The 72,089-nt window shown below is 42.9% G+C and overlaps 1 pseudogene across 1 annotated transcript; it reads right to left on the bottom strand.

Annotated features, from left to right (window-relative positions):
* Positions 1–34,645: 34,645 nt before the first annotated feature.
* LOC311248702 (heat shock protein 30-like) lies at positions 34,646–37,541 on the bottom strand (annotated as a pseudogene). The gene is made up of 2 exons: positions 37,510–37,541; positions 34,646–35,230 (listed from the first exon to the last, which is right to left on the bottom strand). The product of its transcript is annotated as a heat shock protein 30-like (transcript).
* Positions 37,542–72,089: the final 34,548 nt, after the last annotated feature.

The raw sequence follows: 72,089 nt of genomic DNA, 5'->3' as shown, positions 1-72,089 counted from the left end.
CAAGGCTAAGTGACACGGTGCCAAAACGGCCGTTCACAGGAATGCAGGCTAACTAGCCACAAGCTAACTGAATGCTAACTGGATGGCTACCTAGCCCAAGGCTAAGTGACACGCTGCCAAAACGGCCGTTCACAGGAATGCAGGCTAACTAGCCACAAGCTAACTGAATGCTAACTGGATGGCTACCTAGCCCAAGGCTAAGTGACACGCTGCCAAAACGGCCGTTCACAGGAATGCAGGCTAACTAGCCACAAGCTAACTGAATGCTAACTGGATGGCTACCTAGCCCAAGGCTAAGTGACACGCTGCCAAAACGGCCGTTCACAGGAATGCAGGCTAACTAGCCACAAGCTAACTGAATGCTAACTGGATGGCTACCTAGCCCAAGGCTACGTGACACGCTGCCAAAACGGCCGTTCACAGGAATGCAGGCTAACTAGCCACAAGCTAACTGAATGCTAACTGGATGGCTACCTAGCCCAAGGCTAAGTGACACGCTGCCAAAACGGCCGTTCACAGGAATGCAAGCTAACTAGCTCACCATCGGCTAACGAGCCAGTGCTAACACCCATGAACTGGCCCTAGCCAGACCGAAGCTAACTAGCTCACCATCGGCTAACGAGCCAGTACTAACACCCATGAACTGGCCCTAGCCAGACGGAAGCTAACTAGCTCACCATCGGCTAACGAGCCAGTGCTAACACCCATGAACTGGCCCTAGCCAGACGGAAGCTAACTAGCTCACCATCGGCTAACGAGCCAGTGCTAACACCCATGAGCTGGCCCTAGCCAGACGGAAGCTAACTAGCTCACCATCGGCTAACGAGCCAGTAACAACACGATGTCTCACAATCATTCCCACATCATAGAGGAGGAATTACCCTCGGATGAGGGATTGGGAGTTTTTATACCCGACCTGGGTCTGGACTACCTAGGAGAACGGGAGGAACACCCAGAGTCCCCTGAAACGTTTGCGGGAAGTGAGGAATTCACAGAACCAAGCGAATCCCTATACCCAGAGCTGCCAGCTGTACAGCAGGCCGTAATTGGAACACGAACGGTCCCGACAGCTACGGCCCCTGCATACTGGCCCGAAGGCCTGGGACTTCAGGGACAGTGGAACCCCCTGCCCCAAATCCCTACACCAAACTCTACGCCAGAGGAGCAGACCATGCCCCCTGGCATGTCAAGGTTGAATGAAATCTCATGTACTATTAAACCCAGATCTCAACCAGGAAACCCTAAGCATATACAGCACCTATGGGTCTGCTCCATATGGTTACAAAACTTTGTACCAAAAGGAAACCACACATTTGTGGTTAACCCGGCCAACCGAGGCCTACGTAATGGAGGAGGAATGGCAAAAACCATACAAGACATGGCAGGACCCGGCTACGCCGACTGGTGTGCAAGAGAAGTGGCCAGACAACCTCATAACCTCCTTATGGATGGCACAGTGCTGGTAGGAGTCCCCTACCTACTTAAAAATAAGGGTTACGAGGGGATACTGACAATTGCCATGCAAGACGTACTGCCCGGAACAGACCTTGAAGGCCAAACCCGAGTACTCCTGGCATATTACAGGAGTATTTTCAGACAAGCCCAGAGAGTAGGCATAACAAGCCTAGTCATGACACTGTTTGGAACAGGGATTTGGCACTATGATGGCAACACGAGCATATGGTGCTTCTTGGAAGCCTACCAAGAAATACCAGCTGCATCAATGGCAGTGGTCTTGCTAGTCCCGGACAAATACCAAGCAAACACAGTGCGCAGAGCTCAAATGGAGGCATGGCCATCACATTACCGTAATGGCTGGGGAGATCTGTTCGAAGAAATTGAGCCCACTATGGTCGGAGACCTCACACAGGTCATGAACGAACTGGCATACAGAAACCAGACATGGTCTGGTCCTCAGGGAACACCGCGGGAAGCGAGTCACTCAGAACAGAGGGCCCAAATTACGTGGCCCCCGTCTGGACCCGGGAGGATGTATGAGGAAACACCAGACACTCGGCCTCCCAGCACGGAGAGAGAAGGCTCAGGGGGTTTCACTAACCCTGAAAGCCCTGAGCTCCAGTTTACCGGTGCGAGACACCCAGGAGGGGATGACACAGGAACGTAGTCAGGACTCAGGAGCAGACACAGACCGAGCACGGCCTGTTCCCCCTCACAAGTACATCGGCCAGAGGGAACCCCGCTCAATTAGTGACCCCTCTGGATGTGAAATGAGGGAATTTACTATCGGGGGACAACTAAAGACGCTGGGGGGATCAGCTACACCGATGGCTACATCAACCCCAGGGCGAGATTACTCCCTGCGGTGCTTAAGCCCAGGACCACGTGTTCACGAGGAAGTGAGACAAGCGAGAGCAACCTATACCTCTCGCTATGGTGAACACTCAGGGGCGAGAGGAACATCTACAAACTCTCACATAGAAACACCAGACATAACAGTCACTAACTACCCAGTCTGGACCGACAACTCTGACGCACCATGGTCAATTCTCACCTTCACTGGACCATCTTTGACGAGCTATGGTAGATGGGAAACAAGCATGGTAACGGCAGGAGGCGCTTATTACCGGAACCTGAGGAAACAGGTAATGGAAATAAGGACCAAAGAACCCCTGAAACCGGGCAAGGCAGTAATCACTGAGTGTGATTATAATGTGTTTCACGCAGAGAAAGTTGTCCATGTGACCCTAAGCCAAAACCGGTACAATAAAGTACAGTCCTCACAAAAGAACTGGGACAATCTGGTGTCCCGGATGAAGGATCTACTGCAAAAAAGAGAAATCTATGCTGGCCATGGTACCAAGGACATGCCCTACCGACTAGCCATAAACCTGATGTGGAGCAGGTCTCGAGGATATGGCCAAAGAGGCATATGGTTGGGGGAGGCAGTAGTCAGCGCAATCTCAACCATAAGAAGTGCAGAGCACACGGAAATCTGTCTCATGGTAGAACCCAAGGACCATGAGGGAATAACCCGGGCCTTGACTGAAGCAGGGGAAAGTGAGGAGGATGAGGACAGTGAGCCGGCATCGGTACCTCTCGATCCCCCTCCAAACCCTAAGGGGTCGGGAATTGTACCCAGGAAGGAAAAGTCCAATTCCCAGAACTCCTCCCGAACAACAGAGAGAGGGAGATCATCCACTCCCCGGAAACCGACAGTACAGTTCGAACCAGAAAGGGGCGGACCTGCCAGGTCCCAGGCCAGGAGTATTCTTAGACGACTAGGCTGTCCCCCGGAGTCAGGGGACGACCCAACAGATAGCGGACCGGAGTATACTGATCCGGATCAGGACTCAGAAATAGAGGAAGACCGGGATCGGTCAAGCTCCAGAGCCTCCTCAATGTCCTCATCTCGGTCAAGATCTAGGGAGAGAGTTCGGTACCTAAGGGGCGAACCTCCTAGGCCTCGGAACAAGAGAGCCAAACCGGTCAAACTGAGACCTATAGGCCCAGGGCCCCCCCTGAAGGGCACCGCCTTCCAGTCACCCTCAGGCTTGACCTGGAGCTCAGGATTGGAGAACAGGGCCGCTCCAAACATAGAAGAGATATCACCAAGCCTGGCGATTCAACCCAAGAAATCCGCCAAGGCTGTGGCAGTTAAATGGATACTAAGAGTGACTCTGGTAGCACTCGCCATCACACTAACCCTGGGATTTATAAGGGCAATTGATTACCCCAGGACTCGTACTGAATGGGAGTTTGAAGAACCAACGATTAAGGAACATAGAGGAATACCAGTGACCCACTATAGAATGGTCACTCGAGTCCCGTGTGAACCAAGAAACGCATCAGAGAGATGGGAGGCCTGGTCGGACTATATATTCACCTCTTTTAGTGACACGGGTCAGGCCAAGGAACAACTCCCTGACTGCTCACTGCCTGATTCGGAACCACAATGCTGGTTACTAAACCCAGAGGAGGGATGTAATCCATACATGACATGGAAAGACTTGGCCACTCAGAGGGACGAGATATGCCTCGGTGCGGCAGAAGCGGAGGTGACGGCAGTATACCCTTCTGACCCCAGAGGCGAAATCTCAACTAAAATGGAACTAGCCAAGGGAGAGGCAAGGATATACCCCTGCATCAGGGTCAGAGCACACTCCAGGTATCAGGGTGACCCGGAGTGGGGGCCTTGGGAGGAATTATCTAACTGTTCTACTACCAGACTGAATGGAACCCGAGCAGTAGAAGTGACCCTGGGCAGGAAACCAAGTGATGACACAGGAGAATCAACCTTGACCAAGGTGACCCTGTATACAAAATGGCCCCCGGCATGGGAACGAGAGGTTGAGGCCTTTTTTGGATTCTTGACCCCCAGACAGGACACTCAGACGGAGGCTCAGGTCCAGGAACGGCCTGAACAGGATATACCTCTCACAGCTACTGACCAAGCAGGAGGATGTCCTTTTCAGACTACCGCTACATGGTTCAAATGGACTGTGGCGGTAACAAACCCAGGACGGGTAAAAATCAAACCATACCCACCTACACTTCCATGGGTGCGTGGTCTCCCCCTGGCGGGGGGGAGGACCTTATGGTACACAGACGTCCCAACCTTGACCCCGAGCCAGGTGGAGAAACTCGAGGGAAAGTGGGGCACGCAAATACTAGACTCTCTCCTCGATTGCCTATCTGATAACCTAGCCACAACTGATGAGGTATGGAGGGGTCTTACCACCCTTGAAGTGGGAAAAAGAATGATGAGAGAAGCGGGTGAATTAGTCCCTATATGCCAAGAAGCACGGAATATGGGGGTCCCACGCCCATACTCGAATGGAACTCTGGGCCAGGAAGCCACCTGTCGTGTGAATTTCAGGAATTATTTGAGGAGGTATAGAGTATACCCAGAACCCACAAAATACGACAGATACCACAGCAGGTGGGCAACTCGGCCCCTCAATGAATGGAAGGCCTATGCAGGAATAGGCCTCACTGATGAGGAGGTCAACCTGGTGGCTGCATGCTGGCAGAAGGAACCAGAATCGGAAGAGACCAAGTTGACCCTGTTCATCCACCAACAGTTAGCTGCTCAGGTTTTGGGGTTCCAACTAAATGTGGGTAGGCATATAGACCTAAAATCCAGCAGCCCATACCCCGGAGCATTGGTAGTGGCAGTGGGGAGCAATAACAAAGATCCCCCAAAAGAAAGCAAACCTAATCCGAACCTCAATCCCGATGGATCAGAAAAAGAGGATATATTGGAGTGGGTACACGATTGGAAAGAAAAGGATCCACAGCTACCTTTCACTATGGTGAACATTAAAGAGAGACAATTAGGCGAAATCCTACTACCCCCACCTCTTATTCTCACTAGAAAGACCTCTAGTGGCTACATAATGAGGTGGGGTCTGGAACCAAGCTTCAGAGCGACGGGGGCCCAGCTCGGGGCCTACCCCAGAACTACTTATGGTAGATGGGGGAAACAGTATTGTACGCAGAATGATCAGAGTCTGTGTACAGTGAAGGATACTTATCCGGACCTACATGTGGAGGAGGCTACCTCAGCTATGGTAGACTTAGCTTCTACTCGGACCCTGACTAGGGGGAGATCCTGGAATGGGATTAACAGTACGTGGATCCATTGGGGCACTCTCCCTCTGGCAAAGGCTCAGGAGATAGGATGCGACCCTCGAAGAATGGTAGAAAGGTACTACATTGTGCGTAACCCTCCCCCGCAAGAACATGCGTGGAGTAATATGCATTGGTTCGACTCTCCAACCTCACGGGACACCAATGACCTAATGAGATGGAGGGCAGTTTCGGGGGGGGGGGTGGAACACTGTATTATGACCCAAAATTCCCCCGTTCTGTGGGCATCCCCTTGATAGTGGCTAACTGCTACCGCTCTTCTCCCACTGCACGCCTAGGAGCTAAACAGAATGAAGCCACATGGCAGGCAAAAACTTCAAAATGCGGACCCTTAGCAACGCTGTTTGAACACACCCTGGATAGAGGATTCCCTTACTATTGGCCACCGGAGGCATACCTGTTGAACCGATGGAATTTCATCAATACCCAGTACTGTAATAACCGACGGGGAAACAACCGACATCTGTTTAACACCTGTACGGGGTGTAGCAAGGCCCTGTTTGACTTTGTATCCCCATGGAAACCCATATCTGCTTATTTGGAAACAGGAGGAAAGCTGAATCCAGATTTTGGATGGACAGGAAGAGGATTCCACCTGGATGGTGTTTTTCCCCTTTCACATGCTAACAACATGACAAACGGGTCCTGTTCACAGGATCGAGCACCGCATGTGGACGAATGGAGCAAACGGAGGGACATAACTCAATTTGCGATAGTACTGGGTACCATTATCGGGCGTGCAGCTGAAGACATAGGGGGGGCAGTGAAGGACGGAGTGGGAGATGTTTGGAATTTTGCCGCCTCCATGATACAGACAGCCAGGGCGATCATTCTGGGGATTATGCGTTGGGCTCTCCCCTGCATTTTGATAATAGGGGTCATTATTACAATAAATCTACTACGTCATATGGGCCTCTTCCCCCGGTCGGGGAGGGCCGTAAATTATGTAAAAAAAAGACTGTGGCCTTCAACTATGACGGCGCCTCTTCTGAAATGATGATAAAAGGATCAGTGCTCTCTCTCTCGCACACTAGTCAGAGACACAGAGACACATAGACACAACAGCAACTAACGGAGGATGGCTGCTACGGAATATGTCATCTTACAAGACGAACTTATGCTACATGGGGATAGCGTGCTGGGTATTTTGGATCGTGACCCCCACGTTCCTAGGAGAGCGACCCTCGTGTCATCATCACCAAGCCTGGTTTCACCAATAATGCCTGACCAGGGCCCGCCAGCGACTACGATTACATCACCGGAGGATACACTGTCTCTGACCCTAGGAGCAACCTGGTTGAAGAGAATATCGCTCCAAAGAGGAAAATGGGACGGAATAGACGACAGCCAACGATCTCAGCTATATGCAGAAGACGGAAGAATGATGACGAATGAAGAGCTTAAGTTGACCGCCAGTTGGTCTGAGATAGTGGGCATAAAACCAGGGAGGAGACCTTACTCTGACCCCTTCACCAGGATTCCGTTCGAGGATTTCTTCCTCTTGAGCGGAGCGTCAGAATTGAGAGCCAGTAGGGCCCATGGTCTGGAAGGAGACAACTGGACCGGAATTCTCCCGGCCTGGGTGAAGATTTACACGGTTAACCGAGTGGGTGACCCACATGCCGGCAAGACATGGGCCACCGTGGAGACCTGGGGAAGGAGCTGTGAATATTTTAGGGTTGATTTGATTTTTTACCCTAAAATGAGCATGTCTCGCATCGAGGCTTGGTCTGGAATCCGTCAGGCGCGGAGGGATCCGAAGATTTATCCAGTCCAGCCCTCCACCGAGCACAGGAGTGTGGTCAGTCAAGAGGTCAGGGGAGGTGAAAAGGGTAACAGCCTGCAAGACCCAAGATCGATGACCTCTCGACCCGGGGGGTCACGACAAGAGGTCCCAAGTACTTCACCACCACCAACCATAGGCTGGGCGGAGTATGAGAGGCCAAAGAAAACTAGGAAGACAGCCAAGTATACAACCACACCTTATCAATAAAATAAATGTTGGTAAAAATATAATCAAAAAAAGCAAAGCCCTGTTCTCTAAAAAAGGACAGTGAAAATATAGGGGGGTGAACAGTGATTTCTGTTCTACCTTTTTTTTTGTTGTTTATGTAACAATATAGCCGTATAGACCTATTTTTCACATGTAATTATATGCTTCATTATTCAATTATATGCTTCTGCGTAGAGAAGAAGGAATTGACGATGGACAATGACCTACCAGGATGACAGAGAGGGTGTAAAGTGTCACAGCCAAACAATGACACTGGGTAAATGACATCCTGTTCTGTCTGTCAATTATGGGATGTAAAAGGTTAAACACGTGTTTATTATATAGGATTGGAGCGATATATATGACCTGTATAGGGGGATTACACTGTATATTCTTTATACACTTTAAAACTATCTAACCTCTTCAGCTTAAAGAATGAATCGCCTGTTCTGTTTATGCAGGGGAGAGCAGAAGGAGGGGGGGGGAGGCCTCTGCCTCTGAGAAGCAGGCCTGCTTTTTGCTGATAACATGGCAGGCGATGGGGCCCCAAGGGAGATAAAGGCTGAGGTTGTGAAGTTTTAGAGTAAAGGAAACACACGTCATGTATACAGAGTCTTGAAACGATAGAGAGAATCTTAAAACTATATAACAATTAAATGTTAAATGTTTACAGTAAAGTTTTCATAATGTCATGCTTAAAATTAACTGTCAGTAGAGAATAATACTATATGATGTGTAAACTGTTTTCTGGAGGAGGGCATCTCTGAAGATTCTCTGCTATAACCTCTAAGGAGTCTTGATAAGAAATCTCATGGATGGCCTCGCCCGGTACTGCCTGGTACCACATGGTTAACAGGCTAACCCTTTGTTTGTTCTGAAAAATGGAGGGACTTTCTCATACTTAAAACACTAGGTAACTAAAGGTAACGCGAGTGAAAGGAGGAGGAGAGTCCATCCTTACTACGTATTGTATTGTGGTTTGCTAGTAAAATGACATCCCTGTGACATCACTGTTTTTAGACCAATCGGAATATGATACAGGATCAATATAAAAATGACTGTTGCTCCTTCGAGAGGCAGACTTTTTTGAGAGATTTTGTGGAGATGACTGAATCCTGATATATTGTAAGCAGAAACCTGTGTACTTATAAAAATGAAACTGTGCCTTTAATGTAATCTTATACTGTTAAAAAATAAAACAATCTTCTTTTGGAACAACACCCTTTTGCTTCCATTCTTCCAAAACTGAAAGACGACTGGTAAGCATTGAGATGTTTTTTTGCATTATAACTTTACCCGTAATGTTCCTGATTTATGATGTAAAAAACTTTAGAAGTGTGGCTTTATCCAGACGGAGGCCTAAGGAGAAAAATGTATATGTATATGGACTAAAGGTGGGTTCTGTATAAATGTGATTATCAAGTAAAGCCATACAGTGATAATACGTGTAACCGAATAAGTGAAATGGACATCATATGAATAGGAAAAGTCCTTCTCAGTGCAAAATAAAATAAAAATACTCCGCAACTCCAATCAATCAACCGCTGACTGGAGGGGACGGAGTGGTGCGTGTGTGGGCTTAGGTCGGTCGGGTTTAACCCCTGCAGTTTGTGGACGCATTGAGTCCTGGACATCACAGACGTCGCAGGACGCTGCTTGATGTTGAGATGCGGACCAATGAGTTATTGGGTTATCAATCTGACCGAGGCCTGCGCGAGCACTTATCAAACACTGATCAAAATATATAATTTACTACTTTTTACAATGGGAGATAATGAATATTGAGCATAATTAAGTTCAAGTTATCATTGGTTCGGCCCTCCAACACAGTTCAGGTTTCTTATGTGGCCCCTTGTAAAAATGTATTGCCCACCCCTGCTTTAGACTCACGTAGAGGACATCTGTCAATGTTTCACAATATTGTCTTTGGTATCATTTTAAAGGGGACGGTCATCTTTCATTCAAGCTAATATGTGAATCTTTCTGACCAATATAGAGGTCACTGGAGCTCTTTGAACAGTCAACAACACATTTTTACATGATTTCCGCCTAAATTATATACTATATTTTAGCCTATTGTCATCTAGGAGCAACAGGGACACAGAATACAAAATCTACAACACCCTCAGGACCATAAGGATCCAGGAAATGCATAATATGCCTAGATACTATTTATTGTCAGGGGTGATTGTGAGCCTTAAATTAGAAGAGCAGTACTAGGCTCCTATTAAACTATACAGAACAGCCACTAGGATAATGTCACAGAGTGGTCTGTCTTTATCATACATATACAGGACACAAAGGACACCACAATGAGATAAGGAACCACTTAGTTTTATAAACAACCTATTAAACAGAACAGCATTATAAACTAAATTAACATTGAAAGTGAATTATACATTTAATCCCACAGTATACAGTATCGTTATTAATGGGAATAGGCCTATGTCAACATCTGATTATAGTCAGGCTATCATGGTCTGTGTGTACTAGGGCTGTCCCCGACTAAGGATTTGGATGGTCGACTAGGATTGGCCAAAATTTGCCGTTAGTCGACCATTGGTCGACTTTAAAAAAAATTAAAAAGTATAATATTTAAACTTTTTTTTTTTTTTTTTATCGTTCCATTTGGGCTGTGGGGGGTGCTTAATGTCTGAAGGAGTCGACTGAAGGCTTCTTGTCCTCTGCAAAAGCATGCAATTGGTCCACTGATGGATACATCTTGATAGTAGTATGTTCATTAGATGGGTGAAATCCTCTTTCAGTGCCTCTGTGCCTGTTTTCGTAGGCAGTTAGCCTCTGGTATGCATGCCATTAGCGTTAGCCACGCTTCTAGGCCTCTTTTCTTTTGGAAAAAATTATTAAAAAAATATATATAATTTCTTTTTTATATTCGACTAAGAGGTTGGCCAGTCGACTACGGCTCCTTTCGACCGATTAGTCGACTAATCGATTAATAGGGGTCAGCCCTACTTAAGATAGAGTTGAGATGGGTAAAAAAAGAAATCTTTTTAAAATTTATTTTGCATTAATTTTCATAACGCAATAATTAGCTGTGTAATTAATTAATCTAATTAACGCGATAAACTGACAGCCCTAAAAATAAGTGTCAATTTTGTTTGGTTTGGTAAATATTGCGCTATGAACAGTCTATCAGTGTACTGTATGTGTGTAGGGGCAGGTACAATAAGAGTTTTCTTCTTCCTGTTCCTTTTGGCCATGGAATTTAGTGGATGATATTAAGTAATATATTTTTTTAGAGAGTTGTTCATTTGCACACATTTTTGTGTACAGTCTTAGACCAGAGGAATAACATGTATGAATTCTGAAATTGGGAGTAGTTCCTTGTTTGTAACATATCTGTGTAATTTGGATTCATAAAATGGATAACTGAAGCCGTCCATAAAATAATTAAGTGACATTAATAGCTTATTCTACACAAAATATCACCACACATACCATGGTGAGAGAGCGGGGCAGCCAGGGTGCGGCTCTGAAGAGAGATAAGTACATTTGATTTAGCATATATACATTTAAAATGACAAAATGCACAACATATTTTAAATGAATTTAAACAGTTGATTTTATTTTATTTTATTGATGGATTAAAAACACACAACAAGGATCCAAAGGATAACATGAGAGTAAAACCCTTATTTCCGTCATGGTCCCAGGGCTGTTAGGCCACAACAAAAACACGACAATAAAACAAAACTCATACATTTAAAACATTATAAGACTAACCTATCGCTAAAATTGTATACCCCACAATAACTAAAAACTGACAATAACACAAAACTCATACATTTAAAACATTAAAAGACTAACCTATCGCTAAAATTGTAAACCCCACAATAACTAAAAACTGATTGGAAACCCATTCAAACTATAGGGGGCTATTCCTCTATTCTGTCCATGAGCCACTTCCTGACGCTTCTCTTGAAGCTGTGGAGGCTCAAGCTCTGTTTGATGGGGATAGGCAGCTTGTTCCAATCCTGGGCTCCTGAGAAAGTAAGGGAGCACTGGCCCAGTTTGGATCAGAAAGAAGCAGGCTTCAGGTTTGCTATGCTTGCTCTAGTTCTGTGGTTGTGGGATTCGTTGACCGGGGTGAAGTAGTTCTGGAGGTATCTAGGGGACCTTTGGTTTATGATATTGTGCACTATGTTCAGTCTGAGCTGGGTAACTCTGGCCTCCACAGGAAGCCAGTTTAGCTCCTGGAAGTGACTCCTCCCTATGTGGGTGCGAGGGCCAAGACCCATTACCACCCTTACCAGCTTATTTTGGGAAACCTGAAGCTTCTTTTTTATGTTCACTGTCAGGCCCTCGAACCACGACACGCTACCATAGTCTAAGTGGCAGAGTACTAGGCTATTTGCTAGTAGCCTGAGGCTATCTCTGCCAAGGAGGTTTTCCTAGCTAGGTACCTGGTGCAGGCGTTGACTTTGCCCAGTACTTGGGAGGCCATAGCCTCCCCATCTAGGCTCCCGTCTAGCCTAGATACTTCGCTTTTTTTTTTGCTGTTTTAGGGTTACAGCTCCTAGCTGGATGTTAAACTCCTGTGCTTTCCTGAGCTTGGGCTTGGAGCCTAATAGTACTGCCTCTGTCTTACCTAGGTGAAGAGAAAGCCTGTTGTCCAAAAGCCACCTGCTGACCCCTGCAAGTTCTTCACCTAGCATCTGTTCTAGTGTGTTCTGATCCTTGTGTGAGACTAGCAGGGCTGAGTCGTCTGCAAATAAAAACAAGTTACATGAGCATGCTGCTGACATGTCATTTATGTACAGTAAAAAAAGGAGAGGTCCTAGCACGCTTCCTTGTGGGACCCCACATATAATGGGCTTGGCCTCTGACATAGTGCCACTGACCTCAACCCGCTGCACCCTATCAGCAAGGTAGGAAGAGAACCATCTGACCACTGTCTCAGACAGTTACAGCATGTTTGAAAAGCGTACGGTGGGAGGGAGAGGGAGTTGGTTGGGACCCTAGGCAGCTGGACTGCGGTGGGACTGCAGGCTCTGAGAAATAGTTAAGAAAAGACGATTAAACAATAAAACATGATTATTTATTCATATGAAAATTAATACTCTTTTGCTAACTGAGAATGCTGTCTCCCAAATAACTGTTAAGCGAAAATAAATAAATAAATAGCATCCATTATGGCTGTTGAAGAGAAAGAGGTGGAGGGATGGTGGTCTTCCCCTCTCAAAGCAGGCAGGCGAGTGCTGGTGTGACTGGTGTGGAGGCTACAGGCGGGCAGCAGACTGGGAGGCAGAAGAGGGGGGCATGGAGGCTGAGGGACCGGCGATGGCAAGACCGGAGCTGGTGGTGGGAGCGGCCCCGGGGGACACTCCTCTTCTGCGGCTGAGGAGAGAGCCGCCACGCGGCGTACGGGAGGATGCTGTGGGAGTCCGTGATGTTTCAGCCCGCTGCCGCTGTCGGTCTGCCCTGGCCAGAGCTCCTGCCTCGGCGCGGGCGGGACGGTCCTCTGCCTCTTCGATGACATCCGTCATCTCCTGGGCGGTGAGCAGGCGGGCCTTGGTGGTGTTCCTCCTGACCTTTCCAGATCCTCCAGTGAACTCTATCTGGGCCAGGAGTTGTCTCAGGTCTGCTGTGATCCTCCCTGCTGTTACAAGGGGGTGGTTGAGGTAGGGGTTGGGGAGCACGGTATATATTATAGTGAGGAAGATGTAGATGTGGTGGCTATAGGGGGGGGGGGGGGGTGAGAGGGGGGGGGGGTGATGGTTCAGTGATGGCTCTCTGGAAGAAGCTGTTCTGCTGCCTGGGAAATGGTGTTTCTGTAGGCCTGTAATGGCATTACAACAGTTTGAATACATTTGACATTTTGTATTATTCTTATTTATTATTGTATATATATATATATACATCATATAACCTATATTATATGTATCTATTTATTTATTATTTATTTATTACACCAATCAACATTGTTCTTTAAACTTAACCATGTCATGAATGTCATGCATCAAAATGTTCAAACAATATATTCAAACTGTTGTAATGCCAGACATTACAGGCCTACAGAAACACCATTTCCCAGGGTGCACTGGGGCCGCATGTCAAACATTCATGTTGATCAGAGCTAACATGCTACAAACATAGCATGTTGAGCAGAGCTAACATGCTACAAACATTTCATGTTGAGCAGAGCTAACATGCTACAAACATATGATGCTGAGCAGGGCTAACATGCTACAAACATTTCATGCTGAGCAGAGCTAACATGCTACAAACATTTCATGCTGAGCAGAGCTAACATGCTACAAACATATCATGCTGAGCAGGGCTAACATGCTACAAACATTTCATGTTGAGCAGAGCTAACATGCTAGTTAACATGCTAGGGAGCTAACAGCTAACATAAGCAAAGCACATGAACAGAGCAAGCAGAGCACATAATCATAAAGCAAGCAGGGCACATGCACATTAAGCAAGCATGGAAGGTAAATGTAAACATACCATTGGGTCATCACGTTCCTGGTCTGATTGCAGCTAACTCACTGAGCACAATGAGCTGACTCCATGATTGACTGAATGAGCTGGGGTTTCAATGCAAGTCCTCTGGGCTGCCCCCATAGATGCCAGATGGTAAACCAGTCAAGCCCTCCCATGCTGCCCGCATAGATGCCTGATGTAAATTATTCTCTTTTTACCCCTAAAGTTAATTAAATTTCAATTTACTTTGAAAATAGTTGCAAGGAGTACATTTGATCATTTAGGGGACATTTAAATTGTACCATTTGTTTTGGATAAATAATATATGTAATTTTGATTCAATAAAATACATTTGGCTCTCTTCTCCTAAAGAGTTCGACACCTCCCACTTAAGTTCCTGATCGCCGGATCGAGTGTGTATAGACAAGCAAGCATAGTCCAAAGTTAGCTACGTCGCTTGGCAGGTGTGTGTGGTGCCAAGATCGATGTGGGAATGAGGTATGAATGCACTTAGTCTTCTTGTATGACGAGTGTGTGTAGACGAGCAAGCATAGTCCAAAGTCAGCTACGTCTCTTGGCAGTTGTGTGTGGTGCCAAGATCGATGTGGGAATGAGGTATGAATGCACTTATTATCCGCTCTGTCCGATGCCATTTGTTGCGGACAAACAGATTTGGGCCAGCTAGCTCACTCCATTTTCCCAGAATCTGTCCACCCCGATTTGAATCGCTCTCAGTCGGCGCCAGGGATGGGTGCACAGGTCGAGTCCACTTGTATCACCTACCACAGAGGCACGGCCCAGGATGAGGGAGTTAGGCGTTAAATACTCGACTACATCCTCTTGGCTTTGGGCTCTAGCATCAATAGGGCGCTGATTTGTCAGGTTGGCCGCCTGGTAGACCAGGGTTTGAAGTTCTACCCACGTGAGCGCCTCTGTTGCGTCTCTGAGGTTGGTGAGCGCTCTTTTCAAAAGCTTCACTGCAGCCTCCGCTGCCCCATTCCGATGGGGAGCATCTGCAGGGTGGAACTTCCACTCCCATTCGGTCCCATTCTTAGCCTTTTCTTCATGCGCTTCTCTGACCAGTAGGAAAGTGACAGTAGTGTCACGGAACTCAACACCGTCTTGGGCCACGAGAGCCAAATCCTGAAAAGCTGCTGCTCTTTCTTTTGCAGATTTGGCCTGCCTCCCACTTTGCTGTTCCGGGAGCCTGGCAGTTGCCACCCAGCCAGGTTTCCACTGCTCGTCTGGTCCAGGCGACAATTCCGCACAACTTTGCGTTGCTCTGGCCTGACAGCTGTTTGGACTGGTCTCTGGTGACCGCTGCAGAGAATGCTTTCCTCTGGAGTCCTTTGATTTGATTAGCAACAGAATCTCGCTGGCGGTCTTCATGGGCCAGTCTGATTCAGGTGAGGCAAGGCCGATGGGATCATAAAAACCAGCGATCTGGCTTAACAGCATGCGCCGGGTGAGAGGGTTGGGTGTGCTGCTCCTGATCTCCTCCTCCCGTAGATCCAGCCATGTTCTCATCTTCCTTCGCTTCTTTGAGAAGTTTATCAATGTCAGAACACGGAGCTTGTCTGTTTCGGGTTCGTATCCAACCCCCAGCGCCTTATTCTCCTCATCCTGCATCTGGTTGGGAAGAATCAGGGTTGTGGGCAAGGTTGAGCGGCTTCTATTGGGGTCAGTGGAGTCCTCATTCCTCCCACTTTGACCCGTCCAGACCCACGGTTTGAGGGAGAAGCCGCCAGCTCTCAGGATCTTTTCCACTCCTTTGGTCGTCTCAATCAGAGGAGTGTTGCTGTGTTTGTCTGCCAGCCCATAGGTGAGGCAGTCCTTTATTTTCTCGAGGTCCCTTTCTTCTCCAAGGGTCATCTCTTTGCCTCCTGGGGGACAATTGCTGCACTTACAGCTCCCGCACTTCGGATCACAAGCCGCTCCGATGCTGTCCCACTTGAACCACTCAAACAACTCCTTGTTGGTGGCAGTGGTGTTGCTGAGGACCACGTCCTTTCTTGCTAGGTCTTCAGTCAGGCCTCTTGAGTCCACAAGGACCTCCTTGTCCTTCCTTGAGGATGTTCTCATGGATCTTGCGAAGTGAGTGTCGGACTGGTGCATGGTTAGATCGACCATTTCAAAGAGGTCAGGGTGTGTTCCGCCGACAGTCTTCCCCAGTGGTCCATCCCACAGGACTAGATCTCCCTGCATTTTGACTGGCTGTGGGACCAATCGACCTTCCCTGTGGCTAATCAGGAGGTCAATACTTTCAGGACGGACCAGGTCTTCCGTGGCGACGTCAGGAAAGATTTTCTGCAGCTTTTGTGGAGTGACAGACTGGCTTATCTCTGCGATGCTCTCCAGGCCATAGCAGAGCAGTTTGTGTTCTGCCACGGTCCCCTTGGAGGTTTTCACCCTCAGCCGTAGGGTATACCGCTTGGTTGTCACTGTCTTTTCCATCCCTCCGATATCCGATGCGAGGTCGATGAGGGCACCGATCAACTGGCCAGAATTCGTTGTTACTTCCAGCAACATCATAACCACTGGTTATTCCTGTTCAATGCCAGTATTGGTGCACATTGTAGTTGAGGCTCTGTTAGAAAACGCCTTTCTGACCTCTGCCCTTATGTTTTCTGAGACTTTAGAAAGGGCCTCTTCTTGGATGCTGGTCAGGCCTTTCTTCTCCACCTTTGAGCCACCTTGCCCCTCACAGCCGCTCTCCTTCCTCTGAGTAGTGGGCCTTGGGCAGAGCAGGTGGTTGTGTGGTGGTTCTGCTTTCCTACAGCCTGATTTGCTGCAGAGGAACCCTTGGTTACAACGGCCATCTCTTGGGTGGATGCTCAAGCACAGATAGCAAGTGCCATGAGCCCTTAGATGAGCCTTTTTCTTTGCCAGGTCCAACTCTTTGAAGGTTCTGCATGCAAAGAGCTTGCCAGGATGCGCCTCATCGCCGTAGCAGGTGCAGGAGCTTAACTGCTGCTTTGTCTGAGGACCTCTTTGGCCTGAAGTGGCTCTGGAAAAGGATCTTCTCACTCCCTTATCTGGTTTGTCATCCAGGCTTTTCTCTGAGGAGTTCTTCTCTCCAGGACTTGCTTCTAGCTGGTCAAGCTCCTCCAGGATTGCCTCCTGCTTTTTTAGGAATTGAAGCAAGCACTCAAAGTGGTCCTGGGGAACAAACCCGTTGGCAGGCTCATTTTTGTGAGCAATCCATTCCTTCTTTAGGGAGCTAGGCAGTTTGCTTTCTAGGGACTGAGCGACCAGACGGTTCTTTATAACGTCCTCTTCTCCCAAAATCAGGAGATTATCTAGAGCCCTCTCCACTGCCTGGATCAGTTCAATAGCCTTCCTTGGGTTGTTTCCCTTCACGGGGGGTAGGCCCTGGACCTCACTTGCGATCAGCTGGACGATCCTAGCTTTATTCCCATACCTGTTGGCAAGGCGATTAAACATGTCCTCTGCAGACTTGCAGCTAGATAGGACTAGGTCCCTTCTCACCTTCTCACTCAGGCTTGCAAGAAGGTGGAACCTTGTCACTCCAAAAGTCCTCTGCGGGTTCCCAAGCAGCTCGAGCTCCTCCCACTCCGCCTTCCACCGGTAATAATCGACCATGTCCCCAGAGAATGTGGGGAGGCATGCTCTCTCGAGAGGAAACTGGACTCTGGGTTGCATATAAGGAAGGACGCCTTGTGGAGCATTTGGGTACCCTGGCGGTGTGCCTGCGACATTTGGTGCAGCGCTGGTCCCAGCCAGAGACTGGATACTGGCTCCAGAACTTCTTGGAAGTGGCCCAGACGGACCAAGCAGGTCTACATGACCTGCAGCGATTTCCTGCTTGACACCGGGAGGCTCACTGAGAGAGAGAGGTTGATCATCTTTACTGGATCCAAGCAGATATGCATTGGCTGGCACTTCAGCCTTTACCCTCTCCTCTTCCTCTTCCTCCTCCTCATTCTGGCTCCAAGCAAAGCCCTTTCGTGACTTCAGGTTCATCCGCCGCCATTTCCGCTCCCAGTCACTCTGTAAGTCTCTTAGCCCGTCTCCTTGCTTTTTAAGCTCCTTTGTCTTGGTGCTGGAGACAAGACCTTCCCAAGCAGCCATTTTCTGCCCGAACCTGTGGATCTTCTCGCCCAGGCTCTCCCTCTGCACATCAAAGTCCTCCGCTAGTAACTCCTTCAAATCCAGCGCTTCTAATTCAGCCCACTTCTTTTCCGCTTTCTCGGCATCCAATTTGATGTCATCTTCAGCGAATCTGGACCATAGTGCTTCTTTAGTGAGTGTAAGCACTTCTTCATATCGGGTTGAGCACTTTGTTGTTTTCGCTTTTATGCTCTCGACTTCTTCTTTCACCTGAGGATCGTCGTTTTCATCTGCCTTCATTTCCTTCATCTGCCTTCAACGTATTCAGCCCCTGTGTCGCTGACCCTACCAAAGTCCACAACAAGGCCATTTAACTCATCAATGAGATTCCTCTACTCGAGCAGGTGAATCGTAAGAGCCATCCTGTTGGTCCTCTTACTGAAGGCAGTCTGCGCGACCGAGCGCTTTCCCTTTAGGGATTCCAGCACAGCTGAATCCATCCTCCTTTCTTAGAGCTGTCCAAGGTTTTTCCGACACTGGCAGGGGGCCTGCTGGACCTTTCCCTCCCTCCGTGGCGCTCCTCTTCCGGGCAACAATCTTCGGGGCAGACTCAGCTGGACGCTTGGGCCCGTGGTTTATAACTGTCAAGTTTGTTCTTATTTTCCCCACTTGAAGGGCTCAGGCAACGTGATCAAGGATGGATATAACTCTGTGACTTCTTTGACCTTTGTTTGTCATTTAATTGGTTGACAAATGGTTGTCACAATAGCAGTCACAATAGCAGGTTATAAACCTGAAAGGGTATGAAAGGAAATGTTTCAACATCAACAGAAATACATAGGCTATAATAATACCATAAATTATAGTTAACATTAATACATTTAGCCTATATTATCAATTCATTCAAATAAACAATTACCAAATGCATTTTCATTAAGAACATTCATTCAGCATTTACCAATACATTTGACATTTTGTATTATTCTTATTTATTATTATATATATATATACACCATATAACCTATATTATATATATATGTATCTATTTATTTATTATTTATTTATTACGATAAGTCGAGATAGACTGCGCTCACAAAATATAACACTGGGTGCTGAAATCCCGTGGAGTATATTAGAAAAAGAAAGCAATACGCTTGGACCAGCACTCACAGATTTTGATTATTTAATGGCAGCCTGAAACAAACATGTTTCGGAACAATTTATGTTCCTTCCTCAGTGTTGATGGCTAGCCATCAACACTGAGGAAGGAACATAAATTGCTAGCCATCAACACTGAGGAAGGAACATAAATTGCTAGCCATCAACACTGAGGAAGGAACATAAATTGTTCCGAAACATGTTTGTTTCAGGCTGCCATTAAATAATCAAAATCTGTGAGTGCTGGTCCAAGTGTATTGCTTTCTTTTTCTTATTTATTTATTACACCAATCAACATTGTTCTTTAAACTTAACCATGTCATGAATGTCATGCATCAAAATGTTCAAATGTATTGGTAAATGCTGAATGAATGTTCTTAATGAAAATGCATTTGGTAATTGTTTATTTGAATGAATTGATAATATAGGCTAAATGTATTAATGTTAACTATAATTTATGGTATTATTATAGCCTATGTATTTATGTTGATGTTTAAACATTTCCTTTCATACCCTTTCAGGTTTATAACCTGCTATTGTGACTGCTATTGTGACAACCATTTGTCAACCAATTAAATGACAAACAAAGGTCAAAGAAGTCACAGAGTTATATCCATCCTTGATCACGTTGCCTGAGCCCTTCAAGTGGGGAAAATAAGAACAAACTTGACAATGACTTTCTGGAGGGATTTTCTTTCATGTTCTGTGCAGTTTGCGTACCATGCTGTGATGGAGTGTGTTAATGCTCTCAATAGAGCAGTGGTAGAAGGCCTGAAGCAGCTCAGCAGACAGGTTGATTTTTCTAAGTCTCCTTAAAAATTAAAGCCGCTGTTGGGCCTTTGTTACCAGTGCAGTGGAGTTGGTGGTCCATGTGAGGTCCTCAGTGATGTGGGTCCCTAGGAACTTAAAGCAGAGGACTCTCCACTTCCTCACCTGCGATGAGTGGCCGAATTTGGCTCTGGGCGTTCCCAGACAAAGAGAGAGACCGAGATTGGCTTATGTTCCTTTACTCAATAGGATCCCCATGTACTTATACTAAGCAGTATACTCAATAGGATCCCCATGTACTTATCCTAAGCAGTATACTCAATAGGATCCCCATGTACTTATCCAAAAAGTATCTGGAGATGATGTGGATTTGACACAGTGGATTCTTGAACACGAAAAAATGAAACTCAAAACATTTGAATACACTGAGCACAATATACAGGATATAGAAAATGATATTGACCCAGACAATAATCTATTCTTCAACATCAACGACAACTGCTGCTACGATACTGAAGATCAGTACAACCGGACAATTAAGACAGTTAACAAACTATCAATAATTCACTTCAATTCAAGAAGTCTGTACGCAAACTTTAACAGCATTAAGGAATATTTAAACCAGTTTACACAACCATTTAACATAATTGCCATTTCAGAAACTTGGATGAATGAGGAAAAGGGAATGGATTTTGAAATGGTCGGATATGAACTCAACTATATGAACAGAAAAAATAAGAGTGGAGGAGGAGTGGCTGTGTATGTGGATAATAACTTGAATTATAAGATTGTAGAAAAAATGACAAATGTGATTGATAATTTATTAGAATGTATAACAATAGAAATATGTGTAGAAAAAAAGAAAAATATAATTGTGAGCTGTATATATAGAGCACCAGGTTCAAATATTGAAGTTTTCAAGGACTGGATGGAAGAAATGTATATAAACAATAATCAAAAGGCTATTTTCATCTGTGGGGATTTTAACATTGATCTTTTAAATCCAAACAAACATAAAATGACTGAGGAATTCATCAACACATTGTATAGTTTGAGCCTTTATCCAAAAATCACAAGACCCAGCCGAATCACATCCCATTGTGCCACTCTGCTAGACAATATATTTACGAACATTATAGAAAACAATACAGTGAGTGGATTACTAATAAATGACATCAGCGACCATTTACCAGTTTTTACAGTTTATGACAACAACTACACAGAAAACAAGCAGGACAATAAACTACAATTTAAACGAGTAAGGACTGAAGAATCAATGAACGCTTTCAAAAATGATTTGCTACAACAAAATTGGGAGATAGTATATAAAGAGGAAGACACTGATAAAGCATATGAAACATTCTTATCTATATTTAACTTACTATATCACAAACATTGTCCAATAAAAGAATATAGCAGTAAACATAAACACTCAGACAGCCCATGGATCACAAGGGGATTACAGAATGCATGTAAAAAGAAAAATACACTATATAGAGAATTTATAAAACATAGAACTAAAGAGGCAGAAAATAAATATAAGAAATATAAAAATAAGTTGACTAATATTATGAGAAGATGTAAGAAGGATCATTATAGTCGAATATTAGATATAGTGGGGCGGCATAGCTAACCTATTGTTCAATTTGTGATAAAAGCACCAAATTTGGTACATATTTAGCTTAATATATTTAGAAAAGATATGGATATTGGGGCATTGCAGATTGGCATTTTGGTGACCATGGTAACCATTTCCAAAAATGGCTGCCAGAGATTACTGGCATAGAACACTTTGGCCACCAAAGCTATTGTTTTCCATGTTTTTAACACCAGAAATAGTATTTACATCCAACTTAAAGTGAAGAACATGTTTTATTAATATATTTATTTTATAATTGTTATATAAAAAAAATTTATTTAAAAAATCAACAAATATACAACAATTTACAAAACATAATTAAACATTTTCCTTTTTATCCCCCTCCCCCACACACAAAATGGTGATGGTGCTATTGCACGATTAAACTATCGAAGAATGGTTCAACAGGGTTCAATTGACACATTCTCCATCACAAAAGCAGAGGCCTGTGCACTGAAGTGCAGCCTTCTTGCACCTGCAGCACTCTTTGCAACCACTCTTGCAGCCACAAGAGATCAGCTTGTGGCAGGATTGTGATGCTTGTGGCATTGTCGTCCAGTGGGGCTCATACATTCCTTCTGTCTTCACCCACCCCCAGTCAATTGGTGATGGCAGCACAGGGTCTGGAAGCAGTGTCTTCCCCCAGATGTGACCACCCTGGTAGACTGCTCTCTTGACGTGCTCCACCAGAGCAGCTCGGGTAGGCAGAATTTTCTGTGCCAAGCTTTTACGTGGAAAGAGTTTCCTTCTTGCCTGGTTCACCTTGGTGCAGGTGCTGGTTCTGTCAAAAAGAAGTATGACAAACCTCTCAATAGTGTTCATTGCATCATCTGGGATCTCCTTTGGTCCATTTGCCAGCCAGAAACACTGCACAGCTGAGAATTGATATATGGGATGAAAACCTGCTGGGCATATTCATCAAATGTCTTGGCACCTGCTGGCTTCATCATCTGAATCATGGCAGCTCCATCAAGAACTACACAGGTAGCATCAGGGGCTTTAGTCTGAGCTGGAGACAGGTCCTCCAGGCATTTCAGAAGGTCACTCTTGGTCCCAAGTCGTAATCTACCTCCATCAGAGAGTGCTGGTGGCCATGCTTGGTTCTCATGCTGAAAGAAGTCTTCCAGGTTTCCATCTCTTGTTTGACAGCTAATGTAGAGTCATGAAAACAACTCAACATCACTTTTCATTGATGTCAGCTGCTGCTTCTCCTTACTTGCCGTCTTTGGCGTTGAGCCAACAGTTTCAACCGGTTGTGGTGGATTGTGTCATCAATGGGTTTTGTTCTCTCCACAAGACATTCCTTTGTGAATGCTTGACACTGTTGTTGGCCAATCTTCTGTGCGTTCTTAACAGTCCCCACTGCCGATGGATCTGCAATCTCTTTGCTGTAAAGGACAAGCAGGTATTCACTCTCCTCTTCGAATGGGTTGCCCAGTTCTTCCATTACATTGACGAGCGAGCAGACAATCTTTTCTGCACACTTGGTGTCTGATCATGGTGAAACACCCCATCTTGTCTTCCCATGAGCTGGTGAGCATCTTCAAAGTCCTCAATCAGCACTGCAACCTCAGGGCCAGCTACCATCCACCGTCTGAGGGCACTCGGGTTGTCTGGAAGACCTAACGCCCCTCCATCACTCTTGATGCAAGCATTATTTTGCTCATGTGCTTGATCAATGGGGATTGGAGAGAATACCTGATTGGTCATCTGAATGGTGAAATTGCCTACATTCAATTCTCTGGCAACATCTGGGTGTCTTGTTGGTAGTTCAGTCATGTCACGAAGATGAACGGATCCAGCGGGCATAGTTCATATGGTCCAGAGCAAAGAACCAGGGGACAAGTTCTGTCAGAGCATCAAGGTACATGCTGAAGGTGGACTGCCGCAGGGATCTCACATAGACCAGTAAACACAGCTCCAATGCCATGACTGTTGCCCAGTACTGGAATTGAGCGCAGCTCTCCTCCCTCCTTGAGCACCATTCATCAAACCCCAAAGGAGCATCTTCTGTATCAGTATCACGGTAAGCCCGATACTGCAGGACATATAGTGCAGCCACTGTGACTTGGTGGGCACGTCTGGTGCGAGCAACATGTGCTGCACGCAAGAAGGAGTCAGCAGTGCCTGCTGTTGTGATCTCTGCTTGTACCAGTGCTTCAACCCAGCCACTGCCTTTCAACCAATCACCCAAGGTCTTCAGAGCTGCCATCTCTATATGCAGGCCACCAAACATCACAACAAATCTGTCTTCCCCATACTGTACATCTCTGGCCACTTCCACTGGATCTGCTTGGCAATAGCATACAGGGGTTGATCAAATGTTACTACTGGTGTCTGCCCAGAATTCAGATGTTGAACTGCATTTCTGACTACATCCAGTAGTGGATGTAATGATCGTTTGATCATTGCCACTGTGTGGGCACTCTCGTGGAACAGGGGTAGTAGGGCACTTGGGCAGATTACTTTTCTTCCAGCAAGCTGTTGACTTGCATGGTATGCAGCCCAGGACATTTTGTCCACACTCTGATTCACAGAGTTATCTTCATTGCCAACGCCACCAGGTGGTAAAAAAATATATATAATAATAATAATATATAAAAAAAGAAATGTACATTTAAATTATTTTTTGCTTTTGCAATGTAAGCTTGGGGCCAGCTTATACCTCATACACTGTACTTAAAAAAATAACATTTGCACTTTAGTATGCTATAATATGGAAATTACGTCTTTAAGTTGCAGCCTGCTACGATAACTGTTTTACTGATTCACGCCACTATATATTAATATAATGAAATTACAAAAAAAATTGTAAATGTCCTTAGAATGGTGAGTGAGTATTTTATTTGGTTCTCAGGGTTAGTGGGATCTAGATTATACCCGTTATTGCATGCAAATCCAATGGGATAAGAAAGTTTGACCAAGCGCTGGTGGCCATTTTGAAAAATGCCTGCCACGGCCACCAGGGTGCTAGTTTGTAACGCCCCAATATCCTGTTTTGTTCCCAATATATCTATCAACACATCTGCCAAATTTGGTGCTTTTATCACAAAATGAACAATTGGTTTGATATGTTGAGCTATGCCGCCCCACTAATAACAACAAATATAATATTAAGGGTGTTTGGAAGATATTAAATGGTATTATCAGGAATGGATCAAGACAAATAAACTATCCTCAGTATTTTATGGAAAATGATCAAACTATTAGCAATATGGATGATGTGGTTAACAACTTTAATACATTTTTTGTAAATATTGGACCAGAATTAGCTGGAAAAATCCCAGATCCAGTGACTCCTGAAGACATAAAAGACAATTATATTGAAAGAAATCCTAGTTCAATGTTTCTGGAAGCGGTAGATGAAAATGAAATTATAGAAACTACTAATAAATGTAAAAACAAGACATCTACAGACAGTAATGAAATAGATATGAAAATAGTAAAAAAATTCATTAGTGGGATTTCAAAACCACTCACGCACATCTGCAATTTATCATTCAAAACTGGTCGATTTCCGAATAAAATTAAAATAGCAAAAGTCATACCTCTGTTCAAGACTGGAGATAAACACCACTTCACAAATTATAGGCCTGTTTCTCGACTTCCTCAGTTTTCAAAAATATTAGAAAAACTCTTCAACAACAGATTAGATAAATTCATTGATAAACATAATTTACTCACCGATAGCCAGTATGGATTCAGAACACACCGGTCAACATCACTAGCGTTAATAGAACTCATTGAAAAAATCACAAATTCCATAGATCAAAAAAAACATGTAGCTGGAGTATTCATTGACCTAAAAAAAGCATTTGATACTATTAATCATGATATATTAATCAGGAAATTGGAGATATATGGGATCAGGGGGGTAGTATTGGACTGGGTGAGAAGCTTTCTAAATAAAAGACAACAATTTGTGACAATGAGAAATTATAAATCTGAATGTTTGGACATTGCTTGTGGTGTCCCCCAGGGGTCAGTGTTGGGTCCAAAACTGTTCATCTTGTACATTAACGAGATATGTAAAGTATCCAATATATTTAAATGTATTTTATTTGCGGATGACACTAATCTTTTTTTTTCTGGTGAGAATGTCCAGCATCTTTTAGAGGTCATCACATCTGAAATGAAGAAATTGAAGGAATGGTTTGATAGAAACAAATTATCATTGAACTTGAGCAAAACTAAAATTATGTTGTTTGGAAACTGTAGATTGGATACTCAGGTACAAGTTAAAATAAATGATGTGATTATTGAAAGAGTTTATGAAAATAAATTCCTAGGTGTAATAATAGACCATAAAATCTGTTGGAAACCTCATAAAACATGTCCAATCTAAACTCTCACGAAGCATTTCAGTCATGAGTAAAGTAAAGCACATTCTGGATAGAAAATCACTCTACATTCTTTACTGTTCACTAGTTTTACCATATTTAAATTACTGTGCTGAAGTCTGGGGAAACAATTATAAGTCTACACTACAACCACTTTTTATACTCCAAAAAAGGGCCATAAGGATAGTTCACATTGCAGGTTATCATGATCACACTAACATATTGTTTTTGGAGTCAAAGACATTGAAGTTAAATGATCTTGTGGAATTTAAAACGGCACAATTAATGTATAAAGCAAAAAGTCATGCACTTCCAAGAAACATTCAAGAATTGTTCTTTGATAGGGAGGGGGGTTATAATCTGAGGGGAGAACACAATTTAAAAGTGCTAAACGTACGCACTACCATGAGAAGACACTGCATCTCAATATGTGGAGTGAAACTGTGGAACAGTCTAAATGTGGTGCTAAAGCAATGTCCAAACATGAGACAATTCAAACTGATGTATAAGGAAATTATGTTCACAAGGTACAGGGATGAGGAAGGGACTTGATATTCACGGGTGTTTACATTTTTATTTTGTTTTCTATTTTATTTATTTCATGTTTTACATATATAGTTTTTGTTTTTTGTTTTGCATATATATATATATATTTTTTTTTCTTTTCTTTTTTATGTTTTAAAATAGTACACTCATTTGAGTAGTGGAAAAGGGGTAGGATTAAATAAGTGTATACTTCTTCCTACTCCTTTTCGAACATGTAGATTGAGTTGTTTTGCTTTTGTTATTCTTTGTTTGTATTCATTGCATGTTCGAAATAAAGATTTCAAATCAAATCAAATCAAGTATACTCAATAGGATCCCCATGTACTTATCCTAAGCAGTATACTCAATAGGATCCCCATGTACTTATTCTAAGCAGTATACTCAATAGGATCCCCATGTACTTATCCTAAGCAGTATACTCAATAGGATCCCCATGTACTTATTCTAAGCAGTATACTCAATAGGATCCCCATGTACTTATACTAAGCAGTATACTCAATAGGATCCCCATGTACTTATCCTAAGCAGTATACTCAATAGGATCCCCATGTACTTATACTAAGCAATACTCAATAGGATCCCCATGTACTTATTCTAAGCAGTATACTCAATAGGATCCCCATGTACTTATCCTAAGCAATACTCAATAGGATCCCCATGTACTTATCCTAAGCAATACTCAATAGGATCCCCATGTACTTATTCTAAGCAGTATACTCAATAGGATCCCCATGTACTTATCCTAAGCAGTATACTCAATAGGATCCCCATGTACTTATACTAAGCAGTATACTCAATAGGATCCCCATGTACTTATCCTAAGCAATACTCAATAGGATCCCCATGTACTTATCCTAAGCAGTATACTCAATAGGATCCCCATGTACTTATCCTAAGCAGTATACTCAATAGGATCCCCATGTACTTATCCTAAGCAGTATACTCAATAGGATCCCCATGTACTTATCCTAAGCAGTATACTCAATAGGATCCCCATGTACTTATCCTAAGCAGTATACTCAATAGGATCCCCATGTACTTATCCTAAGCAATATACTCAATAGGATCCCCATGTACTCATACTAACAGTATACTCAATAGGATCCCCATGTACTCATACTAACAGTATACTCAATAGGATCCCCATGTACTTTGTTTTAAGTCGCTCCACACCACTGCGGGGCACAGGACGATTATGAGGTAACTATCACCAGAGCCAGACTCAGAGGATTTGGAGCAGCTGTCGTGTATTAAGCCAGTGGTTCTTAAACCAGGAGTCCTTCCGGTAGTTCCAGAGGGGCCCCAGAAAAATGGGGCCAATAGTCCAATGAGAGAATACAGTATATTCTGATTATCCTGATCATAGGTGTCACTGTCTACTGTTATCTCAGCTATAGAAGCTCATCTCTGGACTAAATCACATCCAACAACAAAGATCTTCTCAGATCAAAGTCTAATGAAATAGAGCAATACACTGGATTAAAGAGATTATGCAATATATCAAGCTACAGAAGATACAGAAGGGTCTGATTTGAGATTTTATGCAATTTGGGAACCTTTCTTGACATTTGTCGAAAAGATTTAATCAGAGAATGTAACCCCATGTTTATTTCTGTATGTGTGTGTCTCCTCATCAATTGTGTAAAATGACTTACTTTAATTGAGTAAAACCAGGAACCTTCTGATTACCAGACGACCGCTCTACCTCCTGAGCCACTGTCACCATGTTTTGATATTAACAGCAAACCAGAGGAAATTATATGCAGTCATACAGCTGCTGCCTAGAAATGGTCTATAATATCTATATCATAAGGGAAAGCCAATCAGGCAACATCTGTTGCTGTCTATCGCTTTATAGTACATACTCGCGTGTTATTTTCATTCATCAGATAATACCTACAACTTCCAGAAGCAGGACACTAATAACCTGGACTTTCCGTATGACTACTCCTCCATCATGCACTATGGAAGGTAAGATGAGGAGAAAGGTAGAGAAAAGCCTACCGCTAGGCTAAAGAACAATCTACATGTTTCTCAATCTCAATTCACAAGGAATGCCTGTTCTTCTCCAATCATCTTGGTCTCCATCGCTGCAGGACGGCCTTCACCAACAAGCACAGAGAGGAAACCTTAACGCCCATCCCTGACGCCACCGTTCCCATTGGACAGAGGAGGAGCTTGTCTGACCTTGACATTCTCAAGCTCAACAAGCTCTACAAATGCTGTAAGTGTGACCAGTGTAGCCACAAGTACACACAGACCATGTCTAATGTCAAATGCATAGTTTGTCCCTAGTAGCTTCAAGAACACTAATAATATAATGTATACTAATTAGGGTGTAGTGGTTAAGACCCCCTATTTCTGGAACCATAAGTACATGGAGTCCTGTCAGAACGCTGTGTCTGTGTTTCTGCCTACTCTGTCTCCCACCTCCTTAGCCTTCCAAACTAAATAGACATTGTGCAACAATAACATTCAACTTCATTGTGTATGCATGCACTGCATATAGAAGAACAATAATGCAGAATAGTAGGGGTGGGAATCACCAGAGTCCCCACGATCACAATACTAGAGTCATGATACTGTAATATCACGATGTTTTACCTTTTTTTAACTGCAAATTCAACAACTGCAATGAAAATATACATCTGTTTTATCTAATATGATACAGTAAGGTTGTTAGTCTGTTCACCTCACTCCAATAATTCGTATTGCAGCACAATGGGATTGATACTTGGCATCAGTGTATCGATATAATATCGGCATGCAAAATATCACTGTATCAAATTTCCCCCCCACCCCTACAGAATAGAATGTAGCACGATCCAGGACCTTATTGCCAAATGTACCTCACACACATAGTGAACAGTGTATTCTTGGTACAGTATGTTACCTGCCACTGCATGCCTGTCAGTATCATCAGAGTCCAAGATCCCATTGGCTGCTACAATATTCATTATAGCACTGCGTGATTATTAATATCAAATATTTGGATTTCTCCACAGAAAGGGAGAGGAGGCAACAGAGCCAGCTGTGGATGAGATTGATGTCAACAATATCTCTGTTTACTTCAAGAGGACATTTGCCTCCTACTGTATCATAATATAACTAGGGCTGTCAGTTTATCGGGTTAATTAGATTAATTAATTACACAGCAAATTATCACGTTATGAAAATTGAAAATTAACTCAAAATGATTTTTTTTAAATATATGATAATAATACATTTTATAATTTTTATTTTTTTAATCTCATTCATTCCATAATAACGTAGAATAAACATTTACAGACTTTTTTTTCTAAATGGGCCATTTGCATGTTCTTGGGATCTGATTCTAGGGACATCTATGGATCTCAGGGAATGTATTCCCAGTGTCAGAAATACTGTGTCTGTTACTAGGCTTGAGTAAATTGTAATGAACCAAATGAGAATATCAATTCAATTATTATTATTTTTTTACTGTGAATAACCCCATGCTAAAATTGACCAGACCTGACAAATCTAAGCAAATGAATAAAGGGAAGATGATTAAACAGAAGGTTTTGTAGATACAGTACTGAATTCTGCCATCCGGACACATGCAATTTGAAATATGATTATAGAATATAAAATATCAGGCCTAAAATGGTTATGCGATTAAAATGTGATTAATTCGATTAATTAAGTACAAATACTGTAATTAATTAGATAAAAAAATTTAATCGCCTGACAGCACTAAATATAACCTTTATGATTTATGGATAAATAAAGAGACATTACCATTCAAGTTGCTATTCTGTGTGACCTTCAACAACCAATTATTTGAAAGACCCGTGAAAGACCCGTGTACCAGAAAGAGTTAACAAATGTAGTTGGTGGGGGGGGGCAAACAATGAAAATAATCAAATCAAATTTACAAATAAAATAAACAAAAAGGGTTGCGATATTTTAATAACTGAGTTGACATCCATATTGGTTGCCGGTGTCGTCTGTATCTGTACCTCCAACGGGAACTTATCTCCTGATACATCCGTTCCCAGTGGGGTTTATTTCTGACATCATTGTCAATTTCTTTAGCTTTCCAACAACTGTCCCTCCGGTTGGTTACTCTTGCCATGTTTTTAAACATTTGGATCTCAGAAGTATTACAGCTCAGTGAAATGCTAAGGTAGCAGTCCCTATAAACACAACCCCTGTTAGCTGGAATACCAAACCACTACTATGATCAACCGCATAGTATGAGTTTGTGTGAAAACACCATAAGCCAGAAAACAAGCTCGCAATGTAAAGACGTGAAAAAAGTTTGTTATGACACTACCTTGGTCACGCCAATGGAACGAAGTGTCAATATTCAGTTCATCATTTGTTCAACTTTCAATCTTCTGCCGTGCCTACATCCTTATATCTGATGTGAGGCCACGACTCCTAGTCCACCTGCATAACTGTGACATCATGACTAATTGGAAAGGCTTACAGTTTCACAAATCTAGGATGTTGGAGTCCCATAAGCAAGGCCAGATTAAGAATTCAGAGGCCCCCGGGCCAGATTCTTGTGGAGCCCCCCCCCCCCCCCCCACACCCACACACAGTTGCGTTTTTATATGTCACGTAAAAAAAAAAAAAAAAAGCTGGATCCGTAACATTGTCCAACCAATCCTCCTGGTTTTCATGTTCAAGCAGCGCCGGCGGCGGGCTGTCATCATCGCGGTCTGCCTCAGAGTCAGAGTCATTGGTGTTGGTGTTGGGGCTGGGCTGTGGAGATGCGGCGGGCGTATACGAACAGGTGGCAGCCACTGGTGGTGGTGGGCCGGCTGAACTAGAGGCTGCCGCTGCCCAGTGGCGAATCCTTATGGAAGCCAACGGAAGCCATGCCTCCCTATTAAAATATGAATTAATATCAAATATGAAATATGAAAAGAAAAAATATATATATATATATTTTATTTTTAATATAGTTTACATTCTTTTTCATCTGTGCATCTGTGTTCTAATTTTTTTTTAAATGTCTCCCTCTTCTCCTTCTCACTCCCTCTAACACACTGTCAGACTCACTGTGCTCACTGCAGCTAGTATAGAGGAGAGGAGGCAGGGGGTAGGTCTCTTTCTCCAGGCTTCCAGCATGTGATTCATGTATCTAGAGTCCAAATCCGATTCTAGCCAATCAGATTCGAGCTGACTGCCACACCCTAAAAGTTTAAAACGGGGCTGTGAGGAAGACACATGAGTGTGGCCTCCCCTTTGCACTCAGCATATTTTCCCCCCTGGAGGCGGGGCAGGTCAGAACACGTCTGAACGTCATCTCCTCGCGGGATTGATTGAAAATGTTATTAACAGAGCGGGCACGTTCGAATCCTCTATTAGTGTATCTAACATTTAGCACTTTAATAGCAACTTATTTTCGCCGGCGGGACATTTACTGAGGACCAGCAGAGCACACCACTGTGGATATTATGATTTAACAAATCTATCTGGCAAGAGGAGGACCACATTATTGACCAGGTAAGCACTGAGCAGCCTGACTAACTAACGTTATCAGGCAAGCTTGTATACCCTTTCATGACTGCAATGCAAGCCAGGTGCTGGAATACGCAGTCACTTATTCCTCGTAGTAGCCAGGTTAATGTGCACCATCAAGCACTGCTTAAAAGCTAGCGGTGGGTCCAAAATATATCGGATATAAATGTCAAAGGTACCCAGCGTTCCATTAGGGTTTCACACACAGATGCGGCGGGGTTTGAAAGCTCGGCGTTGCTAATAAACATTTTAAATCATTTTTATAAACGAGTAAAACTGAGGCTGAAATGGCTACTTCCGCATTTTACAGTAGGAGCGCTCTAATGGCTGGGCGCACCGCGCAACAGACACGTGAATGAATGAATGAATGAATGAATGAATGAATGAATGAATGAATGAATGAATGAATGAATGAATGAAAACTTTATTTAACAGATTGCAGAATGGGTACAATACAGTACGGCTCAATACACACAATTGTTAAGGAGATGCAGACCAGAGAAATACGTTTGTCTTGTCTTGTTTGTCTAGACTCTAGACGTCATATTCTCTCCCGGCCGTATGTATATTTCTCTCCCACCCACCCACCCCCTCCTAATGTACAGTCTCCTCCCCACCGTATATTTCTCTCCCACCCACCCACCCCCTCCTAATGTACAGTCTCCTCCCCACCGTATATATATATATTCTCTCCCCACCGTATGTATATATTCTCTCCCACCCACCCACCCCCTCCTAATGTACAGTCTCCTCCCCATCATATGTATATACTCTGTCAGGATCTATGGGTAACAGTACTGTATATTTGAATATCGTATATGTCACAAATGTAACCATACTAAATACCTGTATGTCATGTATGTCCCTATGCCATAAATGTCATGATGTCTTGTATGTCATAAATGTCACTATGAATTGAAAATGGGGGACCCTGATGTAAACAAGATGAAAGTCTTTCTCTGGTCTGCATCCCCTTATACAATTGTGTGTATTGAGCCGTACTGTATTGTACCCATTCTGCAATCTGTTAAATAAATAAAAAGAAAGTTTGACTGGCCGCCGAGCCATACTGTAGTGTACATGGTGACTGCTTGACTTAAAAAAATAAAAATAAAAAATATTAATAAAAATATTTAATAAAAAAAAAATTTATAATTTTTTTTTGGCTTCCCCTGTTATTTTACCCACGCTACACCACTGCCGCTGCCTCTTCTCTGTCGCTAGCATCAATAATAATAACGTTAGCATTCTTGTCCTCTCTGCCCGCGGCACCTGGCTCAGCCTCTTTAACGTTGCTGCTACTACTAGTGCTAGCCAGGGGGCTATCCTCCTCCTTACTTGACAAGGTGAAAAAAGTTGAGATAGTCGGTATGCTTTGCCGAAGTAATGCGCTCTTTCTGTCCCTTTCCTGTTTAGATTTTTACTTAGCAGCTCCGCTTTCCCACCATTTAACTTTTTTATCCATGTTTTTTGAGTCTCATATGATCATACAGTACTACTCGAGTCTTAGCCTACCGTTTCTGGTGCGATCTGATTGGCCACTGACGTTTCTTAGGCAACTCTTTCGAAGTTGGTTAAGGTTAGAGTATGGAATCAGGGCTGGTGTTCTATCACCCTGCTCTAAGACAAACTCTAACCTTAACCAACTTCAAAAGAGTGCCTAAGCTTAACCGGTGGTGAAAGAAAGATGGGTCACACGATTGGCGCTACCAGAAACGTCAGTGGCCAATCAGAGCGCAGAACGCGAACGCGGAACTGGAAATCCGTTGGTAAAAGTTTTTTTTTATTGCTGTTTTTACCTCAAATGGAAAACCTCAAACTCTTATGAAGAGGAGAAAAAATACTCAAGATTAGCCACTTGCAGACAGCAGGGTGTGACGTACTGTATATTTTAGTTGATGAAATATTTTTGTTGACTAAATATTTTAGTTGATGAAATATGTTTTCATTTCAGTGTCACAGTATGACATCGATCTCCAAAATAAGAAAAAAAAATTTAATAAAATGTGGGGCCTCTGGTGACGAGGGGCCTCCAATTTTTTTTTAAATAAAAGTTAAAAAAGAATAAACAAATATTTGGGGCCTCTAGTGACGAGGGGCCTCAAAGAAAATAAAATAAAAGTAAAAAAAAGTATAATTTGGGGCCTCTAGTGACCAGGGGCCTCCAAAAAAAAATCTAAAAAAAAAAAAAAAAAAAAAATATTTTTTTATTTTTTTTAGGCCCCTCATCACTAGAGGCCCACGGGCCGCGGCCCGGACGGCCCGGTCGTTAATCCGGCCCTGCCCATAAGTTATTTTGTTTTGAGGATTCTGTGCGACATTAGTAAAAGAAAAGGAACATTTATTGATCAAATACAATCATATAAAAAGAAAATTATGTCATTGTTTGGATAAAGTAGAAGTTTAACCATGTAGATTTTAAAGTGGGACCACTGGGTCCACAGGTGGCCGCACTAACCAGCTGAGCTAAAGGGTTTGGCCCATTAGCTGATGCTGGTTGACTGTGACCAACTCCTCAGTAGTTTACAGAAGTCATGAAATACACATTTGTACCAATTTGGTCAGAGACATAAAACATTACGAGTCCATCTTTTCAGCAGTGTCCTGTTTGTTGCCAGAGTCCGTCTGTGTGGTGCTTCCCTCTGTCTGTGTGCTGAGGAACTGTGGTGTTGGTGTCTGGTCTTCTCCAGGCAACATCTGATGGCAACCTCTCTCTCAGCCTCCTCAGCAGATGGAGGCTTTGCTGCCTGGATGTGGAGCCTCCCGTCCTGAGCCAGGGAGCAGGTGACGGCCTCAGGATCGACCCCTTCAGGCAGATCAAACTCCTGTCTGAACTCCTGCCGTCTGTAAGAGTAGGAGCTTTTCCCCTCCCCCTGCTTCTTCTCTGTCTTCCCACTGACTCTCAGCTTCCTGCCCACCTGCTTGACAGACAGCTCCTCTGGGGAGAAGTCTTTAGTGTCCAGGGTCAGGGCAAAGCTCTCTCCCTCTTTCTCCAGCTTGTAGGAGACTGGCTGGATGGCCACAGAGGCTGGGACACGCTCCACCTCCTCCAAGATCTTCTGTTGAAGTTTGTCCATCAGCTCTAGACTGCTGTGGAGCGTCTGCATGTTTCTCTGCAGTCTCTCCCGCTGGCAGGGAAGAGGTGAGACCTCTGGCCAGAGACTGGAATCCACGGTAGCACAGCATCTTCACTGACTGCTGAGTCCTCTTGTTGTGATGGAAGGCTGGAGTGTGTTCAGTGTTGCTTGTGTTGCGTTGTGTCTCAGCAGTGGGACTGTCTCAGCTTTTATATTCTGCCTCTGGGAGTTCCAGTGTCTTCAGGAATGTTCCTGTCATTACCACAAGTCTCCACTGGGTGGCAGCCTCACTGTAGGTGATGTAAACAAACCACTCCTCATCTTCTAAAATAGGAATGGTCCGGATTCCGGAATGACATGTCAAGTATATCATATAGATTGTGTACTAGCACATAATGTTTATGCTGTTATTAGTGCTGTGTGTGTTCAGAAATACTCTCTGCTTCGAAGTGGTTATGCTTTGGCCCTCTTTCAAAGTGGGTTATGCTTAGAGTTTGGAATCAGGGCTGGTGGTCCATCGCCCTGCTCTAAAGAGAAACTCTAAGCATAACCACTTCGAAAGAGGGCCAAATCATAACCACTTCGAAGCAGAGAATATATATGTACAAGGCGGAAGAGCCCTTCGGAGCTAAACCAATAAGAGAGGGTCTTCGCTGTACGCGGGCTAGCCAATCAGAGAGCGTCTTTGCAAACTACTGCTACGGAAAAAAAATTACGGGGAAGGAGAGCACCCTGTTGGAGACAAAGATATATATAGAACACTAGATAGCTTACCCGCGCTGCCGGCCAATGGAGAGCGACGTCGTCGTAGGGCGGCCATCTTGCCCCAGGCAGCTCAGCTGATAACATAAATGTACTATTTAAATAACCATAGATTGTTCAATTCTTTACCAATTTTCAAACGGGTTGGTTTGCTATAAACATCAAAGATGTAGTTATGATAAGTAGGCATAGGCCTACTTATAAATAATTTTCTTTTTTTTTAAAGACGTTTTTTTACAAACCGCTTGAATCATGTTAATAATGCTTGTAATAAACCAAACCGTTTGTAAATCCGTCAATATTTCAGCGAGTTATGAGTATTTTTGTCTGTGCAGATCACTCACCCTCCAACAGCTACCATAGAACGTAACAGACAGGCTGACTGGGGCAAGATGGCGGCGGTTCAGCGACGCTGGTGACTCCGCCTTAAGCTATCTAGTGTTCTATATGTTAAGTTCATTTCTACTGCGGCCATTACGGTAATCTGGATAAAGGTGAATGGGCTCTGTTGTTGCGCGTCACTGGTTTTGGACTGGAGGAAGGCTGTGGCCACTACGCTGTGGAGCGTGAAATAAACATGAATGAAAGATAACGGTTGTCTTATTTGCAGCTTAACATGGTAGCAGAGGATGTCGGCCTCTAACGTTAATAACTACAGGCAGCCGCCTGGACTGGACGAAAAGACGTCTTTTGAGAAGTGGAAGAATGAAGTTGAGATGTGGAGTCGGGTGACGGATTTAGCCAAGAAGAAACAAGCGTTGGCTGTTGCTCTATCGTTGACAGGTAGGGCGAGGGATACTGCGTTGGAAATACCTGTCGATGATCTAAATAAGGATGATGGAATGGTAACTTTGATTCGGGAACTTGACAGGGTGTTTTTGAGAGAAGAGAAGGACCGGGCTTACGAAGCCTATTCGGAGTTTGATCAGATTTCGCGAGGAGACGGCGTCTCTATGGTGGACTATATTGTTGATTTTGAACAGAAGTACAACCGGATCAAGAAATTCGATATGGTTCTACCTGACGCTGTTTTGGCATTCAAACTACTGGATACAGCGGGCCTCGACATCAAAGACAAACAGCTGGCATTGACTGCCTGTGGTAAGCACACCTTTGTTGATATGAAGTCAGGACTGAAACGTATATTTGGAGAAAAAACGGAGAAAAGGGCAGGAGGCATTACTGTGAAGCAAGATGCAGCTTTTTACACAGATCAGAGACGAGAGCAGCAGAGGCGGGAGCAGCCGCAATCTCAAAGTGGACAAGTTAGAGGACCATTCGCAGGCACAAATCCGCTTGATAAATTTGGAAGACGAACGAAGTGTGGGATTTGTCAGAGCACATTCCACTCGGTGAAAGATTGCCCAAACAAGAAAGAATATGTAAAAGTGACGGAAGAAAATGAAGAGCCAGATGAGTGTAATATAACACTTATTTCTAAGGAATCAGATGCAGCAATATTCATGGTTGAGGCTCTGGGAACGGCCGTCATTGATACGGCATGTACACGGACTGTATGTGGTGAAAAATGGCTGGATAACTATGTTGGGGGACTAAATGAGAAACAAGTCAAAAGGTTGGTTAGCACAGAGTGTAGCAAACCTTTTAAGTTTGGGGATGGGCGAGTTGTGCATTCTACAAAAAAGGTCAAGATACCAGCCAAGATAGGAGAAACAAAATGTTATATTGAAACAGAGGTAGTCTCATCTGACATTCGTTTACTGCTCAGTAAAACTTCGTTAAAGAGAGCAGGAGCTGTGTTGAACCTGGAAAACGATACAGCTATAATGTTTCAGAAACCAGTAGCTCTAGAGTTGACTTCATCTGGACACTACTGTCTGAACATACTGGATAAGGAGTCCCCGAGTGAAGCATATGAGAATGTGGTCCTGGCCATCACAGATAATATGACCAGTGTGGAAAAACACAAAGCTTTACTTAAACTTCACAAGCAATTTGGACATGCATCAGTTGATAGGCTAAAGAAGCTGCTGACAAATGCTGGAAACACGGATGATGAATGCACTGCTATTCTAGGGGAAATAGTAGGAAAATGTGAGATATGTCTCAAGTACAGCAAGGCTAAGCCCAAGCCTGCTGTTGGTCTGCCCATGGCCTCCAGGTACAACGAGACTGTGGCAGTTGATCTACATGAGCTAGAACCAAATGTGTGGTACCTACACATTATCGATCACTTCACTCGCTTTAGTGCAGGTAGCATCGTGACCTCAAAGAAGCCAAGTGTGATAGTGAACAATTTTGTGCATTCCTGGATCAGTGTCCATGGTCCACCTGAGCGTCTCTTCACTGACAACGGTGGAGAGTTCAATAATGAGGAAATAAGAGACATGGCGGAGAACTTCAACATCGAGATCAAGACGACTGCTGGCTACAGTCCATGGAGCAATGGTTTGCTGGAACGCCACAACCAATCCCTTACAGAGATACTACTGAAGGTAAAACTTGACAAAGGACTTGACTGGAAAACGGCTCTTGATTGGGCACTCATGGCAAAGAACACAATGCAGAACGTGCATGGCTACAGTCCACATCAGCTGGTGTTTGGACAGAACCCGAACCTTCCCTCTGTGTTTGTTGACCAGCCACCTGCTTTGGAGGGAACTACAATGAGCGCATGGGTGGGAAAGCACATAACAGCATTACATGCAGCAAGGAAAGCTTTTACGGAGGCAGAATGCTCAGAGAGAATCAGACGAGCTCTTCGAAAACAGCTTCGTCCAACAGATGAGAAGTATGAAACAGGAGACAAAGTGTTCTACAAAAGGACAGACTGTGTTGAATGGAAAGGCCCTGGGGTTGTAATAGGGCAAGATGGGGTGGTGATTTTTGTACGTCATGGTGGGACATATGTCAGGGTTCATCAATCTAGGCTGCGAAAAGTGCACCCTGGGGAAAGTAATACTGTGGGCAATGTCGATGTATCTGTTAGTGATAATAATGTGCCTGTTACTGACAATGATATGAATAGTAACAGTGAGGACATGCCCGTTACTGATGGTGACATGAATAATGACGCAGCAGGTGTAGCAAACCAGGATATAGATAACCCTAATGGGATCAATCAAGACGATTATCACCAGACCGGCATAGAGGTGAAAACCGGTATAAAGGTAAAAGCCGGTCAGACAATCAGCTTTGTGGATAATGTAACGGGTGTTTCTCACACAGCTAAAGTGATGGGACGAGCAGGAAAGGCTACAGGAAAAAACAGCAACTGGTACAACCTACAGTACTTAGAACCTTTTGACATCACCGGTACTATGGGGTCAGTTGATCTTACTAAAGTAGACAATTTTCAGGTTAAGCCACTAGATGGTGTAGAACTTGATGGTGTAGAACTATGCTCTGATATGCAGGAAAATGATGTATTAGTAACAGAGGGTGTACCATTTGATAAGGCTAAACAAGATGAAATCAGTAACTGGAGGAAAAATTTGGTGTTTGAGGAGGTGAAAAATGTGGGTCAAAGACAGGTGTCAACGAGATGGGTGTGTACGCTTAAAGAAACCCCAGATGGTATCATACCTAAAGCACGGCTAGTGGCTAGGGGTTTTGAAGAATTTAACACTCAAGATCTACAGAAGGACTCGCCTACATGCTCATCAGAGTCCCTTAGATTACTCATATCAGTTCTGTGTCAGAAAAAATGGACATTGAACTCTATGGACATAAAGTCAGCTTTTCTTCAAGGAATGGAGCTGTCTCGGGATATACACATCCGCCCTCCTCCTGAGGCTAAAAGTGACGGGACACTGTGGAAGCTGAAGAAGTGTGTCTATGGACTTGCTGATGCCTCTCTCTACTGGTACAACAGAGTAAAAGCAACGATGATCAAAACAGGGGCCACTATGTCACAAGTTGATCCTGCTGTATTCTACTGGCTTGATGAAAACTGTATTGTGACTGGTGTTCTTGCCTGTCATGTGGATGATTTCATCTGGGGTGGCTCACACGCATTTGCCACGACGACCATCCCCCACCTCAAAACAGTTTTCCAGGTGGGACGTGAGGAACAAGACAACTTTCGCTATGTGGGGATGGAACTCTCCACAGTAGGTGGAGAAGTGCTTGTGCAACAGGAGATCTACATAAAGAACCTTCAGCCCATTCTCATAGACCCATCAAGAGCGTTGCACCGTGATGCTCTTCTCACAGAGTGTGAGACTGACAACCTAAGGTCAAAAATAGGACAACTCTTGTGGGTGGCTAGACAGAGTAGGCCAGATATCATGTTCGATACATGTGTCCTTGCAAGCAATCTAAAACATGCTACTGTGCAAACTATGCATGAAGCAAATAAGGTAGTACGAAAACTGCAATCAGAACATGTCACCCTGAAGTTTCACAACTTAGGAAAGGAGGACTCTTTGAAGCTTGTTGTTTTCAGCGACGCATCCATGGGAAACCTCCCAGATGGGGGAACACAAGGAGGGCATCTCATCGTTCTGATGGGTGAGAAAGGACGATTATCTCCAATCTGCTGGAAATCAAAAAGGATCAGAAGAGTGGTTCGGAGCACGTTGGCAGGAGAGACACTAGCCCTGGCTGATGGTATTGATAATGCCATATTTTTGTCCTCTCTCTACTCTGAACTTACTACAGGTATGGTCAAACAGCGCACCCTACCTGTGATGTGTGTTACAGACAACTTCTCCCTTGTGGAGGCTATCAAGTCCACCAAGTCAGTGACTGAGAAACGACTGAGACTGGAAATAAGTGGAATCAAAGAACTTATCCAGGACAAAAGGATCCAACGGATTCTGTGGTCTACTACGAAGGACCAGCTGGCAAACTGTCTGACCAAAAAGGGAGCATCTTCCCTTGTGCTGCTTAAAGCACTGAAGAATGGACAGTGAAAGCTAGATTACTGAATAACTGGTTATGATGACTGAGTTTTTTTTTTTTTTTTTTCTTGAAATATCATTGCAGTGTATTATTTGAAAAAAAAAAAAAAAAGTGAGATCTTGTATTATTTGTTTAAAAAAGAGAGTGAGATCTGATCTTGTATTATTTGTTTAAAAAAGAGAGTGAGATTGTTAAGTTCACTTCTACTGCGGCCATTACGGTAATCTGGATAAAGGTGAATGGGCTCTGTTGTTGCGCGTCACTGGTTTTGGACTGGAGGAAGGCTGTGGCCACTACGCTGTGGAGCGTGAAATAAACATGAATGAAAGATAACGGTTGTCTTATTTGCAGCTTAACACTATATATATCTGTGGTTGGAGAGGCGTTATTTTCTTTCGTAGCCGCATTTTGTGGAGACGCTCTCTGATTGGCCACTTCATGTGACATGTGCGCCCAATCGTGTGACGCCTGTTTCTACACTGGTTAAGCTTAGGCTAGGCTGGTAAAGCTATGCCTCCTAAAGTGTGAATCGGAAATACAGAAATACCGGCTACAGGCTTTCTGTTTCCGGGCACCCCCAGTTCTGTTTATAGTCCCCAGCGAAACAAAACAAGCAGACGCTCGTAAATCTCGAAAACAAGACAATGGAGTTATCAGCGGACATTTTCAACACAACTGCTAGAGTCTTCACTGTATGCTTGTATGCCGTGACAAATAAACAAGTGTCTAAATGGACAGTCTCCTAAATCTCCCAGCCTTTTGTACATGTAGTATTGTGAGGCGGCAATAACGAGCTTGTTTCTGGGGGGGAGTGCATTTTCATGAGCACCATGTCGTGAATTGGTCCGTTCGGAGGCAGCTTTCAGGGGCGGGACATTCTACCCGATTCACACTTTCGGCCGTAGTGCTTTACCAGGCTTTATCTCTCGAGATAAAGCTGGGAACGAGGTTAAGCTTAGGCGACTCTTTAGAAGTTGGTTAAGGTTAGAGTTTGTCTTAGAGCAGGGCGATAGAACACCAGCCCTGATTCCAAACTCTAACCTTAACCAACTTCAAAAGAGTCGCCTAAGCTTAACCAGTGATAAACTAGGCGTTAGGTAGTTTGCTGCTGTTAGACCCGGAAATGGGCAAAGACACAGCTCGTCACGCGATTGGGCGCACATGTCAGTGGCCAATCAGAGAGCGTCTCCGCAAAATGCGGCTACGAAAAAAAATAACGCTGGAGGCGGCTCTCTTCTGGTGACGGCAGTAGCTGCTAGCTCCTCCTCCTCTCTGACTAAACCCTGTTGGAGAGGGCACTCTTCTAAAACACGTAGTTTCTGGAGTCTCGTCGGTCAGGTAAACAAAGGTACATTCGGTTCATGTCCACCTCTCCGTTTTGTTACAGTAAACTCTGCTTGTATTCATCTACTGACCGCACATCTGATCTGTTGGGCGTTTCTGCCACTTTTCCACCAGACTGGGCCTTGACCAGAGGTTAAGTTAGCTGGAGCAGCTAACAAGCTAAGCTGCTACTACTGAGTTAGTGAGAAGATGTGACGTTAGGTCAGAAACTGGTGCGACTCTATGTATAGAGAGACATGTGCGTTTATTCAGCTCCTTACTAATAATGACCGAACATCTCAACTGTTGAGCATTTCAGCCACTGTTTCACTTTACTTGAGAGGCTATGCTGCTAAAATGCTTCTTAGGCCGTGAGCCAGGGCCCCACATTTGGATTGATTGATTGATTGATTGAAGAGTTTATTAACAGATTGCAGAAAGGGTACAGTACAGCTCAATACATACAATTGTTAAGGGGATGCAGACCTGAGAAAGACTTTCGTCTTGTTTACATCAGGGTCCCCCATTTTCAATTCATCATATGACACACACGACATACAGATAGACAGTACTGCTACATCTATACATTTATGGCATACCAGATTTGCAAATACAGTACTGTTTGTGATACTAAAAAAATTCAGAAAAAGAGTGTATATACATTTGACATAGAAACTGTGCATTGGAGGAGGTTGGGTAGGTGGGGTGGGGCTGTACATTGGAGGTGGGGGGGGGGGGTTGGGTAGGGGGGGGGGGGACACTGTACATTGGAATACTGACATACATTTGACATATAAACTGTACATTGGAGGAGGTTGGGTAGGTGGGGTGGGGTTGGGTGGGGCTGTACATTGGAGGGGGGGGGGACTGTAGTTCAAGTTTCAAGTTTCTTTAATAGTTGTCATACAGAAGTACAGAATACTTTTATACAAAATGCTTCTTACTGTTACGCTCCAGAGACTGTGCAAGACAAGATAAGTATGAAATAAAATAACATAGTATAGCATGTAAATTAGAAGTAAAAAAATGAGGTCACAGTGTTCAGTATAGACATATGTACAATGTTCGATGCAGAATAGACGTAACTGAGTTACCATATAATATACAATATACTATGCAATGTACTAATATACAATACTATATAGTGCAAGGCAGAAATGGGATGAGGTGCAATTTAGGTACAATTTACAGTAGGTGTACGAGTTGTAGTGCAAATCCTTTATCAATAAATATAAAGTGTGTTTGTGTGATCTAAAGTGTGGAGAGTGGGTGCTGCAGTGTGTTGTTTGTTTAAGTGAGTGTGTGCGTGTGGGTGTGTGTGCTGTGTGCATTTGATGGTTGTTGCATAGTGTTTATTGTTCGTTTAGCAGCCTGATGGCCTGGGGATAGAAGCTTCTTCTGAGTCTTTCTGTGCTCGCCTTAAGACTCCGGTATCGCTTGCCTGACCGCAGCAGTTCAAAGAGGCAGTTGTTCGGGTGGCTGGAGTCCTTGATGATTCTCTTAGCCTTCCCCCTGCACCGCTTGTTGTAAATGTTCTGGAGGGTGGGAAGCCCCCCTCCAATTGTGCGTTCGGCTGAACGTGTCACTCTTTGTAGTCTGCTACGGTCTTGTGCAGTGCTATTCCCAAACCAGGAGGTGATGTTGCCAGTCAGGATGCTCTCTATTGTACATGAGTAGAAGTTCCTAAGGATCTTCTGACTGACTTGGAACTTCCTTAGGCGCCTGAGGAAGTAGAGGCGTTGTCGTGCCTTCTTCACAACACTGTCAATTAGGGCTGGGCAATATGACGATATTATATAAATATCGGGTACAGTTCATTAACAATACACTTTTTCAACGTATCGTGGATATCGTGATGTTTTGCCCAATAGGATTGTGTCGCGTCAATCTGGTCCACACGTTACTCGTTCATATCTCAGCCTGTGTTGAGATATGCCCATTCCGCGGTCTGTTAATACAGTTTTCAATCAGACAGATGTATGGAAAGGCTTTTATTATAACATTCGTTGAGGTAAAATCATTATGCGTCATTTAGTCATCCTGTTGTGCACTGGTCTCCTACTAGTCGGTTGCGGGGAGCTAATGTAAGTAGCTTTGTTGATGTCAGCACACCGGACATTCAGGAAGTCAAAAACGAATGGCGCTTGCCGATTGGTGCTAAGAACAGCAGGGCGGGTGCAAGCGGTGTGACGTAATTGGCAGACTCGACTGTCAATCAAAATTATTCTGTTGTCCGTCAGAATGAATGAATGAAAACTTTATTAACATATTGCAGAATGGGTACAATACAGTACAGGAGGATGAAGACCAGAAAAAGGCTTTCGGCTTTTTTACATAAGGGTCCTCCATTTTCAATTCATCAAAACATTTAGAGACATACAAATATACAGTAGTTTCATAAAAATGCTAAAATGCTATTGATTGATTGATTGATTTAAAACTTTATTAACATATTGCAGAATGGGTACAGTACAGGTCAATACATACAATTGTTAAGGGGATGCAGACCAGAGAAAGACTTTTGTCTTGTTTACATCAGGGTCCCCCATTTTCAATTCATCATATTTCATATCTAAATCATATAATATCTCATTGCTAAATATATGCAATATATTATAATCTAATAATCCAATAATCTAAATCTAATATATAATATAAAAATGCTAAATGCATGGGTATTTTATTTTGTCTTTAATGTTAGCTTGCAAACTCAAATACTGTCTTGGTAAGCCTCATAATGAAACGTTTGGGGTAAAAAAGAAAAACATTGTGATGTGTATCGTGTATCGCCGAAAGGTCAGAAAATATCGTGATATCATATTTAGGCCATATCGCCCAGCCCTACTGTCAATGTGTGTGGTCCATGTCAAGTCCTCGGATATGTGGGCTCCGAGGTACTTGAAACTGTTCACTCTCTCAACCGGTGCCCCGTCGATGCTGAGGGGGCTGTAGTCCTTGACCCCCGACCTCCTGAAGTCCACAATCATCTCTTTTGTTTTGCTGACGTTCAGGGAGAGGCAGTTCTCCTGACACCACTGTGACAGATGCTCTACCTCTTCCAGGTAGGCCCTCTCGTCGTTGGCAGAGATCAGGCCCACCACTACTGTGTCATCAGCAAATTTGATGATTGTGTTGTTGTTCCGCTGTGCCACGCAGTCATGTGTGTACAGGGAGTAGAGGAGGGGGCTCAGAACACAGCCCTGGGGGGCCCCTATGTTGAGCATGATGGATGAGGAGGTGCAGTTGCCTGCTCTTACCACCTGGGGTCTGCCAGTCAGGAAGTCCAAGACCCACTGGCAGAGGTCATAGTTCAAGCCCAGGTCCCTGAGCTTGGCTATGAGTTTGGAGGGGACTATGGTATTGAATGCTGAGCTGTAGTCGATGAACAGCATTCTCACATAGTTCCCCTGCCTCTTGTCCAGGTGTGATGCTGCTGTGTGCAGCACATGGGCTATGGCGTCCTCCGTGGACCTGTTGGGGCGATATGCAAATTGCAGGGGGTCCAGGTTGATGGGGAGGGAGGAACAGATGTAGCCCTTCACTAGCTTCTCAAAGCACTTCATGGCTATGGAGGTGAGGGCTACAGGGCGGTAGTCGTTGAGGCAAGCGGGCGTAGATTTTTTGGGTACAGGGATGATGGTGGACTTCTTCAGACAGGTGGGGATGACAGCCTGTTCCAAGGACAGGTTGAAGATGTCAGTGAATACCGGGGCCAGTTGGTCGGCACAGACTTTTAGGACGCGGCCGGGGATGCCGTCCGGTCCTGCTGCCTTCCTGATATTCACTTTTTTAAAGGTCCGCCTCACCTCATGCTCTGTTACCCTGAACACTGAGTCTCCATCAGCAGACCCCCCCCCCCCCCCCCATTGCCGTGGTTTGTAGGCTGGTGTTGTTATGCACAGCCTCACACCTCGCATAGAAGGAATTGAGATAATTTGCTAAGGAGATGTCACTGTTCAGTTTGAGGGAGGTGCCTTTGTAGTCTGTCATTGTTCATTACTGCTCTCCTGACGTTGTGTCTTGCCGTCTTGTGTTCTTCCATGTTGCCTGTCACCAGCCCGGTGTTGTAGGCTGATTTTCAGAGCCTCACGGACGGATTTATCTACCCAGGGCTTTTGATTTGGGTATATTCTAATTGTGGTAGAGGGGATTGTTTCTTCTACCAGAGTACAGACAAAGTCAAGCACCGTTTCAGTGTATTCGTTAATATTGGCTGTGTTATCACGGAATACACTCCAGTCTGTGCATTCAAGCGCAGCTTGGAGTGTCTCCTCTGACGTCACGGTCCAACGCTTAACCTCTCGCGATACTACCGGCGTTCGCTTGAGACTTTGTTTATACTTTGGCAAAAGAAAGATGGCGGCGTGATCGGACTTACCGAATGGACTAAGAGCCTGTGACTTGTACCCATTCTTAAATTGCGAGTATACATGGTCTAATATGTTCTCGCCTCTGGTGGGACAGGTCACATGCTGATAGAAATTCGGCAACACCTTTTTAAGACGCGCGCTGTTGAAATCGCCCAGAACCAAAATGGCAGCGTCAGCGCTAGCTATCTGTAGTTTGTTTACCTCGTCGTGTAACTTTGAAAGTGCGGCCCCAGTGTTCGCGTGTAGCATGTAGCCATGCTTGTCAGTATTCCAGTATACAGTATACCACGGGTACCATCTTGGGGGACTAACTTCCATAGTGATTTTTGGGAAGGTATTCACCCTACTGCTAGAAAATATGTGATAGAAGGTATTCACCCTACTGCTAGAAAATATGTGATAGAAGGTATTCACCCCTACTGCTAGAAAAGATGTGATAGAAGGTATTCACCCTACTGCTAGAAAATATGTGATAGAAGGTATTCACCCCTACTGCTAGAAAATATGTGATAGAAGGTATTCACCCCTACTGCTAGAAAATATGTGATAGAAGGTATACACCCCTACTGCTAGAAAATATGTGATAGAAGGTATTCACCCCTACTGCTAGAAAATATGTGATAGAAGGTATACACCCCTACTGCTAGAAAATATGTGATAGAAGGTATTCACCCTACTGCTAGAAAATATGTGATAGAAGGTATTCACCCCTACTGCTAGAAAATATGTGATAGAAGGTATTCACCCTACTGCTAGAAAAGATGTGATAGAAGGTATACACCCCTACTGCTAGAAAAGATGTGATAGAAGGTATACACCCCTACTGCTAGAAAAGATGTGATAGAAGGTATTCACCCTACTGCTAGAAAATATGTGATAGAAGGTATTCACCCTACTGCTAGAAAATATGTGATAGAAGGTATTCACCCCTACTGCTAGAAAATATGTGATAGAAGGTATTCACCCCTACTGCTAGAAAATATGTGATAGAAGGTATACACCCTACTGCTAGAAAAGATGTGATAGAAGGTATTCACCCTACTGCTAGAACATATGTGATAGAAGGTATACACCCTACTGCTAGAAAATATGTGATAGAAGGTATACACCCCTACTGCTAGAAAATATGTGATAGAAGGTATACACCCCTACTGCTAGAAAAGATGTGATAGAAGGTATTCACCCTACTGCTAGAAAATATGTGATAGAAGGTATTCACCCCTACTGCTGAAAAGATGTGATAGAAGGTATACACCCCTACTGCTAGAAAAGATGTGATAGAAGGTATACACCCCTACTGCTAGAAAAGATGTGATAGCAATGCAGCAGTTGCCTCCAAATGTGTGCTATCACATCTTTTATAACACTACCAAGCATATTGTTCAGGCCTCCTGTCTGAAATTACATGCCCCAAATGAATCATGATAGCTCCTCTCCTGCACAGAGGTATGTGGTAACACATACAAAACAACCATAAATACATTGACTATCCTACAAAAAAGAGCAATAAGAGTAATAAACAATGCAGGATATCGGGACCACACACACACACTGTTTCTACAATCACACATTTTGAAGTTCATTGATATGGTAAACTTTAAAACTCTGCAAGTTATGTACAAAGCAAGAAATAATCAATTACCGGTAAATGTAAGAAGCACATTTTTGGATAAAGAGGGGGGATACAACCTCAGAGGACCATTGAACTTCAAAAAACCTGTGATGAAAACCAACCTGAAAATAATGTGTATCTCCTCTTACGGAGCCACCCTGTGGAATGGGCTACAGCAGGGCTATTCAACTAAATTGTTCAGGGGGCCACATTGTCAGAAACCCAAGGGGCCAGGGGCCGGACTGCCACGGCGCCTCCCCGTGCTATGAATATATGTACACTTGACACAACACGCAACCACATTTTCACAACTTTTATTTAAAGGGGAACTATTTTACTATTTCTTTCACTATTTGGGCACTTTTACACAATTCCTGTGGGTTTATGGAACACCTCTGTAATTTTCTTTTTTTTTAATTCATTGTTTTGTATTTCTAATCAAGTACTCAAAAACAGCATTTTTCTACCTCAAGATCTTAAGCGTTTTGAGCCTGGGCTCCAACCACAGTGGGAACTGTGTGGAAACTCAGCTGATTATCATGCAGCGGTGTCTCTCTGACATCACAAATCAGCACATTTTCAGATGACTCAGTTCAGTGAGGGTGAATATTGTGAGAGGAGAATTGGAAGAATGCGCCAATATGAGAATTAGAGACATAGATCATATTAATATAAGTCCACATAGCTAGGAAACAATGCTAAACACTGAAAAAGGCCATTTATAAGATAGTTCCCCTTTAACTACATTGCAAAAGTAGTATACTTTTCAAAAAAAGTGCTTCATTTATGTGCCACATCTGCAACATCTCCTGCAAAAAGTGCTTCATTTATGACTGTGCAACAACTGCAACATCTCCTCTTCAACATTTCAATATAAAAATAAAATAAAAAACAAACAAGTGCATGATGTGCATCTGAACATTCTAACATCAACACTTGAACAAAAAAACACATTTATAGTGCAGCTGAGCTTATGAAAAAGTGCTTCATGTCTGTGCAACAACAGCAAATCACAGCATCTTATTAGCACTTATTGTCGACTCTTAACTCTCAAACATCAGGGGGGTGGGGGGCAGACAGGCCTAGCCTACATACACACATCTAATGAGAGCGATTGCACTTCTTTGACTGGGCAATGGCAGAGAAAGAGGGTTCATAGGAAGTGAGGGCTACCCGCAAACAGTGATGCAAATGCTCATTTGTCAAGGAGGCATATGGTTGCTTGTTTTAATGGCATTCATGTGAGAGAAACTGGATTCACAGGTGTATGTTGAGCCAAACATTGTTAGCACAGATATTGCCAGCGTTTTTATGTTGGGGAATGTCTTGACATGAATACACTTTATCCAAAATGTTGTGGTGGATTCATTCTCAAGTGCCTGTGTAACCTCGGGTTCAGATTCATAACTAGCATAGGAACATAAATAGTTAATGTTAGTAGGTAAGAACTTTCTAGACAGTAAAACATTCTAGGCCCAGACTCCCCAAAACCCCATAGGATTGTGATAATGTAGTCCTGGGATAATATGCACAGGGACGTGCATTAGGATAGAAGGGGAGAATGTAACCCCGGGTTCAGATTCATAATTATCAATTACATAAATAGTTCCTGTTTATCTCTGCTACCACTTCCTGTTTTACCATGAGGTCCCACTTCCTGTATATAGCGTATGATGTCATGATTTGAAGGTTCTGGAACCTTTGTGATGTCATCCTATGATGTCATATAGAACATTCCGGAACCTCTTGGTTTCCTATATATTCAGCCAGCTCTCAAGCAGCCAGCCTCTTTCGCCTCGACCACTGGACCAGCAACATCCCCCAGACGGACCGGACTAACCAACCGACTGGAAGCCGCAAGTCTCCACCAGCACCCCGGAGCAGTCCAGACCACCCCTCACCAAGCGTGCTCAGCTGGATAGATACCCGATGGCGAGCCAACCCCGGAACATTTGATAAGACTAATGGCAGCCTGATGTGAATACCCATGAGGCTCACCTAGTGCTCAACTATTGCTACACCACTAGTCCGGTAGGATTGAACTGAACGAGACTACAAGGACTTCCAAGGGAGGCAATCCCGTTCACCTTATGTTGTGATATTGTATTTTGTATTTGAATTGATTTAACTGGATATATGGATATAGATATTCTGCCATTGTATGATGTTATAATAGAACCTTCTAGAACATAGAACCTTCTAGAACCGGTTGTGGTGATGTCATAATAGACCTCGATTATCGCCGAATCACTTCCTGGTTTAAAGAGTTTAACGGGCCAATTCACCTAATAAGGTATTTGCATTCCCTGATAAACTAATATAGAGTTACCGATGATAACCTCAGAGACGTCTGAGTGAACCCCAATGTGTTGATCCAATCGACCTAGGCCTTGATATCGACCTAACCCTCCCGCAAGGAAAGGTTACTGACCTAATCTAAAAGGGATACTTCAAAGCATAAGTTGTACTTTACGTACGTATGTATTATTACTGTTTATCTAGCGCGCTTTTAATTAAAACACCGGTTATTGTTATAACTCTGCCTCTGGTCTACAATTCTTTTAATTGTGTATATTACTCCTTGTCGCATTCGAACCTAGAACTGTGCCCGTGGCAAACAGCTGTTACTGGTATTAACACAAGTGCTACACCTGCTTCAGAGCAGATGATGCTTGCATGTCAATTATTTCAAGTTGCAGGAGACCTTCATCAATGTGAAGTGATGCAAGGAACTCTTGTCCTTTTGTGGAAATAGCAGCTACATTGGCAAATGGGTTGCTCACAAAATGCATCAATTCTCTGGACATGTCAAATTCATCAAATCGACTTGCAAAGTTTTCCCTCAATTTATCAATGAAATCTGTCATTAATTGAGTGACTTTTGGCTCAATTGTGCGTTTTAACGTTGACATGAAAAGAAAAAAGTAAAAAAAAAAAAAAAAAAAAAAATTATATATATATATTTTTTTTATTATTATCATGTAATCTTTGGCGGGCCGGTCAGAATCATCCCGCAGGCCGGATCTGGCCCGCGGGCCGCCAGTTGAATAGCCCTGGGCTACAGGATGAACTAAAATATTGTGAAAACATAAATCAATTCAAATCTAGACTAAAAAAGGTACAGAAGGGAAGAAGAGCTTTAATGGCATATAATAATAATAATAATAATAATAATAATAATAATAATAATAATAATAATAATAATAATAATAATAATAATAATAATAATAATAATAATAATAATAATAATAATAATAATAATAAATACGTATGATACTGTATTGTGCGTAGGGCTGGGCGATATGGCCAAAAACGTTATTGTGATAAAATAATAAAATAATTTTCATATAACTCTATATCGATAATTATCGTCGATATACATTTCTGTCAAGTTTAATTAACTTAACCACTCCGCACGTAAACTATAAAATAGCGGCGTGCAAGCTAATGATCCTAGCCAGCCTTGTTTCCTACCCAGACTCCCAGAGGTGCACCGCAGGTCTCCTTCGCTGTCGCCATCTCCTTCACTGATTGGTTGTTTGGTCCAAGCTTGGAAAATCGATATATCGAAACTTTGCGACCATGTTTCATGTTTATTTCGAGGGAAATAATGTATCGCGATGATTATCGTTATCGTTTTATCGCCCAGCCCTAATTGTGCGCTATATCATATCACATTATATAATCATATTATAATTCATTTATATATTATATTGAACTATATTTGCAGTACGTACTATTATATTATGGTACTATATTGCTTCATGCCATGTGACCTATCAATGTTTTCAGCTCAGTTAGACCTGTCCTATACAATGATATATTTCTTATTGGTTTTCAGAAAAATATTTTGGAAAACTCAATACAAACCCAGGGCACATATCACATCACATAATTTTTTCAGGAATTAAAATAACTAATTACTTAAGTTCCGTCAGTACAGACAGTTCTCAGTCTCTATCCGTGGTGCTATATAGGCTATTAGGGCTGTACCGAATGTCATTTTTTAACATTCGAAGCTTCTATTGAAGTATTCGAACGAAGCTTCGAATGTCTATAAAAAAAATAATGAAACGTTTTTTAAATCTTTTTTAAACTAAATCCTCAATTTGAATAAAGTGATTAATCTGATTAAATGAGTCTTTCTTTTAATCAACTTTCTTTAATGAATATAACTCATCAGTTTCGTCAACATAAATAATCCAATAAGGGCACGGTTGGTATGAAAGTGATGGTGACGTCTTATAGTATAATATTATAATATTAGTGTAGCCTAACCTTTAACTGCAACTGTGAAGAAAACCCCCATTGGTTTAAACAGATTGAATAGACATATACAAAAAAATAAATGTAATAAAAAATTCGAATGTTGATTTAGAATTTGAATGTCAACATTATGATCAAAGCTTCGAAGTGCAGTTGCCAGACCAGGCAGTGATGTTCCCAGTCAGGATGCTCTCCACAGAGTAGAAGGCCTGGAGTATCTTCCCTGATACTCTGAATGTCCTGAGTTGTCTCAGGTGGTAGAGGCGCTGCTTCGCCTTTTTTAACACTGTCTGTGTGTGTTGTCCATGGCAGGTCCTCTGTGATGTGGACTCCCAGGTACTTAAAGCTGCTCACCACAGTGCGTAAAATATAGGCAACATTGGCTATAGATAGCCCTTCTAAAACAATTGAATATAGGCTAAACTTTGTTTTAACTTCAGTTCTTCTTGAATTCACATTTCTTTAGTTTGCAATAATGCAACTGCAACAATTACAAATATATAAATAATAATATAACGGGCTGCAAAAACAATTAGCCTGTTTAATATGCTAAACAGTGCAAAAGGCAATATGCCTGGCCTGGGGGCTATAGGCTTCTAAAACAAGGTCCGAAAGACCGTAGCCTAAAGACTAAATGCCTATCGCGTGTTATTAAGCATCGTTGGCAGATTGTTTTTAATAAAGAGGAGCATCTCTGCCTTTTCGGATGTAATTCTGTTGCTGTGTTCATCCACGATGTTGGATGCAGCGCTGAACAAGCGCTCACTATCCACACTTGTGCAGGGCGCAGAGAGGCACGCTCTTGCCACAGTGGCGAGGGCAGGGAAGCGATCCCTGTTTGCTTTCCAGTACGCCAGTGGCTGTGCACTCCGAGAGATGGGTGGCTCTGAGAGGTAGAGATTTGATTGATTGATTGAAAAGTTTATTAACAGATTGCAGAATGGGTACAATACAGTACGGCTCAATACACACAATTGTTAAGGGGATGCAGACCAGAGAAAGACTTTCGTCTTGTTTACATCAGGGTCCCCCATTTTCAATTCATCTGTGACGCTGCCTCGCTCTCGTCGTTGGCCTGCTGCACGGTTTCTTCATCCATCATTTCGCCAAACATTGACGACAAGGAACCTGACCTTCTCAGCTGGCTCGCCTGTGTCGCTGGCTCCGGGTGCTGGGTCGGGGCCTGGCTGTCTGTGTCTGTGCCTTGAGCGCGTCAGAATAACATCGGTCCTTGTATCTTTTATTTAAAACAAAGAAAACATCACATTAATTTAGCATGGCGTTCGTTCTTTTATACGATGCAGCATAAGACTGTCATAGTCATCCTAAATAGGCCTATACATAAGACGAATAAAACAGCGGATTTTATCCAGCTAAAAGAGGAAAAAATATGTTTGTTAGGCTAATCTAAAATAGATTAATTAAATGTTGTTAATTATATTTTTGCTAAATGTATTCTGGCTAAATGTTGTTAATTTCACCTTGGGTCTATGATGGTTGCCAAACTGTAGAGGGGCTCTTTTTCGATGTCGGCGAATCTGAGGGTTACAGCTTCCAGCAGTGTGGATTTTGTCGTCATCACGCCATGATCTGATGCGACATCTTTGCCCAGGAAACGTTTTAAAGCCATCACAGGTGGTTTGCGTTAGCGGCCGTTTTTAGTTTTTACTCGCCTCGGCTAGCTTAACACTATCAGTGCCGACCTTGTTTACCTTTTTACCCCGTTGAATGCCATCATCCACTTCAATGTTAGCGTTAAAAACGCCTAATCTATGTTTTAAATTATGGCTATGTGTCTAATCTGCCCGTCGCTTATCAATGACTTGTTTGCAGTCAACATTTCCAACTTCAAACAAATACGGCCCTCCCTAACACTTGAAGCCGCAAAGACATACCTACACTGTATGGTCTTCTCTCACATTGAATATTGCCTTCTAAACTGGTCATTTACTGGGGCCACAGCCATGAAACCCATAGAACAACTCTACAACAGAGCATTGAAGGTATATGACAGGAAACAGTACTCATACCACCACTGTAAAATCCTGGATAAGCATCAAATTTTTAATTTTGAAAACCTCAGACGTTATATAAAAGTTCCTGCTTTGTATATAAATGCCTGCACAGATTAGCCCCTCCCCCTCTCAAGGAGTTTATCCACGAGAAAAGGAACACTGGATTAGCCACTAGATCAAACACCAGAGGGGATTGTGAGGTCCATTTTAGAAAGACCGCCTTCAGCAAAAATTGTCTATCGATAAAGGGAAGTGGAACATGGAACAGCCTTCCGGTCCCCTTAAGGGAATGTCCCACCCTGTCCACCTTTAAGGGCCAACTCAGGAAATGGCTGTTAGACAGCCAAATATGCACTCATTAGGGATGTTAGTGATGTTGTACTGACTGAATGTCATGTTAGTGTGGTCATGTCAGTGATGTCAGTTTTTATGAATGAACGTTGCATGGTCCGTTTTGTGTTTGTTTTATGTTAGGACTACGGGTGGAAATTAGCCCTGTGCTATTCCCGGCATATTTACGTCCTTATCATGCTGTGATGTTATGCATACACATGTAAATGATGTTCATTAATTTGCATTGTCCTTAATAAACAAATCTTAAATCTTATTGTCGAAACAGATTGTTTTTTAATCGGTTCATATCCTTTTTATAGCATTTCAAAAAGCTATTCTCTCGAAAATGTTCGGAAAATTGAAAGATTACTTCATAAACGGCATTTATTGGAATATTCTCGAATACACTAGACACGTAGTCATTTGTCGGCCTATTTATGAATCGTTTTCAAATAAACGCTAGATTATCGATAGTATATGTGTACTTATGCACGCTATAGACGCGGGCTGAAAAATCCTCTCGTTTCCTCAAGATCACACACACACACACACACACACACACACATACACACATAGGGACACGCTGTTATCTCAGTGAATACAGCTCAGATTACCCCAAGACTGGTAACATAGACTCCTTACCTTAGATCAGATGTTCTCCAAAAAGATTATTCCAATTCCTGATCGCCATTCCAAATATCGATTGCGTTTATTGATTGATTATTGGCTGCTGTAAATATATAATCCAGGCTGCTTTCCGTCTCGCGATCAGATCCCTCTTGATCAGACGGCTCGCCAGCACAATGGAGCCAGTTGGCTCCACCTCTACAGATCTACAGATCCCAGGTCAGTCTAATCGACTGACCTGCAGTTACACAGGGATAGACGATAGGGGGCGCTTTTTTCCCATCTGAGCTCCTGGAGGGGCTGCTGTACCAACGGGAGACTCGGTTGATGAAATATGAATTCAGATCGCTAATAAATTTCTCGTCGTCGGCACTCAATGGGGGGTCTGATAAAACGAGAATAGTCGTCGCTGGCATCCAAAGTGTTAATGAACTCTCCATGCTCTGCTGTGTGATGAGACTTCAAATGTCGTATTAAATTTGTTGTGTTGAAACTCTTGACATTGTTTCCCCCACAAGGTATTTTATTCTGGCATATGTTGCAGATGGCATTTGTTACATCTGTCTCAGACACCTTGAAATAGTTCCACACCACCGACATGTTATAGGTTAGTTAGAATGCGACAATGAACAACTCAGCGGAGAATTGCCTGGTGTTTTTCGCGCGGCAATGAACAACTCAGCGGAGAATTGGCTCATGTTTTTCGCGTGATCGATCGGTTTCAGCGATCGGCGAGTAGGACGCATTATCGGAATTCACCGATCTCATATTTATTAGAGTTGTTCCGATACCGATACCAGTATCGGAAATGCCTCCGATACAGCCTAAAATGCTGGTATCGGCGTGTACGCGGCAAGTCTAGCCTCCGATAACCTATATGACGTCATTTATCTCCTGTGGAGAGTGAGGATTATAAAATGAACGTGTTTTTAATCGACGTGAAGTGTCGATGCTGTTTGTCATTTTAACAGCAGATACACTTTCTTAAATTCCATTGTCCCGACAGAGCGGTGTGACGGGGAGCTCGGATGTGTTTCGCTTGCTGGTGTTATTATAGCCATTAGCTGAAAAGCTAGCTAGTTGGAAAAACATCCGCTTTAACGTTAGATCAAATCAGATGACCTGACACTGGCCGTCTATCAACAATAATGCACCCACGGTGAATCGTACTCAAGCCAAGTAGCTATGACTAGCGTTAGCTGACTAACGTTATCAAATGTTAATGTGAAAACCTTGCGGGGAAGACAAGCTAGGTCAGCTAGCTTAGCTTGATAACGGTACCTTGGCTATAGTTGGGGCTATTCATAATCCAGCAATAATGGCTGCAGACCTGCAAGCAAAGTACAGCAAGTTCCAAGTGCCAAAGGATAAGAGTCTGAGGCGGAGTCTCAAAAGAGAATGTTGAATATTTATTGGGCATCGAAATTCACAACCCATCTCGTTACTAGCTAACTGAACCGGTGCCTTCGCGTGATCGCGGTGCCTTCAGGATAGCAACAACGTATAACGTCCAACGTACAATGTCCCAACAACTTCTTCTTCTTCTATGTGGGTTAATGGCGGGTCGCAACCACAGAAAGGCGCATACCGCCACCTACTGTACAACCCGGATGTCCCAACAACAGTTCCGTGGGTGAATTATGTCTAATCACCACAAGCTAGTCATAGTCTTCCCATACAACATGGCAAATGCCCTAACTCATTGAGCACAGTTAATAATAATAATAATAATAATAATAATAATAATAATAATAATAATAATAATAATAATAATAATAATAATAATAATAATAATAATAATAATAATAATAATAATAATAATAATAATAATAATAATAATAATAATAATAATAATAATAATAATAATAATAATAACTTTATTTGTATAGCACTTTTCATACAGAAGTTGCAGTTCAAAGTGCTTCACAACAGTAAAAAAATACAGGCATAAGCGAGCATGAAAAAGATAGAGATAAATCACAGTGTTTCACATTAGGATCTAGCATCCCAATAGGTTCTCTGTTTACAGTTTAATTCAGTAATACAAATAATAAAAATCGTTTAAAATGATTCGGTTTAAAATTGGTCTAAAAATTATAAAATAGAACGGACATACAACAGGGTATTTAAGATACAACAGAGCAGTGCATCAGTAAGAAGTAAAAAGTGTGATAAAATAGTTAAATTTTTTATTATAAAATGGAGCAGACAACAGGGTATTTAACATATAAAATAGTTCAATTTTCGATTACAACAGAGCAGTGCTCTTCATTATAGTAATATTCAATATTCATGGGGCTTTCACAATTATTACATTTGGTCAGGGGCGGACCTTCCTACAGACGATATAGGCGGTCGCCTAGAGCGCCACCCAGAGGGGGGCGCAAAAAAAAAAAAAAAATTTATTTTGTTTATTTTTTTTATTTTTTTTATTTTTTTTTCTGTGCAGTTTTGGCGCCCCCCTATATATCTGCAACCATTATTTTTACATTAAAAAAATTCTAACATAAGGGAAAATGAGCCAAAAATCTAAAACGGTCGGTCGGTCTGAGCCTCAGCTTTAGGTGTTCACAGTCAGAACATGCTAGAGCGCTGTGCATTGATGGGTATCGGTCAAGTGTTTATAGAATTGAACGTTGAGGAAAGAAAGACTAACGTTAGAGAACATTTTGGGGGGGGGGGGGGGGCAGTGGTGAATCTCGCCTAGGGCGCCAAATGGGCTAGGTCCGCCCCTGCATTTGGTAGTAATAATGGCACACAGTCTTAAATTCATATCAGCAGGGCCGGGGGTGAGGGGCAGTGTTCGAATTATGAGGGGGCCAATGGGGGCTCAGCCCCCATAGCTATAGTCTGAGCCCCCATAGTCTCAATGTATATAATCCTTTTTTTTTTTTTTTTTTCTTTTTTTTTTTTACGAATTAGTATTATTTATGTTACCTAAATAAATTGTTAATAGATCATATTTTTCTTTTCAGTTTTTAAAAGAACTGAGTAATTAATGTTGTGGAATAGGCTGCATTTCACCTCCAAGCTGCTATGCGTCACCCATAAGTTTAACGCTACTGCAACCTAGTGAAGAAGAAGAAGAAGCAGCAAGCAGGCTGCCGGTCCGTGTCCTGCAACTGAAAACATAAACACTAAACAGTACGCCACATACCACCAAAAAAAAAAAAAAAAAAAGGCTCAACCCGCCGCAAGGCTGTACAAAGCTGGACAGCTTTGGTTTTATAAAAAGGCCAAAGACTGATGCTGTTAGTGCAGCAGCTAGCAGCGCTACTGTCACTGAAGTTGACACTGCTAGTGCTAGTACTAGTGTTAGCTCTGCTGCTCCTGTGCGCAGTGCACCTGTTATTGTTACCGTGCCGGTTGCCACTGCCAGACCCGAGTCTCCACCACTAGACCTGGACTGTGCTGCTACTCAACCACCACAATGCTGGGGTCCGAGTCGGTGGAACCTTTGGAAAAATAAATATGGCTGGTTATTTGCCAAGGAGGGATGCATTGGCTGCCTTCCATGTAAAACGCCAAGATATTGTTAAATAAATCATTTGGAGCCCATTTGGCAGAGCAGTGGATGAATGGGACTGTGACTAGCTCTCAGAGCAAGAAGTTGAGGAAGAGAATATAGTCGTCACTACTCGCTTTGGATAAAAGAGGTCAGTGGTTTGAATCCCGGCTCTTCCAGTCTGCATGTCGGTGACATGCTGCAGTAGTTACTTTTCTTCTTGTTGTTCTAAGATGCTGCTACTATTTTTCATACAGTTCTTGATTACCTGTGCACATTTGTTTATAACATTATTTATTTTGATTTATACAAGTATTTATTTTATGTTCATTTTATTATCAGATGATAATGTTACTTACTGTATCCTGATAAATGCTGCTGTTGTGCCATACAACTATTTATTTTCCATTAGATTATTTTGTTAGTTTTTGATTTATAAGTGCAGAGACAAATAAATGTTAATTCAAGTTCATAAATTTGGTCTCATTTTTCAAATTAAATTGTTGTATTTTATCAGATGCAAAATGCAAATAAGTAAATATGGCATTATATATCAGAGGTGAGTAAGAAAATGAACAAATATTGATGGTTAAGAATGAGCCTGAATAATGACATCACACAATAGTCTAATGATTAGAATGTTGTGTGATGTCATTATTACTTAGTATTAGACTAATCCTAATGAGATATTCCTCTAAATATGACTTCGAAAACAGCCACAATTCCAGGAAAAAAAAATAGTAAAAAAAAAAATTCAGGGGGCCCCCATAGCTCTCAGGTGATAATTCGAACCCTGGTGAGGGGGGTGGGGGCTAGTGCAACGTGCGTGTTTCTGGGAGCCTCTAGTAGTCCAGCAGCTGATGATCGCAGTGTTCTTGCTGGCCTGTAATTTATTAGAGTGTTGGCGATGTAGCTAGGTCCCTGTCCATTTAGAGCTTTGTATGTAAGGAGGAGGACCTTAAAGTCAATTCTAAATGTTACAGGAAGCCAGTGTAAAGTTGTCAATTAATGATATGAATTTATACAATCACCTGTTGTTGAATAAATACCATTACTTTCTAGTTATTACAAAAAAAACAGTTTGTAAAAAAAAAATGTAAATTAAAAAAAAGTTTTATAATTCATATAATATAAAAAAAAAGATTATGCACTGGTATCGGATCAGTATCGGTATCGGAATCGGATCAGAAAGGAAAAAATGGTATCGGAACATCTCTAATATTTATACTGATTATCGGCCGATACCGATCGCTGGCCGATCGATCGGGGCATCCCTACTTTTATGGACAAAAATTCAGATTGAGACCCAACTTCACACACTGACGCCTAGAAGACAGATAATCCTGAAACCAGACACAGGCATTACCATCCAAGCCAATGTAGGGGTGACAGTGGCTCGAGAAGTAGAGCGGTCGTCTGAATCCGGAGGTTCCCGGTTCGATTCCCGCTCCTCCTGGGCAGTGTGTCCTTGAGCAAGACACTTAACCCCTAATTGCTCCGGATGAGCAGGTTGGCACCTTGCATGGTTGCATCCGCCGTCGGTGTGTGAATGTGTGAGTGAATGGGTAAAATGTGAGTAACAAATTGTAAAGCGCTTTGGTTAAAAGCAGCCATATAAAAAAGCAGCCATTTATGTTGGATTTTAGTAGCAGGTAGTGATCAACTGTATTAAAGGCTTTTGACAAATCTGAGATCATATCATTTGTAACCAGAGTGATGGCTGATGTAGTACTGTGTTTGGCTCTAAAACCACATATAAAAACATTACATTTACAATAAAATAAAGAACAAATTACAGAATAAAAAAATATTCATCAATTTTCATCACAAGTCATCGACTTCGGGGTCCATACAGGGGCAATATAAATAGGTCAAAACATCTGCAGCCAGATGTCCCTGCCTCAAAGTCATTAAGAATAACGTTAAATGCATCCAATGAGACCACCTACCAAAGATCTGGATAATTAGTAGAGGGAGCAACATACTTAAACCCCCTGTTTCCCAATCCAGTAGCGGCTTTAGGGACAGATAGTAGGAATAAGTCCTGGGAGCAAAGACAATAACTTCCCATACCTTTTTAAAGAATGTAGATCCATAGGTATGATGGAAGCAACCCCAGAATAGCCTTATAAATAAAAACATGCCAATGGTTAAGTCTATGGGTGGACAGGGCAGACCATCCGACCCAAACATGCAAAGAGCCATGGTGAGTAAGGCGGAGCTACAATATGTTAGATCCTTGCACATTTGTAGAATGCCCATCCCATGTTTGAGCTCACTAACCTGGCGTATTCCCTTTAAGAGGGTACAGTACATTATACAAAAATAATATAGAAACAGAAAAGTGAATCATTTAAACAATTTGGTTGGCTATTATAGATTTAAACTGACCAATGGATACTCAAGTATTGATTTTAAAGTGCTTTGCAAAAGATTCCATGTGTCGGGGGCACAGAAGCTAAAAGCAGATTTCCCTAATTCAGTGCAAACTCTGGGGACCTTAATTAAGTGGCTTTATAGTAGAAGCAGCAGCATGTCTATAAACTATGTCCATAATCCAAAACTGAAATAGCATCAACAACCCTCCTTCTGCTAAGCATAGGAAAATAGGTTTTGTTTCTGTACAAAAGCCAACCTTCTGTCGCAGATTACTTGCAAGGTTATCTACATGGCATTTAATTGTACATTTCTGATCAAGCCAGATGCCAAGGTATTTATATTCTTTAACTCTCAATAATAGACCCATTCACAGTAGATACAGTAAATGCAAATGATCACAGACAGTACCGTTAGAGAAGAGCATGAACTTTGTTTGGTTTGAGTACCAGTTTAAGATGAACAAGCGCATCCTGCACTGTAGGGCTGTCCCCGACTAAGGATTTGGATAGTCGACTATGATTGGCCGAAATTAGCCGATAGTCGACTATGGAAAAAAAAGAAAAGTATAATATATATATTTTTTTATTATTATATTTTTGTATCATTCCATTTGGGCTGTGGGGGGTGCTTAATGTCTGAAGGAGTCGACTGAAGGCTTCTTGTTCTCTGCAAAAGCATGAAATTGGTCCACTGATGGATACATCTTGATATTTGTCTAGTCTAGTGTGGTCATTAGATGGGTGAAATCCTCTTTCAGTGCCTCTGTGCCTGTTTTCTTAGGCAGTTAGCCTCTGGTATGCGTGCCATTAGCGTTAGCCACGCTTCTAGGCCTATTTGCTTTTGGAAAGAATGATAAAAAAAAAATTATACTTTTTTTTTTTTTTTTTTTGACTGAGGTTGGCAGTCGACTACGACTCCTTTTGATCGATTAGTTGACTGCACTGTAATGGCTAGTTGTACAGAGTCAACAACACAATAGACCAGGGGTGGCCAACCCGCGGCTCGCGAGCCGCATGCGGCTCTTTGCCCGTCAATGTTTCCAACTCAATGCCCTGAGATTTCTATAATCTTATATTTCACTAATAACAGTTAAAATAATTGGTAAACAAACATAATGCTGAAAATATACACTTTTACTGTATATCTCGGGCTTAAGAGGTTAACCCTGTGAGGCCCAAATTAAAAAGACATTAGCAACTTCAGAGGCCAGAGGGTGGGACATATAAACACATTTACTATCAAATAGCATTGTGAGGCTGAACAACAGGACCACTTGACTATACATGTGCTTACATTTTTTAAATAAACATTCTTTTTTTAAATGGCTAAAAGTGATTTTGTAATTTTGCAACCGTGGGTCTTACAGGGTACTTTTAACCCTGTGAGGCCCAAATAAAAAAGACATTAGCAACTTCAGAGGCCAGAGGGTGAGACCTATAAACACATGAAGGGTGCCGTGACTGAAAAAAAAGGTTGAGAAACGCTGGTATATGGTGTGGCTCTTTGTGGTACCACAGTCATTTTTGTGGCTCTTAGTCTCTGACTGGTTGGCCACCCCTGCAATATTGATTGATTGATTGAAAAGTTTATTAACAGATTGCAGAATGGGTACAGTACAGTACATCTCAATACATACAATTGTTAAGGGGATGCAGACCAGAGAAAGACTTTCGTCTTGTTTACATCAGGGTCCCCCATTTTCAATTCATCATAACATATATGACATACATGACATACAGATAGACAGTACTGCTACATCTATACATTTATGACATATCAGATTTGCAAATACAGTACTGTTTGTGATACAAAAGTGTCCAGAAAAGGAGTGTATATACATTTGGCGTAGAAACTGTACATTGGAGGAGGTTGGTGGGGTGGGGTTGGGTGGGTTGGGTGAGGGCTGTACATTGGAGGTGGGGGGGGGGGGGGGGGGGGTTGGGTAGGGGACACACACACATTTTACACTGTACATTGGAATATTGACAAAGCCTTACGTGGTCATTTACTGTACAACTAGGTTAGGACATTTGTAGGGGCCAGTTTCGAATTGCAGTCTCACGTAGGTGTTTTTTGAGAGTGTTTTTGAAGGTGGGTAGTGATTCACATTCCTTTACAGCTTTAGGCAGGGCGTTCCACATTGATGTGGCATAATTGCGAAACGTGTTTAGTCCCTTGTTTGAGCCGAATCTGGGTTTTACATGATTTGTGGAGCTCCCTCTGGTGTTGTGATCGTGGTATTCACTGACCTTTGGGAAGTATTTTGACATGTACATGGGTACCTTGGTCGCGTAGTGTATCTTGTAGACCAGGCCCATTGCAAGTTGCTGTACTCTGTCGTCTACTCTAAGCCATCCTAGGTTGTCAAAGTGGGCAGGGGTGAGGTGGGTTCTAGGAGTCAGGTCAAGTAGTAGTCTGACTAGCTTGTTTTGAGATGTTTGTAATTTGTTTTTTAGTGCCTTTGAGGTGCTTTGGTACCATGAGGTGCAAGCATAGTCGTAGTACCCTTGAATGAGTGCTCCTGCTAGAGTCTTCAGGGTATTCTTGTTTACCAGAGAGGAGATCCGGTACAAGAATCGCGTTCGTTGGTTGACTTTTTTTATTACATTGGATGCCATTTTGTCACAGGAAAGATTAGCCTCTAGGATGGAACCCAGGTAGGTAATTTCATCTTTCCTTGTGATAATATTGTCACCCACTGTAACCGAGAAACCGTCGGTCTTGCTGAGTTTGTTATTTGAACCGAAGAGAATGGACTCTGTTTTGCCCATGTGTAATGATAGTTTGTTGTCGGCGAGCCATATGCAGATTTTGCCTAGTTCCGAGCTGAGGGCTTTTTCAACCTGTAACTTAGACGATAGTGTCATCCGCATAGAGATGATCCTGACAATATCAGAGACAATATCATTAATATAAATAGTAGGGGTCTAAGGAGGTTTAAAGTGAGTCAGAAGATCTTAAAGAACTTCTAATCATGCACAATAGAGAGCATCCTGACTGGTAACATCACCTCCTGGTTTGGGAATAGCACCGCACAAGACCGTAGCAGACTGCAGAGAGTGGCTCGATCAGCCAAACGTACAATTGGACGTGGGCTTCCCACTCTCCAGGACATTTACACCAGGTGTTACAGGGCCAAGGCTAAGAGAATAGTCAAAGAATCTAGCCACCAAAACTAGAGATGTTCCGATACCATTTTTTCCTTTCCGATCCGATTCCGATACCTAAGCTTTGGGTATCGGCCGATACCGATACTTATCCGATACCAGTGCATACATTAAAAAAATAAAAAAAATATTATATAAATTATTATTTTTTATTTATTTTTTAATACAGCTACTGTTTTATATATACTGTTTTTTAGTAATAACTATAAAGTAATGGTATTTATTCAACAACAGGTGATTGTATAGATTAGTATTAGTATCAGTAATTGAAAACTATCTCAATGAGTTCACCCACGGAATGGTTGTTGGCACATTAGTTCCACACGGACATTATACGTTGCTGCACTTGCTTCCACAAGATGGCTCTGTTTGGTACCAGAGGCTCTGTTGTTGTGATTTTTGCACAATAAATATTCAACATTCTCTTTTGAGACTCCGCCTCAGACTCTTATCATTTGGCACTAAAAGCTAAACATTGTCGCCGATATGGCTGTCCGCAACATGTCATTAATTGTGTACGCAACGTGCAATTGTGCAATGACGACGTTACCGTGAGCTAGGTTAGCTAGCATGAGCTACCGGTATATGGAAAGACCATAGAAGACTGTAACGTTACTGGTGACATTGTGATTTAACTTGGAATACTCCTTTGCCAACTTGCTGTACTTTGCTTGCAGGTCTGCAGCCATTATTGCTGGATTATGAATAGCCCCAACTTTAGCCAAGGTAACGTCAAAGCTAGCTTTCGGTTAGCTGTTCAATGCTAATAACACCAGCCACCAAGCTCCCTGTCAACAGCGCTCTGTCGGGACGATGGCATTTTAAGAAAGTATCTAGGGGGGGCAGGTGGCGCACGGAGATTACGTTCTCACCAACACCGGGAGACACTAGGATTCACCTGTTCGAATCCAGCTCCCGGCGTTGCTATCAGCTTGGCTGGCCTCTCACACTGATACAATTGGCTGTATCAGGGGGTGGGAAAGCTGAAGGGTGGGTCCTGGGCGTTGTGGACAGCGACCCCTACAGTTCGGTCGGGGCGCCTGCTCAGCGAGGGTTGGAACTGAGGAGAGATAGTGTGGCCTCCCACACGCTACACTCTCCCCGGTGAGAACCTGCACGGCCAGGTTGGCCTGCCCCAGGCTGCACATGCGTCGGAGGAAAGCATGTGACAGTCTCCGGTCTCCCGGACCAACAGTAGGGGAGAGTACGCAACAACCAGGAAGGGTGGGATGGGAGAAAAATCGGGAAAAAGGAGGGGAAGAAAGATAAAAAAAAAAGGTATCTGCTCTGCTGTTAAAATGACAAATGGCAATTGACACTTTAATTCACGGTCGATTAAGCACACATTTGTTTTATAATGCTCACTCAGCCCAACGTCCGCAGTGTTGTTGATAAATTACGTCATATGGTATCGGAGCGCAACATTAGAGGGTACTCGCCGATACCGTTACCAGCATTTTAGGCAGTATCGGCGGCATTTCCGATACTGGTATCGGTATCGGAACAACTCTAACCAAAACAACTGCCTCTTTGCACTGATGCGGTCAGGCAAGCGCTACCGGAGTCTCATGGCCAGTAAGAGAGACTCAAAAGGAGCTTCTATCCCCAGGCCATCAGGATGCTCAATGACTTTATGCAACACTAATCCATCCATCTACATTCATTGCACACACATCCACATGCACACACTCACTTTAAAACAAACACTCACCTTTAACATTAACTTTAAACATATTTAACACCATATTTGAATCTATTTATTACAAAAATATGAACATTTTCATACCTCATTTGTGCATTTAAAAGAGTTTGCATTTTGTACCTCATTGTTTAAATGTTGTACTTTAGGTTGTACTTTAGTTTGTATATTGTATATTTTGTATAGTGTTTGGATCCTATTCTTTTAACTTTTTTACTGTATGAAGCATATTATCAGGGGGCTCATACATTTTACTGTAATGTACATGTACTTTATATGTGACAAATACAACAACACTTGTAACTAAACTAGTAAATGTAAAAGTATGCCTTTTGGATAAATAGCTCTGAAACCATTTGTAAGCAGATGTGTCAAAGCCAACATTCATTAACCTTTGCAATAGAAGAGTGATGAACTCTGTCAAATGCTTTTTACAGATCTACAAAACAGGCAGCACAGTGTTTTCTTCTGTCAAGGTCAGATACTATACCATTTACAACTAGAGTAGTGGCTGTTGCTCTAAACTCACATTGATGTGGGCTTAATATAGAGTGATCTGAGAGAAACAGATCTTTGCAAGACAGGATAGCTTGGATATTGGTCGATAGCTATTCAGATTACTTCTATCTCCACCTTGTATGTAATGGAACAACATGAGCTATTTTCCATATACTAGGAACTATACATGCTGGCAATGAAAATGTTTATATATGTTAGTTCTGTAATTACTGGAGCAGCTAACCTGAGGAGAAAGAAAGAGTCTAGCTTAACCTGGTATCAATGGTCTGTAATACTTCAAAAACAACACAGGGGGAGTAGGCCTGCAGGTACTGTAAGGCATGCCTCATAGCGTGCACCAGCTCATAATCACCAAGAGGTGGCTCCGTAAAATTATGATCAAACAAATGACCGGCTTCAGAAAATGTGCCTAATGGTGGCTGGGTGGCGTAGCGATATTGCACTCGTCACCAATGCAAGAGGCTGCGGTCTCGACTCCCGGAGTCAGCATTGCCTGCGGCTTGGGCCAGTCATCATACTATCAATTGGCAGAGGTAGCGGGTGGAAAGTCGATGGATGGGGATTGGACGTTGGAAGAGTCAGGAAGTGTCGGGGGCAGCGTGAGCCTCCCACACGTTACTCCTCGCCACTGAGAGACTGCGCTGTATGGTGAAAAGATGCGACAGGCTGCCTCCTTGTGTACCGGAGGGGACACGTGATGCAAGGCTTCTATCCTCACTACAGCCGACCAGTGGGAGGCATAGTCTAGCAACGTTCAAGACAGGGGAGGGGAGAATTGAAGGTAACTTTTTTTGCACATAGCACTGGTGCTACAGAGGTTGATAGTTTTGTAGCACAGGCCAAAATCTTGTAGCACAAGTATAAAACGTGTTATATTTGTAACAGTCACAAATGTGCCTCCCTCATTTTCATGCTGACAAGTTGACGTCACACAGCCAGACACGTTACGTGTAAGGAATTATGGGATTTGGTGTTGGGTGTATGGACTCTACTAGGGGTGGGAATCACCAGTTTCATCAAGTTTCAAGTTTCAAGTTTCTTTAATAGTTGTCATACAGAAGTACAGAATACTTTTATACAAAATGCTTCTTACTGTTACGCTCCAGAGACTGTGCTAGACAGGATAAGTATGAAATAAAATAGTATAGCATGTAAAATAGAAGTAAAAATAGAGGTCACAGTGTTCAGTATAGACATATGTACAATGTTCGATGCAGAATAGAAGTAACTGAGTTACCATACAATATACAATATACTATGCAATGTACTAATATACAATACTATATAGTGCAAAGCAGAAATGGGATGAGGTACAATTTAGGTACAATTTACAGTAAGGTGTACGAGTTGTAGTGCAAATCCTTTACCAATAAATATAAAGTGTGTTTAGGTGATCTAAAGTGTGGAGAGTGGGTGCTGCATTGTGTTGTTTGTTTAAAGTGAGTGTGTGCGTGTGGGTGTGTGTGCTGTGTGCATTTGATGGTTGTTGCATAGTGTTTATTGTTCGTTGAGCAGCCTGATGGCCTGGGGATAGAAGCTTCTTCTGAGTCTTTCTGTGCTCGCCTTAAGACTCCGGTATCGCTTGCCTGACCGCAGCAGTTCAAAGAGGCAGTTGTTCGGGTGGCTGGAGTCCTTGATGATTCTCTTAGCCTTCCCCCTGCACTGCTTGTTGTAAATGTTCTGGAGGGTGGGAAGCCCCCCTGCAATTGTGCGTTCGGCTGAACGTGTCACTCTTTGTAGTCTGCTACGGTCTTGTGCAGTGCTATTCCCAAACCAGGAGGTGATGTTGCCAGTCAGGATGCTCTCTATTGTACATGAGTAGAAGTTCTTAAGGATCTTCTGACTGACTTGGAACTTCCTTAGGCGCCTGAGGAAGTAGAGGCGTTGTTGTGCCTTCTTCACAACACTGTCAATGTGTGAGGTCCATGTCAAGTCCTCGGATATGTGGGCTCCTGAGGGGGGGTAGTCCTTGACCCCCGACCTCCTGAAGTCCACAATCATCTCTTTTGTTTTGCTGACGTTCAGGGAGAGGCAGTTCTCCTGACACCACTGTGACAGATTCTCTACCTCTTCCAGGTAGGCCCTCTCGTCGTTGGCAGAGATCAGGCCCACCACTACTGTGTCATCAGCAAATTTGATGATTGTGTTGTTGTTCCGCTGTGCCACGCAGTCATGTGTGTACAGGGAGTAGAGGAGGGGGCTCAGAACACAGCCCTGGGGGGCCCCTATGTTGAGCGTGATGGATGAGGAGGTGCAGTTGCCTGCTCTTACCACCTGGGGTCTGCCTGTCAGGAAATCCAAGACCCACTGTCAGAGGTCATAGTTCAAGCCCTGGTCCCTGAGCTTGGCTATGAGTTTGGAGGGGACTATGGTATTGAATGCTGAGCTGTAGTCGATGAACAGCATTCTCACATAGTTCCCCTGCCTCTTGTCCAGGTGTGATGCTGCTGTGTGCAGCACATGGGCTATGGCGTCCTCCGTGGACCTGTTAGGGCGGTATGCAAATTGCAGGGGGTCCAGGTTGATGGGGAGGGAGGAACAGATGTAGCCCTTCACTAGCTTCTCAAAGCACTTCATGGTTATGGAGGTGAGAGCTACAGGGCGGTAGTCGTTGAGGCAAGCGGGCGTAGATTTTTTGGGTACAGGGATGATGGTGGACTTCTTCAGACAGGTGGGGATGACAGCCTGTTCTAAGGACAGGTTAAAGATGTCTGTGAATACCATTACCGGGGCCAGTTGGTCGGCACAGACTTTTAGGACGCGGCCGGGGATGCCGTCCTGCTGCCTTCCTGATATTCACTTTTTTAAAGGTCCGCCTCACCTCATGCTCTGTTACCCTGAACACTGAGTCTCCATCAGCAGACCCCCCCCCCCCCCCCATTGCCATGGCTTGTAGGCTGGTGTAGTTATTCACAGCCTCAAACCTCGCATAGAAGGTATTGAGATACGATATCGATTCTTTGGACAATGATACGCTATTTGTCGATCTGCCACGATACGATACAATGCAGGTGCCTGCAATCAATATGAGATGATATCATAAGCCCATTTAACACAATCAGTAACATTTAGATCAACTCAAAAAAGGTAACGAAAATATAATTTGAAAAAAAAAGATATTTGAGCTCTTCCAGACATTTTTGAAAAACGATTTATTGTTTTTAATACAAATAGACCTCCTGTTCACTATAAAGTGCCACGTTTTGATATATTGAGCTTTAAACTTTAAGTAAAAAAAATGTGGAACACGCAACCTAAAACTCCTTCCTCTCCCAAACCGTTCCTGCAATTGTTTTATGTTGCATGATGATCATGAATACATTTATTATGTATTGTATTTTTTATGTTTAAATATTAACATTATCTGTCCACCCTCAGTACATTTACTATCAATATAATATACTCGTCTGACTTCATCTGATCTTTTCAAACGCGCACACACACACAGAAGGGAGAATGCCCCCCTCCTTCCCAGTCCCCACTCTGCTGTTCTCTATCACTCTGAACAGGGCTTTAGCTTGTTGTTAGCTTATGCTAACATAACGTTAATTTCTGACTTTAACACGACGTGGTCATAAAGGAATGGCGAGGATTGCAAAGCATGTTAGATGCATTTGACCCGTTGCGGAATAAAACAGCAGGGATTTGTTTTGGGTTGCGAAAACACTATCCTTGCTCTGTTTCAATTTCCGCGTTCCAGACGCTACTGCTGCTACTGAGACGCTACTGCTGTGTGCTGTGGAGCGGATATGAGTCACGACACACAACATTTTCAAAATAAGAGTATCGAAACGAACTGAGCGTTGCTAGCTGTCGGAGCCATAGATATTATAGCTGGAGCTGCGCTTGGGCAGAAATGAGACCCGCAACAGGATTTTCAAAATAAGAGTATCTATATGAACCGAATGCCTATCACACCAGTGCCACTGAAGTAAATCCATTCATCGCACAGACGGATGTTGCTGTAGCACGTGCAATATATATCTCGCACTGTACAGCCCTGGAAGGAGAGAATTGGCGATACGAAATTGGGATGGGAGAAAAAATAGAAAATAAGGAGAAAAAATGGATAAAAATGTGCCTATTAAAGGCCAGACAAATCTCTTTCTGCTCAGATATTAGACGATTCAATTGAATTCACCACTTCAAAATATGAGCTTGTGATAAAATTCAAATAGTAGTTTGATTTGGCATTCACTACCTCAGAGATGCACATTTATTTCTAAATTGCCTAAATAATAACAGATGGGAAGGGTCTCCAGAGTGTCTATGTGTTCCTTTCTCTAAATAAATCACATCAGGTGAGAACCACAGGGTTAATCTATATTTTATCCTAATTTATTTAAAAGGAGCATGTTTATTGATGACTAAGAGAGAGAACAACATCAGGGGTGTCTTTTGCAAATAGTGTGAGATTTTGTTTCAATTAACATTAAAATCACCAAAGACAATCATCTCAACGTCTGAATAATGAGAGAGTAACTCTGCTAGTTTATCAATGGAGCTGATGTCACGTGATTCAGTTAACACTAAAATATCAGAATCAATCTGAGGGACCAGAATTTTCAGATTATCCATATTTTGTTCTTTTACCAGACTCCTTACATTTAAATTAATTAGTCCCAGGCCTTTCCTATGTTTAAAAGAGTGTGGACTAATAAGGCTGATTCAGGTGATAACGCAGTGGAATGAAGTAGGGGGAGGGGTCCGCGAGTAGGGTGTGGGATGTAAACAGTCAATCACGTGACTGGACAGCGTGCTGTAAGTTAGCCACTAGCATACGGCTGCTGTTGCGTTTATCTGATCATCTTCAATAATAAAAGGTAGAATTCATCTTTCAGAGGTTTATTCAAAAGTGAACAACAAACAGGAAAATAATACGTTGCAATGGGAAAATTATACATTGCAATGGGCACAATATACAGTAGCGTGGAGACGCCAAGACATTCTGCCCAGAACAGAGAAAACAAGCGTCTTATTGTCACTAAGCCAATGAAATGGCTTTTCAGAAAATAGTATCAGACCAAACAAGGATAGGCTTTTTTTTTTTTTTTATAGCAGACTTAAAAGAGGGTCTAGAATTTCAACAGTTCTTCGTTTTAGAACACAGACTCATCTCCTGCCACAACAGGTGAGTCCATATGAATTCGATGACATTCCCTATGTGAGCACAAATAGAATTGCCAAAGTCTCACACTACCCAGTCTGTTTGGATGGACTCTTGTCAGTTCTAAAAAGCGAGGAACATTCCCAAAACAGATTCAAATTGTCAATGAAAGCCATGTTCTGAGCACTGGAGCCAGGTGTGAAGACTGAGGATTCAACTCAACAGGCCAGTGTGGGAATGGGACCAGAGATAAAAACAGACTTTCCACATTAAAGGGGACATGCATTATAAATGCCTTTTTTCTGTGTTTAGCATGGTTTTATAGTAATACAGGTTAGTATCAATGGGTCTGTGTCTCTAATTACCATATTGACTCATCAGTCTAGTCTCGAGT

This window comes from Notolepis coatsorum (assembly GCF_963971535.1).
Source record: "Notolepis coatsorum genome assembly, contig: SCAFFOLD_125, whole genome shotgun sequence".
Lineage (NCBI taxonomy): Eukaryota > Metazoa > Chordata > Actinopteri > Aulopiformes > Paralepididae > Notolepis > Notolepis coatsorum.
Note: the sequence above shows the minus strand (reverse complement) of the source record. Positions and strands in the feature narration are given on the sequence as shown.